The sequence below is a fragment of the Telopea speciosissima genome, chromosome 2, assembly GCF_018873765.1.
Source record: "Telopea speciosissima isolate NSW1024214 ecotype Mountain lineage chromosome 2, Tspe_v1, whole genome shotgun sequence".
Classification (NCBI taxonomy): Eukaryota; Viridiplantae; Streptophyta; class Magnoliopsida; order Proteales; family Proteaceae; genus Telopea; species Telopea speciosissima.
This window is the reverse complement of record NC_057917.1, coordinates 36,179,633-36,251,721: the sequence shown is the minus strand read 5'-3', so window position 1 is coordinate 36,251,721 and position 72,089 is coordinate 36,179,633. Positions and strand designations below refer to the sequence as shown.

General features: G+C 42.4%; 1 protein-coding gene and 1 long non-coding RNA gene across 2 annotated transcripts; both read right to left on the bottom strand.

The window, feature by feature from the left end:
- Positions 1 to 26,050: 26,050 nt before the first annotated feature.
- Positions 26,051 to 41,574, bottom strand: LOC122652780. The gene is made up of 3 exons (XR_006331644.1): positions 41,459 to 41,574; positions 28,791 to 28,800; positions 26,051 to 26,062 (listed from the first exon to the last, which is right to left on the bottom strand). It is a non-coding gene; the product is annotated as an uncharacterized LOC122652780 (long non-coding RNA).
- Positions 41,575 to 49,215: 7,641 nt separating this feature from the next.
- On the bottom strand, positions 49,216 to 50,016 carry LOC122650046 (germin-like protein 9-3). The gene has a single exon (XM_043843343.1). The coding sequence runs from the start codon at positions 49,968 to 49,970 to the stop codon at positions 49,353 to 49,355; it is 618 nt and encodes a 205-aa protein (XP_043699278.1). The 5' UTR covers positions 49,971 to 50,016; the 3' UTR covers positions 49,216 to 49,352.
- Positions 50,017 to 72,089: the final 22,073 nt, after the last annotated feature.

The window sequence follows — 72,089 nt, the reverse complement described above, 5'->3', positions numbered from 1 at the left end:
CAGCATAAGAAAAATTGAAGAGGTCACGCCGAGTATAATCCAATCTATATCTATACTAGCCATTGGTGAAACTCTATCTGGAGACACTTTCCTTATCCAGATGGGAGGAGGGACTGACGATAGTGAAGAAGAAAACTTTGAGCCACAATCTGAAGCTGAGTTCTTCATTGAAACCCTACAGTGGATAAATAACATCGGAGTTGATGATGATGAAGCAGACCCAATAGACTTCATTCAGCCTATCCCTCAAGAAAAAGGAAGAAGCGACGAAGAAGAAGTAGGGTCTCCAGTAAATCAAAGAAGGGTGTGGTGCATCAAAGGGGAAGACTTTGACAAATGGAATATGAACATCTGTTATCAAGTGCAAGACATCCTTGAGCTAATGTCCATAACTTATGACATCCTGTATAAGGCTACTTCCCACTTCCCAAACATGGTGTGCGAACACTTCGCGGCATAATGTGAGAAGATAGAGTTGCCAACGGAAGAAGACTTTCTTCAAAGAACATTACATGAGTTAAGGAACATGACCTAGTTAAATCTCACTTTGGCAAAAGATTTCTTTGGGAATCCTCCTCAAGATCCCATGTTGAATTCAGACAACTGGTCATATTCTGGGCCCTCGAAGATGACAGAAGAATGGGAAACTTGGATTGGTAACATCAATGCCAGAGATCTATACTTCGACCTAATGGAAGGAATTCACCCTGTTGATAGCAGTGAAGAAGGAGATGATTCAAGTAATGAAGAAGCATCCAACAAAAATCTAAATAAAGAAGTAATGGACGAAGATACGGGCGATGATTTACCCGATGAAGCATCTGAAATGGAGGTAGACGTCTTATCAATTTGTAGACCAAGAGCTTGGTCCCTTCTATTGGAAGCAAGAGGGATCCTCAGAATGGTCGACAAGATTCATCAAATGCTTTTTGAAGTAGTACCTTCAGACAAAAGGTACCAAGAAGAACTATGGTGACAACATGTCACACCCCCATCCCAGACAAGGAATATTATACATTATAAGGGGTGACTAGGATGACACGTGTCATCTCATTAACCTGCCAGGATCACTGACACAGTGTCCCAATGCACAGTCATAACCAATATTAAAGCAATATAATATAATATCAGAGTGCGACAAGGGAATATTACATTCCAAAGATCAGTAGTTTTGTGGAAGCGTATAAAATCAAATAGTTACAAGATGTTCAAAGGCTAAATGATAAATACTGTAATTAATACCTTTCCCATGACCATCTAATAACTATCAACAAGGGTATAATAGTAAATGTTTATACATAGGCTTTAAGCCCTAAAATAACAAAAGGGGAACAAGTCCCAAGTATCCTCACGCCGTAGGCATAATCGTCACAAGGACACCCTCGCCATGTTCCTCAAACACAGCTTTTGGCTCTTCCGTACCTGCACCATGATCTAAAAAGTGTGTACACGACGGGGTTAGCTCCACTGAGCCAGTGAGGGGATGGGGATGCACAAACACACAATTCACATAGTCCAATGATTCATGCACATGTTAATTCCATTTTTTCACCTATCACACAACTAAGTCAGAGGTATATGCTACTGTGACAACTCGAAAAACACTGTGGGTCACTTAACTTATCGCCACAATGAACCTCAATTGTCACCAGGGGGTCTATGCCGGACAATGCCACCAAAACATCCCAGTGACAAACCCCGATAGCCATTACTACCGTGACTGGCCTCTCCCACCTCCACAGAATCCGAAGTTCTAGTTACGTAACACCTAAACCCCTATTGATAAGGGTCGTAGCATAAGGATGCAAAGTCCTAGCCGCAGATATACTACATGGAAGTCCTATCGTCTCGAGAGGTAATTCGGACGCATCAACTTTTCATCTAGTTTAGCACCCGGGTACCAGCACGGCACGATGCATATAGTTCAATATGACATTCAATCAAATGTATTATATATGTATTTCGGGGTTCGGGCACCGGCATTCACCGACACCGTAATCCAATAAAGAATGGAAAGCAACCCCAACATCATCATATCAATCATTTAATAAAGTATGTAAAATGCACAATCATGTTTAATAAAATATACTAATAGCATGGTACATATGAAATTAATAATAATAGCAAGCCCAAACAAACCAAACCCACTCACAATATATGTTATGTCCCGAAGTTACAAGTTGTCGCCGCGATTAAGTAACATGTCACAAGATGGGAACTTTAAACCTAAATAAAGAGTGAGAACAGGGTTAAATAAGTAGAGGGACGAATCCCCAAACGGTCTCTCTTAATTCTTCTAAGTATAAGATTTCAAAGACAGGGTGATTTTATGGGTGGTCTCATGCCCAATTCCTGAATCCACATGTAAATCCTAGCTAACCAGGGGCTCAAGAAGGTCTCTGCCAAGTGCGGTTGTACAAGTGGTTTGTCTCAGGAAATGAAACTGCACATAAATCCTAGCTTTCCAGGGGCCTTCTCAAGGCTGGGACGTGGTTGCAAGGGTGGTTTCTCGTAGGTCTTAAAACCATATGTAAAACCACATACCTGCAGAACCAAAATTTGAAAAGTTTCTCACCAGGGGTTCTTTTCCCAAGGGGTTTAAAGGTAAGGAGGCTTCAAGGAAGCTTCTTCCTAGGTCCATTAGGGTTCTAAGACCTCATTAGGTCCATATATCCCAAAGGATTCAAGAGGGAAACCAAAGAGAATCTAATCTATAGCTTAAATAGGGTAGAAACCCTAGGTTCCTCAAATAGAATGAGATTGAGAGCTTTAGAGCAAGCCATGGAGTGAAATAACTCCACAATAACCAAAGCTAAGAGTTCCAATCGATCTTTGGGTTCCAAGACAAACCCTAGATCGAATCTCCCATTTCCCAAACCCCAAAACCCAAATAGAAGAAGAGAGATAGGATTTAATGGCTTACCTAACCTCCAAGACAGGAGAGCTCCACATTTATGGCTCCAAGAGGTGGGGTCTCAAGCCTCCAACCAAGCTTCTCCACCTTCCTCCTCCTTTTCTCCTTCCTCTTTCTCTCCTCCACGATTTAGGTTAGATGGGAGAAGTAATGAGGAATGAATGCTCTCTCCCCCTTTAGACTTATTTGTAGAAAGTGGGCCTTGTGTCTTTTAAGTCAAATGGGTCAAGAGATAAATGGGTTGACCCATGGTTTTATTTGGAAATTAGGAATGGAATAACCCATCCTTGGGTCAAATAGAGTTAAATGGGCCCTTAAGTTAAATGGGCCCCCCAAGTTAAATGGGTCACCTAAGTTGGATGGGTCATTAAGCCAAATGGGTTATTTAAGCTAAATGGATCGATCCATAGGTTCTAAATAGGAAATAAGTTTATTAAAGGGGTGGGGTCCACATAATATGGGGCCATAAGTCCCTCACCTGATTCCCAAGGTGAGTGGGACCCACAAATAAAATATTTTCTACACAAATAAAATAGCCCGGGCGGTTTAAACCTTGACCCGCACTTCGAGGACATCGAAGGGAAGGGTAAATAAATAAGTCAAGGGCTAGAAATTACTTCTCCATTGTCATGGTTTGTCCCCCATTACTCCGAATAGTTTCCTCCACAGCAAACCCATACTGTGGTCAATAATTTTGTAGCTGGGTCTGACCACCAGTGAGAACAGCTCACCAGCATACATGGCAGCGGTAACTATACGTCACGAAAAAGAAATAATAATTAATTATAATCCCGGGTGAGGGTGTAACATCCCCCCCCACCTTACAAGAAATTTCGTCCCCAAAATTTGAGGCAGCTAGGGTCTCAAGAGATAAGGACTGTTGAATAACAACATCCCAAGTCACCCACACCTTACACTAAGTCAAAGGTCGGATCAAGATGAGGCAGTGCCTATATGGCACAGCAAGTCAAGTTTCACAATTCTTTTCCTTTATAGGGTCACATTACCATAAGAAATGTGGTTCACAATAACCCAAGGAAAATAGGGTTCCAACTACTAAGTTAAGTCTTAAGGAACAGAGGTTCCCTCGATCTTCCAGATCAGGTGATACTACTCTAGCCTTCACTACTCTAGTCATTCTTGGGTTACAGGATTTAACATGTTCAGTCTCCAACATAGGGTTCACATTCTGAAGGCTTTCACATCTGGTTGTCTCATTACCTAACCCAACTTTAGAATGATTTGGAATATTGATGGAATCTCCTATTGTTTACTCACAGTACGGAGGGAATGCATTTGGTGATCCATTACTCCATTCATATCTGTTGTTGGAGAAGATCTTGTTACATTCTTCAGTTTCAGCTTTCTCAACCTTTAAACCTATAATACAATCATTCCACGGGGGAAAATCCACATCAGTCCTCTTTCGAAAACCAACAACCTTTATTAGCTTTTGTCCAAGTCAACTCTTTAAGCAAGTCTCAATAATTTAACTTACCCGATCATTAAATTCATTATTCATTTCCCTAAGGTTTGGTCAACCAAGGTCAGGGCTCCAACTAGTTACACAACAAGGTCGAGGTAAGGTTACACTTGTAGTACCATAAATTACATAGGTTGTCGGCCTTTAGGGCAGCATCAGATGCAAGCACGGTTGTAGGTAGGGCCTTGCATTTGCCCTTGCATTCGATCATGGCATGACACAAATTTTGAAGGTGTTCTTTAACCTAATTTGTCCCACTTGGATCTTTAAGTCCCAAAGACAAGGGAAGGGTGTCCTAGGGTCCACTAGGGCCTGGCTATATCATTAAATTCATTGGGCTTAGAGAACTCAAGGGATTGAACTCTCAAAGGTCACGTTCAAAGGTTTTGAGTAATGATACCCAAACTCCTAGTCACATAAGTCCAAGGTTCTATGGGATATCTATATATTATATATTTTATTTTCACACCAATACATAGGCATAAATTCAATAATTACATTCATATCCCTATGGACATATCTATCATCTAGGTCAATCCACAAGAACAAGAAGTTCTCAGGTACGGTTCGCTAAGTCCTTTTTTGGCAAGTCAAATCATGTTGTGGGACTTTCTCTATGAGTCTAAACAAGGTCGGATAAACCAAGTAAAGTTTAAATAGAGTCGTCACTAGTTTGAGGTGTTATGAATGACTTTCAAATACACTTGACCTTTATGGCTTACTCAAAGATACCAACCCAACCCAGCCTATTACTTTCCTTTCTTCATATCTACCCACAGGTTTAGATTCTACGCACCCCATTAAGGGTCTCTACCCGCATAGGTTTAGGTTTCCCTATCCATAAGGTTTGGGTCTTTAAATTCACAGGGTCTAAGGTCTTCATCCTCAAGGGTAACTCTCCTCCTTTGAGTTGAGAGGGGAGTCACAACAGTCACCAATGCCTGCCATTTCCTATTGGCTGGCCCAGTCGGGTATAAGTCCTAATCCCTTTTAATTCAAGGTTTTGACCAGACTCAAGTGGTTCCCACAAATGGGTCACACAACAGGGGTGTCCAATCTAGAGTAGAGGCACATAATCATTACATATAGGTGTGGTCAAAGGTCTCCAAAACAAGCTCAAAATCTTAAAAGAAATCTGGTGGACTCACGAGCGGTGTCAGTACTCTGGGTCTATTTGTGGCTCTTCTGCAAAAATAGAGAGAGCGGATTAACGGACGGATGTGGAATGCAAATTTGTTTATTCGTCCAGTCTCAGAAGTCTCAAAGGTCGAGAGAGTTTAAGTCGAACGGATCTACGGATGGACGCATGAGTATGGATCCGTTCGTTGATCTGTACAGCTTTAAAATGATAATTTCAAGTTTTGTGCGGAGCAGATTCACGAGCGGAGTCACGACAAGTGGATCCATTCGTTCGTCTATTCATAGAATTCTAACAAACAGAGCCGCAAGTTTTAAAACTCACTTTTGGCTCCAAAGAAAGGGACATAACCGCAGGGAGAAAAAGCTCTATAGGGACTTCCGTTCAAGCTTCCCTTGGGTGATTTTCTTGTAATCTCAAGCCTCAAGGTTTAACTCTCACTTGTTCAAGATATGGCTTTCTTCTCATTTTTATTTTCTCTTTTCTTGGATTTGGGCTGAATCATCTCAAGTTGTGATCATATCTTGATTTTGCTTGTAATCCCATAGCCATGTACACCAAATCCATGCCAAATTGACTGGGACTAGGGTTTTAGGTGTAAACCAAGCCCTATTTGATCGATGGCACTAAGCTGTTGGATCCTTGTTTGATTATTGCATCTTTTATAAATTTTTAAGTATTTACAAGCATTTTAGAGATTGTTGCTATGTTTGTCATGTCTAGTTAAATTTTACTTGGATTATGTCCAGGTTTTGATTGTGGTAAAGTCCTCAATTCATAATATTTTGAAAAAACTCTTCAAGTTCAAGTTTAATTCTTTGGCATTCCATAAAATCTCATAGAAAATTATCACATTGTCTTATCCTCAAGCATGTTCTTTTGTATACATGATTGTTGATAAAATCCTTGAAATCTTTCATCTTTTCCTTAGATAAATAATTCTTATCTATTGTTGGGGTATTTTCATCCAATAACTTGCTCGTTTGGTATTGGTTGGGATGTAAAGTAGCCAAAAGCACATGTTGTTCACATTGGTCTCATTATTTGCATCCATGCACTAGGAATCTCACATGAATTTTACATGTGCATTTATCTTACTCATTTCTCTTTACTCCAAACATCTTCCTATGGTTATCATGTCTCATTTTTCCTTATAAGCTTTTGTCGCAATACAATTCCCATATCTTGTAGACATTTCACTTCTATAATTTTATTTGCCAAACATAAAGCTTAAATTACTAGGGTAACATAGGCCACAAGAGGGGCGAGGGAAACATCAAATGAAGGTAACAAACACCTAAAATAGGTTGGTTAAACCAAACAGGGCCAAAAATCCTTTCTGGCTTGGGCGGTTTTATGCCTGGTTTTACTCAAATATGAAACCGCAGGTAAATCTGCTTGAGACTGAAACCAGAATAAACAACCTCGGCTAAGCGCGGATTTTCAGGTGATTTTTACCTGGGCTGAAACCTTATGTAAAATCGTCGGGCCTTTTTCCTTAAATTTAAAGTCCGCGATTTAAAGGCTCATTTCCCTCGTTTTAAAACACAACTCTAAAGCTCTGGAGAAATCCCAACCACGACCATACTTGCTCTCTCCTCACTTCTTGGTGGATTTTGGTGCTCCAAATTACTCCTCAACAACACCAAATCGTATTCAGGTAAGATCTCTCTCTCTCCCATCGATTTCTTTCTCTTGGAGAAACCCCAAAACACGATTTCAGGTTTGAAAACTTGGGATTTTTGCTTCCTTTTTGCTTAGTAGGCTATTTGTAACCTAGTCTTAATAATTTTTTCACCATAAGCAACCTATACAAGGGCTTGAACACGATCTTGGCATCCAACTCAAGGATTTGGGTTAGATTTTGGAAAAACCCAAACCCTAATCGAATTTCCTCTTCCTTCTTGCCACATTTGAATCGGTTTTGCTATGTAGGCTTAGTCTACACTATTTTGAGTTGTCACAAACCATCTTTACTTATTTCTCATGATTCAAACTCCCAATCACAAAATCTAGAAAATTTCTTTAAAGTTATAGCATGTTTCATGATCAAATGAGTCCATATTTTGCTTAAAGTCACTGTTTTGCATAAAGCATTACTTTCTAGGCATGATATGGCCATCAACCTCTGTCATGTATGATTGCATTCACATAGTGGCCATGCATTCCCTTTTTCCCCAACTTCTTAGAGCATAATTTGATAAAATCAAAATTTTCTAGCCTAAGAATCCTGTTGTAATTTAATTGTTTTGGAAAAAGAATTAAAGGCTAGGTTTTAAACCTCATAGATTTACATTGATCATCCTACTTAGGCTTTAGCATTCATGGTACTAATTTGTTATAATCTTAGCTTTTGGCTGCAGGTTAAGAGTATCTAATGGCTCTCAGAACATGACGTGCATGCATTGAACAAGTTGTACCAACTATCCTAGATCTACTATGGTTTCAAAAGATAGAGGATCAAGAGTTTTATCGAGACTACTTCCGCTTCAAAAATATAATGGAAGGGCGGGATGTAGTGTTGGATGATCTCAAGGCTTTCAAATTGGAGCAAAGATTTGAGGAATTGGGGTGGACCAACATTCTCAACCTTCCTGAACTATACTACCCAAAACTCATCCAACATTTCTATGCAAATTTGGATACCGAGAACCTAGGCACACAAAATTATCAGGTTGTTTCATATGTCAAGGGAGTCCCTATAGCCTTCACCGTAGCACAGTTAGCGGGGATTCTTAATGTGTCTATTGGGGAAGCGAAGACCTATTGCTCGTCGGGAAAGAACCCCTATACCTTCATCAAGCGGAGGTAGTGACATTCTGACGGCCATCAGGTAGCTGAACCTGCGAGTGGTGGATGACTTTAATGAGGTCCTAAAGCAACTCTCTGACCAAACTCGGCGCCTAGAGGGTATCGAGAGAGGGGTAGATGACATCAACACCTTTCTTGGTCGTGATGGTGGCAGTGGTGCAAACGATTAGCCCAGCTTTCTCTCAACAAATCGAAGTTATCTCGGATCAGTTCTTCTAGTTTCTTGTCTTAGGATAGATATTTGTGGAGCTCTTTTACTTTTCTTTTTTTAGTTTTTTTCTTTTCTCTTTTGGAAATGGTGGACTTGTATATTTAATCTGAGATAAACAGAATCAAATGTTTTGATTTGAAACAAATGGGATCTTACATTCTGAGTTGGGAAAGGCACAGTTATGCCCAAATAGAGAATCTGGAACAATTATGGTGTTTAGATTGGTATCTTTTGATTGAGCAGGATGGAGTCATATGTTTTTGTTGGAATGGATGAAATCATGAATATCGAAATAAGAAGGATATGGTTGCTTTCCAGGAAGATTTGGAATAATTGGATATTTGTAATTAATCTTATATGTATCTCTATGTATTTGCTTAATTCTCTCTTGTTTAAATCATTGTTGATAATTGTGCTTGGTTATAATTGATTCATTATTATTTATGAATTATAACATATAATTGCCCATTTATGACCTACTTAAGACTCAACCAAGCAATTACACAGTTGTAGCTTAACAACCTATGGTTCAAGTCCTAAGTTCCATGTTACTTATTATCTTCTAAGTCCTTGTTTCACCACAATCAGTCTTCTCCTATGTCTGCACACCATCATTTATGTTCTTGAAGATTTTTAGTTTAGAACCTAATTGTGGAGAGTAAATCAAGAGTCCGCGAGACTGAGGTCGGTGTAGAGCATCATTGCTCTGATACCACTCTGTCACACCCCCATCTCAGACAAGAAATATTATACATTATAAGGGGTGACTAGGACGACACGTGTCATCCCATTAAGCTACCAGGATCACTGACACAGTATCCTAACGCACAGTCATAATCAATAATAAAGTAATATAATATAATATTAGAGTGTGACAAGGGAATATTACATTCCAAAGATCAGTAGTTTTGCGAAAGCGTATAAAATCAAATAGTTACAAAATGTTCAAAGTCTAAATGATAAATACTATAATTAATATATTTCCCATGACCATTTAATAACTATCAACAAGGTTATAATAGTAAATGTTTATACATGGGCTTTAAGCCCTAAAATAACAAAAGAGGAACAAGTCCCAAGTATCCTCACGCCGTAGGCGCAATCGTCACAAGGACACCCATCGCCATGTTTCTCAAACATAGCTTCCGGCTCCTCCGTATCTGCACCATGATCTAAAAAGTGTGTACACGAGGGGGTTAGCTCCACTGAGCCAGTAAGGGGATGGGGATGCACAAAAACACAATTCACATAGTCCAATGATGTATGCACATGTTAATTCCATTGTTCCACCTATCACACAACTAAGTTAGAGGTATATGCTACTGTGACAACTCGGGAAACACCGTGGGTCACTTAACTTATCGCCACAATGAACCTCCATTGTCACCAGGGGGCCTACGCCGGACAATGCCACCAAAACATCCCTGTGACAAACCCCGATAACCATTACTACCATGACTGGCCTCTCCCACCTCCACAGAATTCGGAGTTCTGGTTACCCAACACCTAAACCCTTGTTGGTAAGGATCGTAGCATAAGGGTGCAAAGTCCTAACCGCAGATATACTACATGCAAGTCCTATCGTCCCGAGAGATAATCTGGACGCATCAACTTTTCATCTAATTTAGCACCCGAGTACCAGCACGGCATAACGCATACAGTTCAATATGACATTCAATCAAAGGTATTATATATGTATTTCGGGATTCTGGCACCGGCATTCACCAACACTGTAACCCAATAAAGAATGGAAAGTAACCACAACATCATCATATCAATCATTTACTAAAGTATGCAAATTGCACAATCATGCTTAATAAAATATACTAATAGCATGGTACATATGAAATTAATAATAATAGCAAGCCCAAACAAACCAAACCCACTCACAATATATGTTATATCCCGAAGATACAAGTTGTCGCTGCGATTAAGTAACACGTCACAAGATGGAAACTTTAAACCTAAATAAAGAGTGAGAACAGGGTTAAATAAGTAAAGAGACGGATCCCCAAACGGTCTCTCTTAATTTTTCTAAGTATAAGATTTCAGAGATAGGGTGGTTTTATGGGTGGTCTCATGCCCAATTCCTGAATCCACATGTAAATCCTAGCTAAGTAGGGGCTTAGGAAGGTCTCTGCCAAGTGCGGTTGCATAAGTGGTTTGTCTTAGGAAATGAAACCGCACATAAATCCTGGCTTTCCAGGGGCCTTCTCAGGGAGGTAGTTGCAAGGGTGGTTTCTCGTAGGTCTTGAAACCATATGTAAAACCACATACCTGCAGAATCAAAATTTGAAAGGTTTCTCACCAGGGGTTCCTTTCCCAAGGGGTTTAAAGGTAAGGAGACTTCAAGGAAGCTTCCTCCTAGGTCCATTAGGGTTCTAAGACCTCATTAGGTCCATATATCCCAAAGGATTCAAGAGGAAAACCAAGGAGAACCTAATCTATAGCTCAAATAGGGTAGAAACCCTAGGTTCCTCAAATAGAATGAGATTGAGAGCTTTAGAGCAAGCCATGGAGTGAAATAACTCCACAATAACCAAAGCTAAGAGTTCCAATCAATCTTTGGGTTCCAAGACAAACCCTAGATCGAATCTCCCATTTTCCAAACCCCAAACCCCAAAACCCAAAATAGAAGAAGAGAGATAAGATTTAATGGCTTACATAACCTCCAAGATAGGAGAGCTCCACGTTTATGGCTCAAAGAGGTGGGGTCTCAAGCCTCCAACTAAGCTTCTCCACCTTCCTCCTCCTTTTCTCCTTCCTCTTTCTCTCCTCCACGATTTAGGTTAGATGGGAGAAGTAATGAGGAATGAATGCTCTCTCTCCCTTTAGACTTATTTGTAGAAAGTGGGCCTTGGGTCTTTTAAGTCAAATGGGTTAAGAGATAACTGGGTCGACCCATGATTTTATTTGGGAATTAGGAATGGAATAATCCATCCTTGGGTCAAATAGAGTTAAATGGGCCCTTAAGTTAAATGGGCCACCCAAGTTAAATGGGTCACCTAAGTTGGATAGGTCATTAAACCAAATGGATTATTTAAGCTAAATGGATCGATCCATAGGTTCTAAATAGGAAAGAAGTTTATTAAAGGGGTGGGGTCCACATAATATGGGGCTATAAGTCCCTCACCCGATTCCCAAGGTGAGTGGGACCCACAAATAAAATATTTCCTACACAAATAAAATAGCCCGGGCGATTCAAGCCTTGACCCGTACTTCGAAGACATCGAAGGGAAGGATAAATAAATAAGTCAAGGGCTAGAACTTACTTCTCCATTGTCATGGTTTATCCCCCATGACCCTGAATAGTTTCCTCCACAGGCAAACCCGTACTGTGGTCAATAATTTTGTAGCTGAGTTTGACCACCAGTGAGAACAGCTCACCAGCATACATGGCAGCGGTAACTACACATCATGGGAAAAAAATAATAATTAATTATAATCCCAGGTGCGGGTGTAACACAACAACCAGTGAATGAAAAATGGTCGTTACCTCAAGTCATGAAAGAATTGGAAAATTTTGTCACCCTAGTATTTGCTTTGACGAAAGATTTATCTGGAAATCCTCCATCATCTCCAGACGGAGGAAGCGTGGACTATCACGAATGGGCATGAGCACACGACCAGTGGTTCCACCTCTATAACATCAATGAGGAAGAGCCAATGAAAGATACCATGGAAAACATTCATCCAGTCATATCCAGTGATGAAGAGGGCTCATCAGAAGTAGAAGAACATTTTGGATCTTTATCTGAAGCAATGAGATTCTAAAAATTGGCTAGCGAGATCTTTGAAATGATCTAACAGATGATGCCAGTAGGGCCATGAAGGCCTGACCATGACCAGCTCGTCAAGCACCTTTATGAAAAATAAAAAGCCTTATCCAAAATTCTACAGAAGGCCCAAAAGACGATTGCTGCCTTAAAGGCAGAATGCGAAGTCATTAACCCAAGAAGGAGGAGTCCCATGGTGAACCCTTGTGGTAATTGAAAGTGACTTGGAAGATGAAGAGTTGTGCCTAGTCAAACTCACCATAAAAGGGAAGGAGCCTAAGGGTTCAAAGACCCGAAGTGGAAAGAACTTCAAAGATAAATGATTGATTGTAGAAAAGCCCTACGCACCTGCTCCCAATCAAGTCAAGTACGAACCAAAAAATCAGGTGTTGAGCTAGCTAAAAAAAGTACAAGCTAACATCTCTATCTGGGAATTATTGATGGCCTCCCCGTTGCATCGGGAAGTAGTGCTAAAAGCACTCAACAAGGTTCAAGTACCTATAAAAATGGGCCCAGAAGAACTCTCACACATTGTAGGGGCTACCTACGCCATGCAGTCTCTCTCCTTCTTGGAAAGTGATCACCCGCCTGAAGGAAAGGACCATAATCGAGCTCTGCACATTATAATATAGTGCAATAGGAACCGAGTCCCTCAAGTTTTGATTGACAACGGGTCGACTCTCAATGTCATACCTCTCAAGGCTGTAAGTTGTATAGGGTTGGATCTGACCCAAATGAAGCCCTCTGCTCAGCCAATCCGAGCATATGATAACATAAGAAGGAAGCTTCTAAGCATTCTAACCACAGAAATCTGAGTCGGACTTGTCCTGTTCACTATGGAATGCCAAGTAATTGACATCCAAGCATTATTTAACATGTTGTTGGGATGGCCTTGGCTGCATTCTGTAGGAGTAATAGCTTCAAGTCTGCATCAGAAAATGAAGTTTATTTATTAAGGAAAAATGATCACTATCATTGGCCATCCAAAGATTGTCCACACCTTGGCAAGCATCGAAGTAGGTGGGGAAGCCCTGATAGATACCCAGTTGGGAGGATTTGAGATTAGGGCAATAAGTGTAATGGCCTCAGAAATGAAGGAGATGATTCCATCTAGTTACCCATCCGCATGGAGCGGAATAATTCTGAAGATGTTGAACAACATGGGGTATTTTCTAGGACTTGGATTAGGAAGGAACCAACAAGGGATTCAACATTTCCCTGACTTTCCTACCTATGGCAACCATCACAAGCTAGGATACAAAGCACCAAAGAAGGGAAGTTATCCTAAGCGAATGAGCCTAGAGTGCCAGAAGGCCAAGAAACCATCTCCATACTTCAAGACTTTAATTGGTTATTTTGTCAAAGAAGGTGACAGCTTCCCTTATGGCGGAAATATTGAGCCTTGGTTTGATCACAATAGTGGAAGTCTCCAGTCAGGATTTGAAATCTTCTTCCAAGAGGACATCGACTGGATCTACCTCTAACTAGAGCAGATGAAATGAAAGCTACTGAAGAAGAATTGCACATCGAATGACTATTTGAAATAGCTATGATCTCCGCAGGGGAGGAAGAGGGGCCAAAATCTTATCTGTTAATTCACCCTATCCAAGAGCCAATTGTGAATTGGATTAGTGTCTCTGAAAGGTTTAGTAAGATAGAGTCTCAGGGAGTGGTCAGCTCCAAGTTAGTCCTATCTATCGATGAGTCTGTTGTAATCAAGGAGGGTAGTACCTTCCAGTCTAACGAGTCTGCTTGTATTCCTGCTCTTATCATGAATGAATCAACCATTCAGAGTATGTCTCCTCTCCATCTGATTCCCCTTCTTATTCTTCTTCCGATGATGAGGATATCCTTGAACATCATCATTTAATAAAGTAATTAAAACAAAGAAAAGCCCAACATGTTCGAGAGGACGTATGCCCCATAAATTTTGGAACTAAACAATGCCCACGAATGGTTAAAATTGGTGCCTCGCAAAGCAAAGAGGAAGTTGGTTAGATGACAACCCTATTGAAGTAATTTGAAGAAGTGTTCACTTGGTCATACGAAGATATGCCCGACATCGATCCAGAAATAGTGCAATACCAACTGCCTACTTATCTAGATGCACGACCTATCAAGAAAAAGCCCAGAAGGATGCGACCTGAATGGAATGAAAAGATTAGGGAAGACGTCATAAAGTAGTGGAACATGGGATTTCTATAGGTGACACAATACCCTCAGTGGTTGTCCAATATTGTCTCCGTACCCAAGAAAGACAAGAAGGTGAGAATGTACGTAGATTTTCGAGACCTCAACAAAGTCAATCCCAAAGATGACTTTCCCTTGCCACATATTGACATATTGGTCGACAACACGGCAAAACATGCCTTGTTATCATTCATGGATGGATTCTCCGGATACAATCAAATCAGCATGTGTCCAAAGGATAGAGAAAAGGCAGCGTTTACCATACCATGGGGAACTTCCTATTACAAGGTTATGCCCTTTGGTTTGAAGAATTTTGGGGCAATATATCAAAGGGTAGCAACCGCCATTCTCTATGACATAATACACAAAGAAGTGGAGGTGTATGTGGATGAAATGATTGTCAAGTCGGTCACTCGACAGGGGCATTTTACAACATTGAGGAAGTTCTTCGAACGAATTAAAGAGTACAAGCTAAGGTTGAACCCTCCGAAGTACGTGTTTAGAGCAACAGTAGGGAAACTCCTAGGATTTCTCGTCAGCGAGAGAGGAATAGAAGTGGATCCCGATAAGATAAAGGCTGTAACAGAAATGCCAGCACCAAAAATAGAAAAAGAAATCCGGGGTTTCTTTGGAAGAATTCAGTACATAAGTCGGTTCATAGCCCGGCTAACCACCGTATGTGAACCCATCTTCAAGCTCCTAAAGAAAGAAGAACCGAAGCAATGGAATGATAAGTGCCAAGAGGCGTTCGTAAGGATAAAAGAATACCTGATGAATCCACCCGTCCTTGTTCCGCCAGTATTGGGTGAACCACTGCTATTATACTTATCTGTCGGCAAAACACCAATGAGTTCCATGATCACGCAACAGGATCAGAAGAGTGGGGAAGAATAGGCAGTTTACTACTTAATCAAGAAACTATTGGAGTATGAAACTTGTTACACACCATTGGAAAAGGCGTACACTGCTTTGGTTTGGGCAACCAAGAGATTGAGATATTATATGATCCCACATCAAATCTGGCTCATCTCAAGGTTGGATCCGATTAAATATCTCTTCGAGAAGTCAGCATTGATAGGAAGGATGGCTAGATGGTTATTGTTGTTATCAGAATTTGACATAACATATGTCAACCAGAAATCCATAAAAGGACGAGCGATCTCGGACCATCTAGCAGCATACCCAACCGGGGTGGATTCACAGCCGCTAGAAGATTCATTCCCAGATGAGGATTTACCGTATGTAGAGGAAGAAGACTGTGAAGACTGATAGCAATTGTACTTTGATGGTGCAGCCAATCAGAGAGGATATGGGGTAGCAATATTGTTGTTAACCCCAGATGATCTCTATCTGCCATCTTTGTTCCAACTAGAATTCTCTTACACCAACAACATTGCAGAATATGAAGCATGTGTAATCGGTCTCAAAGCTGTCATGGCATTAGATATTAAGAAGCAGAGAATCTATGAAGATTCGTCGTTCGTGATTTGTCAGACCCAAGGAAAGTGGAAGACAAAGGATGAAAAGTTGAAGCCTTACCAAGAACATTTGGAGAACTTGATCAAGGGCTTCAATAAAATCACCTTCGAATATTTGTTGAGGGACAATAACAGATTCGTTGACGCCCTAGCTACTTTGGCTTCAATGGTCGAATGTACTCTAGATAATCAAGTTCGCCCATTCTTGGTAAATAGAAGGCATGGACCAGCATACGAAGAGTCAATAAATGCTCTAACAACTGATGGAGGTCGTGGTCTGCACCCATCATTGACTTCATCAGAGAAAGGAAATATCCTCCAAATTCCACAGCCAGTGAATAGAAGAGGTTGTGAAAGCACACCACGTAGTTTGTACTTTAAGGCAAGAGGTCCTACGATGGTATACAACTACTATTCGTGGATGAGGAACCGGCCCAAGTCATCATGGAAGAAATCCATCAGGGAATCCACGAACCACACATGAATGCCAGGATGCTTGCCAAGAAAATCCTCATAATGGGATCACAAATGCTAGATATTTACCAATATCATTCACATTCCTCCAACGGAGCTCCATTCGTTAAATGCTCCCTGCCCATTTTCAACGTGGGGCATTGATATAATTGGAAAAGTCACACCAAAGGCATCCAATGGACATGAATTCATCCTTGTGGCCATAGATTACTTCACCAAATGGGTGGAGGCGCAGTCTTATACTGTCTTGACAGCAAAGTTCATCAAGGAGAACATTATATGCAGATATGGAGTGCCACATGCCCTCATTTCTAATCAAGGGGCACATTTCTGGGGAAAAGCAGAGAAGTTCTGCACCAAGTTTCGTATCCAAAGGCATCGGTCTACGACTTATAGACCACAGACTAATGGGGCAGTGGAAGCAGCCAACAAGAATGTCAAAAGCATATTATAGAAAATGGCTGATACCTATAAGGATTGGGCAGAAAAGCTCCCGTACGCATTATGGGCCTATCAATCCTCTACTAGGGCAACCCCTTTTTCCTTGGTCTATGGGATGGAGGCAATATTACCCGTAGAAATCCAGGTACCATCTCTCAGAGTATTGATGGAAAGTTGCCTAAAGGAGAATGGATGCAAGCAAGACATGATGGGCTTAACCTCCTTGATGAAAAGAGGATGAAAGCCATGGATCACCTCAAGAAATACCAACTCAGAATGGCAAGGGCATTCAATAAAGGAGTTCACCCATGCAACTTTAAAGAAGGAGATTTGGTACTTCGAGAAGAAAGAGCACCAGTTCATGATCTAAGGGGCAAGTTCTAGCCTAATTGGAGTGGACCCTACTATGTGAAAGAAATCTTGGTTGGGCAAGCAGTTCTTCTCACTGATTTGGATGGAGAGGATCTAAAGGGCCTTGTCAATATGGACCAACTTACAAAATATTTCGTATAGCCATTTGGTCTGCATGAACTAAGTTTGACCTGATTCCTTTCCAAAGGATACGTAGGCAACTTGGCATGCTCAAGTGCGGTCACAATAGCCAGTTCTCACCAAGGACATTCCTTTAATTCTACCATCTGGCATCTCTGTCATTCAAGATTCCTTCTTGCCAATCCTGCCACTTAGCAGTTCTGTTTGTTATATAAAAATCCACCATTTGGCATTCTCCCATATGAGAAAAAGAGACTTGTTCCAGTTTATTAAGGAAGTTCTTTGATTGAGTGCAGGTAACATGCATCATCCACAAAAGGCAACTTCCCTCAATGAGATCTTGCGAAAATGGACCCTTAACATGAATTCTCACGATCCAATTCTTCTGGAAGACGTCTGATTGTCGGTCCTAGGAAGGATCATGTGCATGGAGATTCATCCTGACATGCTTTGACAAGCACACCAGTGTTGGGATCCAAAACTACATGTTTTTAGATTTGGAGAAGTAAGGATAAAACCCATAGTTGAAGATTTCTGAGCTTGCATGCTCTCGCCACCACCAGGGAGACTAGCCCCCCCTTGCATAGCAACTACAAAGGAACTTTACATGATTTCTTTAGAAGGACCATGAGGGAAGTCAAATAAATCATGAATTATGGAAAGGTGGACATTCTAAAGGTAGCAGGTATTTTCTCCAGGCAATAAGGAGCCAAAAGAACCTAACAAGGGAGTAGAAGGAGAGCATATCTCTTTTGAATGATCGAAAGGTACTTATTATGAACTCCAAAAAGGGGTGTTCCCCCTGTGATTACGGATCTAGTTTGGCAACTCCTAGATGGGTGTGACATTGTCCCCACCATACTGGCAGAAACTTTTAAGGGCCTGGATGAAATGAGTGCTTGTTGAAAATATGGAGTGGATTATTGCATAGGATCACCCACGATCTTGCAGATATGGTTGATGGAGAGACTACGGTTGGTCAAACCTATAGCTGATGCCTGATTTCAGCAAATGCATTTCCAAATTCAAAGAGAGACGGAGGAATTTCATACAATCAAGGGCTGGAAGAAATATTTGGAAGAAAGAATGGACGAGCAAATTCAATGGAACTGCCACTGGTGGGACATCGAAACCCTAGTTCTCGAGACTCAAGGCTACAATGTTGTTAGATTAATGGGCTTAACTCATACTACTTTTTACTTGCCTCATCTAGTGCCAACACAGTACCACTCACTGCTCAAGATAGTAGAAGTGAAGATTCAGCCACCACAAGAATTGACGTCAAAGATTGTGAATCTACTCGATAAACTGTGGTAGAAAAATGTAATTGTCGGGTGACATTGTTGGTCTATGTGTAAATTTCTTACCTTTTTTAGGTTTTCCTTACCCCTTTATCGTTTCCATGCATGTAATGATCAGGGATTAAATAAAAATATTTGGGATTATGCATTGCAAAGGAAAAAGCAAGTGTCTCGAATAAATTAACATATTGTTCCCATTCCATAAGCATAAGAAGATTAAAAAAAATTCAACCATCATCCTACATTCCCATATTTAAAACATGAAAGAAAAAGTGTTTATAATAAGAGGGAGATGTGACTAGTTCTCATCACCGGAGGACGCAGTCTCGGCATCCGGCACCTCCTCATCATCATTAGCATACCCTTCATCATCACCGCTCTCATCATCATGCGGCACGAACGGGGCAAGGGTGATTCCCGTAAATGCCAACTGTCTCCTGAGATGTCTGTTCTCCTCAGCTTGATTATGGCTGCAGTTCTCATGATAATCCCGAGATTCCCGCATATCACCAAGCTGGCCACTCTGGATTGGTTTCATTTTAAGAAGGTAAGGTCTTGAGAAAAAAAAAAGAGAGAACGGAAAAGAAAAGAGAGAAAGCACTCACCAGTTGTTGGACATAACATGTCCGCTCAGAAAGCACCGCATCCATGCCTGCCTGTATCCGACGCATATCAGTATATCGCTCGGTGTTAATCTGCTATGACAAAAGAGTAGAGTCAGCACCAAGGATGAGGAATTCAATAAAAAAAAAAAAAAGGAAAAGGGTGATGTACCCCATCAAAGGGAAGAGGAAGTCCCAGGTCATGGTTAAAATTCTGCAAGCTGGAAGAACAGTTTGAAGACTGGTGTTAGAGAGAGAAAAGGTGGTCCATCCCCGGTACCCTGGGATGAGGTTGCTCATCCCAACAATGCGAAGATCGGCTTTAGCGCTCTGAGAAGGGTGGGAGTCGGCGCTGCAGCTATATGAGGGAAGCATCCCTTATGTACCAAGAATCAAGGGACAACCTGGATACTGCGGAAAGAAGAAAGCAAGATTGTCAGAACAAATGAAAAAGAAGGACATAAAGTAAGGGAAAAATTCAAAAGAATACCATAGGGCCCTCTCGAGTCAGGCGAACGTAGACCGTCTCTCGGAAGAGAAATTCTTGATAGTTCCGATCAACCAAAGTCAACCACATGGCAGGGACTCCAACCATCAACTCTTTAATATCAGGAGACAGAAGAATAGAATGCAGGAAGGAGGAGGATGAGGTACCAGCTAGACATAATGCCACTGAAGAGTAACTCTCTCTCCCAGATAAAGCTTGGCCCTGGCTGGTCCTTAAAAAACTATTCACCTCTGAGTGAGCGCAAGGGCAAAGTTGTAATCATCTTGATCACCATCCTCAGCAATCTCCTCCTCATCATAAGGATGCCAATGGACTTGGAAGACATGATCAGAAAGGTCAGCCATCATAATTAAAGCAATAGCATGAGGAAAAGTATTGACATTACCTAGTTGACTGTCAAGTCATTGAGCTAGAGGCCCACTTGCAGCTCGTCAATGATAGTGCACCTCGATCCCCCCAGCGTGTCGCTATAGGGATGTAAGGGACGGCCTCATAAGGAGAAGAGGGGACATGAATCCCCAAAACTTCATAACACCACACCTATTAATAAAAAATGACATAAGGAAATAGCATAAAAGGAAAAAAAATGGAAAAGAGAGAGAACTGAAATGTACCCAAAGGACATAGGCGCAGCTAGTGAGATTGGGTAACCCCAATAGTGGCCTATCCATCATTCCCAAGAAATGGGCGTAAGCAGATCTGCCCAAGTCAAAGGTCTTGGCATCATCAAAGTCTATAAAGAAACGAGCAAAGGAAGTGTCTACTCGACCACGTCCATCGTAGAAAAGGACGTTCGAGATCAAGCACAGGAGAAAGCTCCTAGCAGCCTGATCTAGTAACTCATCAGAAGAATTGTCATCTATCTCCTGTTCATCCCATTTCTTCTTCAAGGAGGGTAAGAGCATGACGCACTCAGTCACCTCAAAGCCAAGAAGATCACTAATCTCCCTCAGAATCCTCATCCGGTTAGATGGAGTCAATACAACAGGCCTCCTAGTAAAGGGAAGACCAGTAATCATGAAGAAATCTAGAGGGGTGATGGTTAACTCCCCTGTAGGCACATGGAAAGTATGGCCACCAGTGAATAGCTAAGGCTTGAATGACCGGAGTATCAAGCTTTGGGGCAACTACTTGGGCCACTCGACCAAGCCCAGTGTGATCTACCCTCTCCCTCATGGCAAGCTGAAGCTGCCAATACCACGACTGAACATCGTCCATACAGCAGTATTTCTTATAACGAGGGGCATAGAGATCCTACCAAATGAATAGCCAAAATAAAAAACTAAATCAAGCATAGAAGGCAAGAGTCACTTACATCTATGAGACCTTGACCCTAGATAATGCAGCACTTGTGATGGGCAGTATCCATCACCATGGAACAGGTGTACCACTCTGCGTGCATGTCTCCCACCATCCCGAAGGAAGGCCTCCCAAACCAAACTTTCTTCGCAGACATGATGAAGAAAGGAAGCAAAAAACACAAGAAGGAAATGCACGAGAAAAAAAGGGAAAAAAGGAGGATAGAGGGTAGAGCTCCAAGGATAGAAAACCCAAAAAAGGAGAGGAGAGGAAGTGAGGAAGGAGTGACCCCCCTCCCTTTATGGCCAAAAGGCCTTGGTCGTGCCAAGCCGCGGCCCCGCGTGGCAGTGCCGTGGCCTAACCCCATAACTCCGCGCAAAAAAAAAATTGGTGGCCTCTATGCAGTGGGCTTTGTTGCCATGCCCCAAAATTTTCTTTTCAAAAAAACCCTCTTTTTGAATTTTTGGTCACAATGCCATCTCATTGTTACACTTTTCACAATTTTTGGTCGCTATGCCGTCTCATCGTTACTCTTTCAAGAATCCGTTCGTGATGCCATCTCATCATTGCACTTTTCAAAATTTTCGGTCGCGATGCCTTCTCATCGTTACACATTTCAAAAATTTGGTCGCGATGCTGTCTCATCGTTACACATTTCAAAAATCCGGTCACAATGCCATCTCATCATTACTCTTTCAAGAATCCGGTCATGATGCCATCTCATTGTTACAATTTCAAAAATCTGGTAGCGATGCCATCTCATCATTTCTCTTTCAAGAATCCGGTCGTGATGCCATCTCATAGTTACAATTTCAAAATAGTCCGTCGTGATGCCATCTCATCGTTATAATTTAAAAAATTCGATTGCAATACCGTCTCATCATTACAATTTTAAAATATTCGATCGCGATACCGTCTCATTGTTATGCTTTTCAAAAAATTTGGTCGCGATGCCATCTCATCATTACACCTTCAAAATTTTGGTCGCGATGTCATCTCATTGTTAAACCTTCAAAAATTCGGTCGTGATGCCGTCTCATCGTTACACCTTCAAAAATTCAGTCGCTATGCCGTCTCTTCGTCACATTTTCAAAATTTTCGATCGCGATGTTGTCTCATTGTTACACTTTTACAAATTCAGTCGCGATGCCGTCTCATGGTTATAATCGGTCATGATGCCATCTCATCGTACACTATCATCACTCTGTCACGATGCCTTCTTGTCACACCCCAAACCACCCCTTGGGAGGATTAGGTAGGTGACCCGAATTGCATAACGGCAATCCGCCAAATCCCACGGATCTAGAAGCAGTTATTATATTCATGGAACCACATTCATTCACTTAACCAAAGGCAAGATCAGAGTGCTGCAGAAAAGCTACAATTTACAATTATAAAGAGAAAGCATAGCAGTACGGGAATGAAAGTGATATATACATATATATATATATAAAGTGTTCCAAAACATTCCCACCCAAGTACAACCCACAACAAACAACTACACAGCCGAAAGCTAAAAGAAAGAAATACAAACATATATATATATATATATATACAGGGTGAGATAACTCAACCCCAAAAAGAAAACAGGAGAAACTACAACTAAACCTCAACCAGCACAGGGATAAACTCCTAGACAAAATAAAAGGAGTCCCCAAAACAAAAAGAATCAAATGCACTCTTCAACGGTCTTCGTCAATGACCATTGAGAATGCACGCATCATCGGCACGACCTTCGTCGGGGTCCATACCAAGATCATCATAACAACCAGGGCTCTCCTCCTCGTAATGAGCCTCCATGCCACAGCGGCATCGATCTGCAAAATCATCTAAGAAAAATATATATAACAGAGTGTGAGCCCCACTGAGCTCGTGAGCAAATATATCATCATGCATACACGTGCAACCACAATCCACATGATCCTACATCATATGCAAGTCCGGATTATTTATTAGCCACCTAACAATACAACTAAGTCAGGTTTGTGCTACTACAATCCCCAATACATGTATCCCTGGTGTGCGCTTGGTTACATCTTCCCGCGATACACCCATTGAGTTGTCAAAGAGGACCAGTCAGCTCTCGCATTCTTTCACCAAGGTCAGCCCGACCAGCCCTCTGTGATTAACCCATGGGACAATCCATTTCTTTTCTCTTTTCTTTTCTTTTCTGGCTCGTAGCCCATATTCATCATTCCAGTGTTCTTTACATTCATTCACCATTCCGATGTTCTTTTCATTCATTCACCATTCCGGTGTTCTTTTCATTTCTTTTCTCTTTTCTCATATACATATGGTCGACCCCACAGGCATCCAACACCTTAACCCCTATTGGCAAGGGTGCGTAGCACGGGTGATGAAACTCTAACCCCATGTCTATATGGCATCATATGAGTCAGGTGGTGTCAACCGCATCCCATGCTACGGGCTACCACAGGCCTCATTTCCAAGCCGACTACGGCATCTAGTCTAACATACACAATCATCATATAAGAATTCACAGTGTTGATCAACAGACAGTCATTAGGCAGTGATTTGAGTAATTTGAAACAGAAGTAAGTAACACAGCACTTATAATTACAATTCTTAATTGCCGGCATAACATCATAATTACACATGCCCATATGATAATATTATTCACTCACCTGAGTTGGGTTCTAAGACCTCGATCGCAAACTCAGTTCCAATAGCAGTCTGGTTGTTGACCTCAAGCGCATCATCCAGTGTCAGTAGCACAGGGGTAAAATGGTCATTATCAGTGGCTATACCTGACCCTAGGTCAGATTAGGTTCATAGTGCTGTCCACAGCTTGTCTGTGCAGTAGGACCAAGCACAGGCACGGTTTCCTTCACCTGCGGGCCCACTTGGGTTCCCAAGCATTCTCTTTATAAGGGCAGATGTGGGGAAGGGCATTTATGTCATTTCCCACCTTCCCACATTGTCCCACTGCCATTGGGTGAGGTTTCCCAGGCCTGATTGCAAAAATAGTAGCATATCCTTCACTGGGCGATGTCTCTGGGCTTTGGGTGCATCGCCCAGTGCCCTCAAATCGACAAAGGGCTGAGTTCCCAAGGTTGGGCTTCATAGGTAGTGTTCAAATCTGATCCCCATGCATGTTAGGGGGTCAGGTAGCCCTAGGTTTGATCTTCATTTTGATCCAAATGGATCCTCCATCAGGCCCACCATTTGGCTGCCAGAGGCTGCCCAGACAACCCAGTGAATAGTGTCATAGGGTTTTCTTCAAGCATGAACCTCACTTTCAGCCACATGCAGGGCTGGAAACAGTTGTAATATGATGATTCATGGCTGCAATTATCTAGGGTTAGGTTTGTGCAGCCATAGCTTGCATCCAGGGTTCCAAACAACAAGCCAGTAGTGGATCTGGGCAGTGCAGCCATGCACAGGCAGATTCGGCTCTCAAGAACAGCATATCAGCCTATTAAAATTCAACAAAAAGCACAGATCTCCCATGCTCTATGCTTGCATGGCAGATCTGGAGCTGTTCAGGGCAACCCTAGCTATTCTAGGCTGCCTAGGGAGCAGGAAACCATTCAAAACTCAGGGATCGTAAGAGGGCAGTAGGGTTTTCATGAAAGTTTATACCTGCACAGGTGAGAGAAGCTTGATTCAAGCTTGGATGGGTGGCAGCCTTCAGATCCCCTTCCTTCTTCTTCTTCTTTCTTCTTCTCCTTCTTGTTCTTCCTCTCTTCTTTCTCTCCTTTCTCTCCTCACGATTCCAACAGTGCTAAGGGCTGGCTCTAAATGAGCCCAAGGCCTTCCTATTTATAGGCCCAGCCCACACTGAGGCCTATTTGGCTATTAAGGCCCATTTTAAAAATGAGTTTTTACTTTGATTCTGAGTGATTCTGGGCACACTGGTGGGGTCCACAGTGAACCAAGGGTATGAGGTGGTCCCTCAGACTCCCCTCTATCTATGGAGGGTGCCCATGTTCATGTTGGTTGGTCCCCATAACTAAAATCCATTAAAATATGTTGTTTCACTCACTGGGCGATGTCTTTGGGCCTTGTCTGCCTCCCCCAGTGCCATCGCCCAGAGATTTCAGTAAGCTGATTCTCAGTGGGGCTTGCACTGGGGTTTGACCCTTGGTTAGGGTATTATCCCCCACATGCCCTTTAGAGGTTTTTACATACTTTTTCAGAGGTGGGTCCCCCTGTTATGGGGAGGAGAGAGATTACCTGGGGTCCAGGCCATACATCATGCTATGAGCTGTGCAAGTGCAGGGGTCTGCTATCCATCTTCTGACAGGTATATAGGGGAACCTGTACAAAGTCTTCTCATTGATCCCATTGACTGGAGTGATACTCCACAGTGTTCTTGGTTGCCTGGTCAGGGGTTCCTACCCTTTAATCAAAAACCCAACCAGTCAAGAGCAGGGTTTGACATTTCTCCCCACCTTACAAAAATTTCATCCTCAAAATTTGCTTACCTTGCAATCCAAAAAGTTAAGGATACTTCTCCTTCATTTCTTCTTCAAGCTCCCATGAAGCCTCTTCCATCGGGTTGTTTCCCCATCGAAACTTTACAAAAGCGACGGTGCGGTTACGGAGGTTATGCTCCTTCCTGTCCAATATCTCCGTAGGTTGCTCTTCGTAAGTCATATCCACATCCAACTACTCAGGCTCAGTTGTCAGCACATGTGTCGGGTTATTAATGTACATCCTCAGCATTGACACATGAAAAACATCGTGGACGCCTACAAAGATGGTGGTAGTGCCAATCGGTATGCTACAGGTCCCACCTTATTAAGAATTTCGTAAGGACCGATGAATCTTGGGCTCAACTTGCTCTTCTTGTTGAAATGTAGCAATCCTTTAGTTGGAGATACTCAAAGGAATACCTTTTCTCCGATCTCAAACTTAATGTCCTTCCTTCGGTTATCCGCATAACTTTTCTATCTTGACTGGGCTGCCTTGATCTTTTCTCTTATGACATCCACCTTGTCGCAGGTCGCTTGTATCATCTCTGGTCCGAGATATCTTCGTTCGTCGACTTCATCCCAATATAGCGGGTTTGGCACTTCCAACCATAGAGTGCTTCGAATGGTGCCATGCCAATGGTGGAGTGGTAGCTATTATTGTATGCAAATTCCACCAGTGATATGTGGGCATCCCAACTATCGTTCATCTCTAAAATACAGGCCCTGAGCATATCTTCTAGAGTTTGGATAGTTCTCTCTGACTGTCCGTCTGTCTGCGGATGGAAAGCTGTACTAAGATTTAGTTGAGATCCCAATGCCTTTTGTAGACTTCTCCAAAACATTGAGGTAAATCGAGGATCTCGGTCAGACACAATACTGACAGGCACCCCATGTAGGCGGATGATGTTTTCAATGTATATTTGGGCAAGCTTCTCCATTAGGTAACTTATCTTGATTGGTATGAAGTGTGCCACTTTCGTTAGTCCATCTACAATCACCCAAATTGCATTCATGCCCTTGCTGGTGTCGGGCAGGTTTGTCACAAAATCCATAGTTATCCTTTCCCACTTCCATTCAGGTATGGGTAGTGACTGTAATAGATCATACGGTCAGTGTCTCTCTGCTTTTATCTGTTGACAGGGGAGGCACTTGGACACGTATATGGCTATGGTTACTTTCATTCCCGTCTACCAGTAATACATCTTCAAATCCTGGTACATCTTTGTACTTCCGGGATGGATTGTATAGGGTGAACTGTGCGCCTCTTTAAGAATTCATTCTTGGACATCATAATCATCAGGCACGTACAATCTGTCTTGAAATTTCAGTGCATCACCATGCGCCAAAGAAAAATCCAGGTCCTTATGGACTCCTTGCTGTACTTCTCAAATAATCTTGGCCATCTCAGGGTCCAATGGTTGTTTCGCAATTACCTCTTCTCGTATCAACGGCTGCAGATCCATGGCTGCTAATTGCATAGCCGTTCCTTTGATCATGAGTTCCAGATTGAATTTTTGAGCTTCTTCTACCAATCGTTCACTTATGGCTAAAGAAGCAAGGGATGCGGTCTGAGATTTTTTGCTTAATGCATCCGCAATGACGTTGGCCTTGCCGGGGTGGTACTGGATTTCACAATCATAGTCTTTTACCAGTTCTAACCACCGCCTCTGTCTCATGTTCAGCTCCTTCTGGGTGAAGAAACACTTCAGACTTTTATGATCGCTGAAGATTTCACTCTTTTCACCATATAGGTAATGCCGCCATATCTTCAACGCAAAAACTACCACTGCCAACTCTAAGTCATGAGTGGGGTAGTTCTTCTCGTGTTCTTTTAATTGTCTGGAGGTGTAGGCAACAACCTTTCCTTTCTGCATCAAGACACCACCCAATCCTGTCCTGGATGCGTCGGTGTATACCACCATTCCTCCGGGGCCTTCTGGAATGCTCAGGACCGGAGCTGTCACCAATCAGTTTTTCAATTCCTAAAAACTTTCCTCGCATGCTTCATTCCATTCAAACTTGGCTCCCTTATTTGTAAGTTTTGTCATGGGTGCCAAAATCCGTGAGAAATTTTTAATAAATCGTCGGTAGTAACCGGCCAAACCTAAGAAACTTCAAATCTCAGTGGCACTCTTTAGAGTTTCCCACTCGAGAACTGCTTTTACCTTTCCTGGATCCACTTTAATGCCGTCTTTGGTGGCGATGTGTCCCAGGGACCTAATCTAATGAAGCCAAAATTCACATTTACTGAATTTGACGAAGAGCTGGTGTTCACGCAACCGCTACAATATAAAAGTAAGGTGTCGCACGTGTTCTTCCTCATTCTTGGAGTACACTAGGATGTCATCAATAAATACTATAACAAACTTATCCAGCACGTCATGGAATACTCTATTCATCATGTCCATGAATGCTGCCGGGGCATTGGTTAGTCCGAACGACAAAACCAGGAATTCGTATTGCCCATATCGAGTTCTAAATGTCGTCTTATGGATATCACTGCTCTTGATCTTCAACTGATGGTATCCCGACCTAAGATCAATTTTGGAGAAAACTCATGCTCCTTGTAACTGATCAAATAGGTCATCGATACGTAGCAGCGGATATCAATTCTTAATAGTTAGCTTATTCAACTCGCAGTAGTTGATACACAGCTGCATACTACCATCTTTCTTCTTAACAAACAGCACAGGTGCTCCCCAGGGTGATACGCTGGGTCGCATAAATCCCTTCTTCAGCAGGTCCTGAAGTTGAACCTGCAACTCCTTCAGTTTGATTGGCCCCATTCTGTACGGTGCCTTGGATACCAGTGCTGCACTAGGAATTAGATCAATCGCGAATTCTATATCGCGGTCAGGCGGTAGCTTTGTTAGATCTTTCGAAAAGACATCAGGAAATTCCCTGACGACTTCTAGTTCTTCCAAAGGTTTTATCTTTGCCTCCATGTCTAACACCGTGGCCAAAAAGCCTTGACATCCATCGTCAAGCAACTTGCGCGCTTGGAGAGGTGATAAGGTTATTCTCCTGGATTTCTTCCTTGGTTCACTTTGATAAGTTAAGATTGACCCATCCTCTAACTTAAACATTAGCTTCTTTTTCGCACACAAGACATTTGCACTGTAGGTGGATAACCAATCCATGCCCAATATCACGTCAAAATCCTTCATGTCGATCTTTATCAATCGTGCGGCTAAATTCTTCCCACAAATCTTTATTTGACAGGGATCGTATACCTCTTTCAAACTTATGTCTCTACCTGTCAGTGTGCTGACTACTAATTCATGCCCAATGTCTCTTGATCAGTCTGTCATCCTACTCGCAAAAGTTGAGGAGACGAAAGAGTTGGTTGCGCCCGAGTTAAATAATACTCGCGTGGGTATGGTTGAGACATTCAGGGTACCTAGGGTTTGTAGGTAGTTTAGGTTACATGAAGTAAGCCAATTATTCCCTGTAGTTAAGTAGTGTTCAGCAAACTTACCTGTTAGTACGTTGGGGTTTGCCTCAGCTTCTTCATTTGTCAAAGCGTACACCTTTCCTCATGTTTGATTGTCCCATGGCTGGAAGGACCTAGCGTAGGGCTGATTCGGCGAGTTGTTGCCGTACCCACACGTTCTACAATCTCTGGCCATATGCCCTTCCTTGTTGCACAAGTAACACTTAAAGGGTGGAGCAGCAGGTGTTGAGGCTTGGCTCACTTGACTTGTTACTGGTCGGGCTGGCGAAGCTGCTGTTGTCGCTTGACTCGTGATCGATTGAGCAGGTCGATTAAATGTGGGGCAGAAAGGGTTCTGACTCACGTTCGGCCTATGATACAGAGTCGAATTTGGGCTTGAACTTGTTCCTCGATAAACTTTATTTGGCCACCCAAAAGTTTGAAAATTATTTGGCCTTTTGTTCAACCCAGGCGACGTCACAGCCTTTTCTTTCTCCTTTTCCTTAAACCTATCTTCCATTGTCTTCGCCTTGTCGACCATTTGAGCATAATCCCGAATGCCCATGATTGACAGTACTGATCCAATATCACTTTTGAGTCCCTTCTCAAATTTCTTAGCCTTACTAACTTCCCCCTTTAGATGTTATGGAGCAAAATGGAACAGGTCTTCGAATCGCTGTTGGTAATCCAACACTGACTTGGTTCCTTGCACCAGTGCAATGAATTCAGCTTCTTTACTGTCCCTGAAGCTCTCTAGGAAGTAGTTCTTGAAGAAGACTTCTTTGAATTGCATCCACGTGGGATTTGGGTGTGCAGCTTCCAAGTTAGGCTTAGTAGCTTTCCACCAAGCTTCGACTTCATTCTGCAACTGATAACCCGCACATATAATCTTTTGTGCGTCCGTGCACTCAAGTACTTCAAATGCCTTTTCTAGGGCGCTGATCCACCGTTTCGGCTGCATTGCCTCAGAAGTTATTTTGGAGAATGCAGGCGATTGGAGCTTCTTGAATCTCTCCATAACCTTGGCAGTGCACAGGCGGTGCAAATAGTATGGTCCGGTTGGGTGGTGGTGGTGGCACAGCACGTTCATACATCATGGTTGCAAACTGTGTGGACATTTGACCAAGCAATTCTTATTGTTGTTGCATGGTCCGCATCATAGTGGTCATGAATGCAGTCACGTCGTCGGCTGCCACATTTGGCTGAGGTGCTGTAGCAGTGGCTTGTGAAGCCGCTGGTGCCTCTGACGAAGCAGCCAATGCTTCAGAATTTTGAGCCTCAGTTCTATTAGGCAGTTCAACTTCCGAAACAACTCGTGGTTGTGACTATCTTTTTTTTTTCTTCTTTGCTTATGTACTTTTCTTTGTTTGGGATGTATTTGATTTAGTGTTTTTTTTTATCAGCTATGTAATTATTGAATTTCAGTTCATGTAATTAAACTTATGTAGTGGCTTAGTCGCAGTCATCTTTTATTTAACGAAAATTATGTGCTTTGTTTATTTACATCTACCTCCCTTGTAGCTTTTAATTATTACTTGTTTTAATATTGGTAGTTTATTAACCCGAATTGCATAACGGCAATCCGCCAAATCCCACGGATCTAGAAGCAGTTATTACATTCATGGAACCACATTCATTCACTTAACCAAAGGCAAGATCAGAGTGCTGCAAAAAAACTACAATTTACAATTATAAAGAGAAAGTGTAGCAGTACAGGAATGAAAGTGATATATACATATATATAAAGTGTTCCGAAACATTCCCACCCCAGTACAACCCACAACAAACAACTACACAGCCGAAAGCTAAAAGAAAGAAATACAAACATATATATATACAGGGTGAGATAACTCAACCCCAAAAAGAAAATAGGAGAAACTACAACTGAACCTCAAGCAGCACGGGGATAAACTCCTAGACAAAACAAAAAGGAGTCCCCAAAACAAAAAGCATCAAATGCACTCTTCAACGGTCTTCGTCAATGACCACCAGGAATGCACGCATCATCGGCACGACCTCCGTCGGGGTCCATACCAAGATCATCATAACAACCAGGGCTCTCCTCCTCGTAACGAGCCTCCATGCTATAGTGGCATCGATCTACAAAATCATCAAAGAAAAACATATATAACAGAGTGTGAGCCCCACTGAGCTCATGAGCAAATATATCATCATGCATGCACGTGCAACCACAATCCACATGATCCTACATGATATGCAAGTCCGGATTATTTATTAGCCACCTAACAATATAACTAAGTCAGGTCTATTCTACTACAATCCCCAATACATGTATCCCTGGTGCCGGCTTGGTTACCTCTTCCCGCGATACACCCATTGAGTTGTCGAAGAGGACCAGTTAGCTCCCGCATTCGTTCACCAAGGTCAGCCCGACCAGCCCTCTGTGATTAACCCGTGGGACAATCCATTTCTTTTCTGGCTCGTAGCCCATATTCACCATTTCGGTGTTCTTTCATTCATTCACCATTCCGGTGTTCTTTCCATTTCTTTTCTCTTTTCTCATATACATATGGTCGCCCCCACAGGCATCCAACACCTTAACCCCTATTGGCAAGGGTGCATAGCACGGGTGATGAAACTTTAACCCCATGTCTATATGGCATCGTATGAGTCCGGTGGTGTCAACTGCATCCCATACTACGGGCTACCACAAGCCTCATTTCCAAGTTGACTACAGTGTCTGATCTAACATACACAGTCATTATATAAGAATTCACAGTGTTGATCAACAAACAGTCATTATGCAGTGATTTGAGTAATTTGAAACAGAAGTAAATAACATAGCATTTATAATTACAATTCTTAATTTCCGGCATAACATCATAATTACACATGCATATATGATAATATTATTCACTCACCTGAGTTGGGTTCTAAGACCTCGGTCTCAAACTCAGTTCCAATAGCAGTCTGGTTGTTGACCTCGAGCACGGAATCAAATCCTAAATATAAATTAGAAGGTGTCATATTGAGTTTTCAGTCTATCACTGGTAGTCCTAGGGTTAACCAAAGCTTACTGGGTTAACCTGGTTGTTCCATTGGTTCTCACTTGGAATCATTGGACCTTGGGTCTATGTCCCGGTGCATCATCCAATGTTAGTGGCACAGGGGTAAAATGGTAATTATCAGTGGCTGTACCTGACCCTAGGTCAGATTAGGTTCATAGTGCTGTCCACAGCTTGTTTGTGCCGTAGGACCAAGCACAGGCAGGGTTTCCTTCACCTACGGGGCCCCCTTGGGTTCCCAAGCATTCCCTTTATAAGGGCAGATGTGGGGAAGGGAATTTATGTCATTTCCCACCTTCCCACACTGTCCCACGGCCATTGGGTGAGGTTTCCCATGCCAGACTACAAAAATAGTAGCATATCCTTCACTGGGCGATGTCTCTAGGCGTTGGGTGCATCGCCCAGTGCCCTCAAATCGACAAAGGGCTGAGTTCCTAAGGTTGGGCTTCATAGGTTGTGTTCAAATTTGATCCCCATGCATGTTAGGGGGTCAGGTAGCCCTAGGGTTGATCTTCATTTTGATCTAAATGGATCCTCCATCAGGCCCACCATTTGGCTGCCAGGGGCTGCCCAGACAACCCAGTGAATAGTGTCAAAGGGTTTTCTTCAAGCATGAACCTCACTTTCAGCCACATGCAGGGCTGTAAATAGTTGTAATATGATGATTCATGGCTGCAATTATCTAGGGTTAGGTTTGTGCATCCATAGCTTGCATCCAGGGTTCCAAACAACAAGCCAGCAATGGATCTGAGCAGTGCAGCCATGCACAGCCAGATTTGGCTCTCAAGAACAGCATATCAGCCTATTAAAATTCAACAAAAAGCACAGATCTCCCATGCTCTATGCTTGCATGGCAGATCTGGAGCTGTTCAGGGCAAACCCTAGCTGTTCTAGGCTGCCCAGGGAGAAGGTAACCATTCAAAATTCAGGGATCTTAAGAGGGCAGCAGGGTTTTCATGAAAGTTTATACCTGCACAGGTGAGAGAAGCTCGATTCAAGCTTGGATGGGTGGCTTCCTTCTTCTTCTTCTTTCTTCTTCTCCTTCCTCTTTTTCCTCTCTTCTTTCTCTGCTTTCTCTCCTCATGGTTCCAACAGTGCTAAGGGCTCTAAATGAGCCCAAGGCCTTCCTATTTATAGGCCCAACCTACACTGAGGCCTGTTTGGCTATTAAGGCCCATTTTAAAAATGAGTTTTTAATCCGATTCTGAGTGATTCTGGGCACACTAGTGGGGACCACAGTGAACCAAGGGTATGAGGTGGTCCCTCAAACTCCCCTCTATCTATGGAGGGTGCCCATGTTCATGTTGGGTAGTCCCCATAATTAAAATCCATCAAAATATACTGTTTCACTCACTGGGCGATGTCTCTGGGCCTTGTCTGCATCGCCTAGTGCCATTGCCCCAAGATTTCAGCAAGCCGATTCTCAGTGGAGCTTGCACTGGGGTTTGACCCTTGGTTAGGGTATTGTCCCCCACATGCCCTTTAGAGGTTTTTACACACTTTTTCAGAGGTGGGTCCCCCTGTTATGGGGAGGAGAGAGATTATCGGGGGTCCAGGCCATACATCATGCTATGAGTTGTGCAAGTGTAGGGGTCTGCTGTCCATCTTCTGACAGGTATATAGGGGAACCTTTACAAAGTCTTCTCATTGATCCCATTGACTGGAGTGATACTCCACAGTGGTCCTGGTTTCCTGGTCAGGGGTTCCTGCCCTTCAATCAAAAATCCAACCAGTTAGGTGCAGGGTCTGACACTTCTCATTATCGTAATACTATCACATCAACAGGAGTACAGGCAAACAATGTTTGAACCCCAGGAGGAAGTCCGGCTGAGAAATATCAAAAAATCAGGTTCCTGCCAAACAATGTTTGAACACCAGGAGGAAGTCCGGTCGAGTAATGCCCAAAGATTAGGTTCCCGCCAAGTAATGTTCGAACGCCAGATGGAAATCCAGCCGAGCAATGCCCAAAGATCAGGTTCCTGCCAAGCAATGTTTGAACGCCAGGAGAAAATCCGGCTGAGCAATGCCTAAAGATTAGGTTCCTACCAAGTAATGTTTGAATGCCAGGAGGACATCCGGCCGAGCAATGCGTATAGATCAGGTTCCCTCCAAGCAATGTTCGAACACCAGGAGGAAATCCGACCGAGCAATCAGGTTCCCACCAAGCAATGTTCGAACACCAGGAGGAAATCCAATAGATCAATCAGGTTCCCCCCAAGCAATGTTTGAATGCCAAGAGGAAATCCCAAAGATCAGGTTCCCGCCAAGCAATGTTTGAACGCCAAGAGGAAATCTAGCTGAGCAATGTTTAAATATCAGAATCCCTATAGGTAAATGTTCAAACGCCAGGGAGAGACCCAACCAAGCAATGTTGCCCCATCAAGTAAGTACATGCTCGGGTAATGCCATATAAAATCTCAAAAAGGATTTACCAAATGGTTTGCCAAAGTATTGTTTCAAAATCCGTCGCCCATGACCAAAGTGATGGTAATTTTCGCTCATCGAATGGTTTTGTCGAAACGTGATTTTATCATTCAACTCTGTCACCTTTGAGCAAAGTGGAGGCGATGCATGCTCCTGGTGATAAAATCAGGCAATCTTTTATCTTTACCCTTCGTCTGCTGGCACAGGCCTCGGCCAAAGGGGGCAAACTGTAGATGCTGAACTTTGTCACCCCCCCCCCCCGATGATGACTACGATTGGATGCAGATGACTGGCAATGTCCCCAAAACTGACACTGTATCGAAAACCATCTCCACTCATCTCGTAAAGTGTATAACCATACGCATGACCTTCCCAGACAGCCCCAGATTGACCATGCAACTCCTAAGAGGTAGCATCACAGTCCCAGCCCAGCAAGGCAGTGCTCTGTACTGCACGGCCCCGCCACACGGTGCCGTAACTTGCACGGCCTTGCCATGCGTTGTGGCCTTGTCACGTGGTGTCATGGTCTACACGGCCCTATCGTGGGGTGCCACGTACTCCCGTGATGTGGCCCTACCGTGCGGCGTAGTGGCATGCACGGCCCTGCCATGATGCCACGTACGTGTGCGCTACGGCCCTACAGCGTACTCGCGCGCTGCAGCGTGGCTCTACCGTGCGTCCGCAGGCACCCAAAATCTATTTTTTCTCCATTTTTTCTCTATCGTGGCCCCACTATGCGACCCAACACTTTTTGCACGGTGCTGTCGAACCCAAAATTTTCTTATAAAAATCACCCCCCTCATTTGAAAGAGAGAAGTTTGTGGGAGAGGGGGCACCCCCAAAGCTCCAATTTTCCAGTTTTTCCTTGTTTTCCTTATTTCGAGGCTCTTCCCCAATCCGATTTCAAGCCTTCAAGCCTCGTCCCTCTATCTGAAGTCCGGGTTATCTGAGTCTAGCTTCTTCGACCCTTTCGTGCCCAAATCTGGGAAACCTCCCATGGCATAGCCACTCTGTCTGACCTTTGAGCCCCTAGTTTTCAAAGCCTTGGAACGTCGTTATTCTATCCGAGATTGTAAGATTCGATACTCGTAAGCCGTTACTCTGTCTGACAAAAGGGACAAAGCCAGTCTTTTGCCTCCACCTGAGCTAGGGGACGACGTTCGTTTTGCATAATTGCATTTATTTAAAGCATACATATATACATTTCTACCATTAACTTTTAATTTCAGGACAATGTAGTCCTCTCAATTACTCTCATGTAGTGTACAGTAGTTAGTATAACATATTTTAATTTAATTAAATTATTTGTGCATCATTATTTAGCCATACATATGGGAATAGGACATTCATGACGAGAGACTATTCGAAAACAAGCATCTAGTAGAAAGACTGGTTCATCCGGGTGAGGTGCGTGCCTAATACCTTCCCACTCTCGTAACCTGACCACTTATCCTGAATCTTTGACCAGACCAACCGAAGTCTCATATCCCTTCTAGGACTACACCAATAGATCCTAGGCCCTAATCCTAGGTGGCAACTCCATTTCATTTTATTGTATGACCCCATCCCTTGATAAATTGACACCATAACCCATCTGAGAAGATGCATTCCTTCTCTCCCTCAAACCGAGGACCCAGAAAACCCTGTTGTGTACCATCCCAGCGCCGAACGAGAAAAAATACTGATCCTCACACTTCCCGACAGTTTCTTGACGCAACAGCATTGAAGATGATATCTTCCCATTTCTAGTATTACATTAGTCCCATTTGTGTTTGCATCTGATGTACCCATTCCAATTTCTAATCATAAATATCAATATATAAATACTTCTCATTCTCTTTCTTATGAAGAAACTGTCTCTTCTTCTCTCTCCTTGCATAGAAAAGATATTCTCCCTCCATGTGAATAGTTGTTAGTGTAGTCATCTTTCTCTTTATTGATGATATAGCCCTCTCTTGTGGTTGTACATTCCATGTACAACCCAATCTCTTATTTCTGGCAACTGTTATCACATGTGATATGTAATCTCCTATTTCTGGAAACTGTTATCACATTCGATATGCAATCTGGGAAATCGTGATCACATGCGATATGGATTGCTCTCCAAATGGAAACTTCATCAACAATCTCTACCAATATGTAAATCATATATTCTGTGTAATCTTTGTTATTTGTTTCCTTATAAGTCTCAAGCTCTTGTAATCTTGTATATATTCCTCCATTGAGAAATCATAATTTTATGGAATAATATCAACTAAACATGGTATCTAGAGCCAACTTGCTCCAACGAGCTGCTCATCTCTAAATGAATTTTTTTTTCTCTACTCCTCTGAACGATCATGCCTGACTCCCCCACCCACTCCAGTAGTGCCTCTATTCTCAGCTAAGATCCTCCTTCTCTTGGTGGTGCAGCCCCCTCCTTCCACCATGCCCATCATTACATATCCTTGAAGCTCACCTACAAGAATTTTATTTTCTGGCAAACCCAGATTGAACCATTCTTGGCTGGCCAAGATCTTTTCAGCTACCTTGATGGAACGTTGCCTTGCCCTGTTGATCCCACCATTGCTGCTACCTGGCGTCATTAGGACTCCCTTCTCTGTAGTCTTCTCATCTCGTCTATTACTGAAGAGGTTTTCCCTCTCATTCTTGGGAAAACTACAAGCTGCGACATATGGCAATCTCTGTGCACTGCATTTTCTTTTCCTTCGGAAAGTCATCTGATGTCTCTCACCATGGGCATGCAAGATGTCACTTAAAAGCCTGACGAGTCTATTTCCTAGTTCCTCCAATGCGCCAAGTCCATCTCTGGCAAACTCAGTGCTGCTGGCCATCCACTGCACCCAATTGAATTTAATCTACATGTGTTTTGTGGTCTTAAGTCTGAATTCCGCTTTATGGTTGATTCTCTCTTAACCAGGATTGATGCTATTGCTTATGATGATCTTCACGCCATGCTTTTGAGTCACAAATTTCTTCATGGCTCTTCTTTGAAGAAGTTGACACTCTATGAATCTTCCACAACTGATTCATCTCCCGCTGCCAACATGGTCCAGCACTCCACCACCTCTCCTGTCTCCGGTTCTTCTTAGGGAAACCGTGAGGGTAGGGGATTTTACGGTAGGGGCCATGGTGGTTTCCCTCCCGGTACTGTAGGACAACAATACAATAGGTTCTATTGCACTTATTGTGGCCGCACCAACCACTCCATCGAGCATTGCTTTCTTTGCCTCAAACAAGGTTATCCACAGAGTTCTCCACAGTACCCTCCCACCCATGCACCACTTTCCCATTATACCTACCCCTTGGCTGCACCTTCCTATGTCCATTCCCAACCGCCTCTCCTCCCTAACCCGGCCTCACCCATACCTCTTCCATGGTACCCTGACACCGGCGCCTCTCACCATGTAACCCCTGACCTACAGACCTTTCCCCAATATAATGAATACACTGGTGGTGATCAGTTACAGGTTGCCAATGGTAAGGGCTTACTTATTTCCCATCGTGGTTCTACGTCTTGTCCTTCTCACTCTTCTAAAATTTTTTACTTGAATAATGTTTTGCATGTTCCTTCTATTACGAAGCAATTACTTTCTATTCAATAGTTTGCTTGATGATATAGCCCTCTCTTGTGGTTGTACATTCAACTACTGACTTTTCCTCCCCCCCTATTCTCTAAAGCAATAGTGACTTCAACCCAAGGGAGATCAGCAGAGAATACTTTTTTGGAATTATTCGGCCCTCGAGGTGAATGTTGCCCAAATGTCAACTCTACATCATCAGAAGCATTTTACTCTCCGGATTCAGATGGAGTAGCTTTGGTTGAGGAAGTAGGGGAATCACCAAATGATATCAATGGAGAAGGCTCAGATGCCCTATGTTGAGTAAGGGGGTGGTAGAAACAATATTGATAGCTCTAACGAGCCTGAAGGCACTGGAACCTCATGGTCTGGCAGGGGATGGGTAGCTATTTGGGGGAATAGTATTAGCACAACACCTTCAGCTAAACTGTGCTTCAGCTCACCAGAAGTGAGACAGTCATGGATGATTCATCACAATGTCTTACAAAAGCCAGTACCATGTCCTAGCCTCCGAGGATAATGACAAAAGCGAGAACTGACTTCATTGCCAGGCTGCATCAACTAGTTGGATGAAGGCAGAACGAGTCTACCAAAAGCGAAAATACATCGAACCATTTCTCTGTATCCTGAAGATCAACATTGTACTGAATAGGTTCGTCCCGAGCATGCCTGTTGTCAGAACCATAGGGCTTTTTAAGATCACTCCATCCCCCAAGGTACTAAAGTGAGGACCTTGCTCAAAGGTTTCCACCGCATATAAATGAAATCAATAAGTGGGAACGAGAACGAGGCTTTTTGCTCTTTGATCACTTCCTCGAACGTAGTAGCACATTCGATGAGTTTGGTGAAAGCAGTAATCCCGACCAAAACGAGGGCACATTTGAGATTCAAATGTCACCATGAAACTTGATAGCACCTATTTTTCTTCAGAAGATGGCTTTTCCAACTGTAAGGCCAGAGTATGGAACCGAGACAAATAGTCAGTCTTCCAATTTCTCACTCATTTTTGGTCTACATCTGCGGCCATGGTGACTTCTTTCTTTTTGGTATCAAACCTTTTTTTTTTGCAGAATACATCAGTCATTTGCTACCAGGAAAAGATGGATACAGGTAGCTAGCTAGTGTACCACGTAAAAACAGTTTTTGTGAGGGAGAAAGGGCGGGCGAAGAGCATCACTTTTTCTTTTCTCGGAGAGGGCTAGGTTGATCATCTCAGAAGGGAAGAAACATTTGATGATTCTAAGAAGAAAATAAACAATGGTATTGCTGGATGCTTGAGGAGAGAAGGAATAAACATATCCAATACTTCTCACTCCCAACCCAGGATCATGCTTCAAAACGAGCTTCAAAGCAAAGAATCACCGTCTTGAGTGAGACACGTGAAAGCCATTGTTTGTTGCTTTTTGCCTTTGCTGGGGTTCATTGGAACTATCCAATGTTTGCCCTTCTTCACTGCAAACATTTTTGTTTTGCCCTTTCTTTAGATTGAAGATCAAACTTCTAACCATCATCATATCTTATTCCCCAAAACCCCGGCTTAAGAGAGGATTCTGACTGCAGGAGCAGAACGGAAGTTTTTTACCTTATTTACTAAAAATTCTAAAAAAGGCCTTTCGCTCTATGATCAAGCTGACGGGGCCGGTTGAAAGCAAAGCATCAAAACTCTTTATCTTCTTTTTGGATTCATCAGTATTAGTCTCAAAGGTCTCAACGAGCCTACATTCCAGGAAGAAATAGATAGACGAAAAGCCTGCCATTAGAGTATGGAATTTCTAGTGGACGTTCAACACCAAGCCATTCATATATGGATTTTAGTGCTATCTTATCTCGCCTATCCTCTAGTGACTAGTGAATGAGGAAGGGCTTTAAAACTCTCTCTCAAGAGGGCTTCCCTTAAGCTTTTTCTTTGTTAAGTGCTTTGCTTGTCATGATGGGATTCTAGCTTAATAAGCTTCTTGTTGAGAAGGGCAAAAAGAATCTAGGATGGAACAGGTCGAGTAGTTCCTCAAAGCCATGGGTCATTGACGAAGGGGCCGCAGACTACATTAATTTAGCTAGGCTAAGAGACCAAAGACTCAACAGAAGTTTACAAGAAGAGAGAGTGTATCAGATTCCTTACGGTCGGTAAGCATGTACTTTTCAAGACCTTTTTATTGATTGAATGAAGCGTAGTGTTTATATATATTTTTTTGACTCCTCCAGTACGCCAAAAAGAGTAAGGGAAACTGAGACCGTAAAAATAGTCTTGTATTCACTTCTTTCCTTATTTTATGTATTTTCTATCTTCGGAAGATTGGGAAGTTCGCGTAGTCTAGCTGCTGGTCGTGCAAGCTACCTGAAATCTTGTTGCTAAGGTTGACAATCAGGATTGATGCTAGTTTTTTTTTGCCTAAGCTAACTTATTCTTTGTAGGGAAATTATACTAATATAGGAGAGTTGGAGCGTCGGACCATTTGAATCTCTTAATCGAAGGCCTAAGGCTGGCCGCTCCCAAGAGATGTAGAATTAGAAATTGGATGGAATAGTTAGTAGACGTGATAGCCATTCAAAACCTTAGGTTGAAAATACTATATGAAATACCAATTTTGTATGCTCCAGCTATGTTTGTTCCACAAGAGAACGGAAAGGAAGGATATAAAAACAAAAAATGCCGGCGAAGGCCAAAAAAACCTATTATTATTCTTCAAGGGCGAAGGTGTGGGGAAAGGCTTTTTATGAGTATAGGTGATGGGGGTTTTAGGATGAAGATGGCAATGATCTATCCCCCCCGGGAAGAGAGAGATTTTCCACCACTGCTAGCCACTACTAAAAGAGAGGGACCAACACTACTACTATAGAGAAAAGGAAGATCAAGACAATCCAGATAGATGGGAGATAGTCATAGTACCACCCGCTTCTTTGCCCACTAGGATCTCTACTTTGTTGATCATGAAGGAAAGAGAAATTTGGTGAATTGGATCGACCATCGAGGACTGTTGGATCGAGCTAATCAACAAAAGCATGGGTACCGTAAGCCATGCCCTGATAGGTATCACAAGATAGAGGTATTCCACTAAATAGGTAGCAGGCGAAGGCAGCTAGAACAGGGAGCATCAAACAGTATTGGTGTAGGGAGGAGTCTCAATAGAGCCAAAGAAAGCTGATCTACGACCACCCTGGGCTAGATAAGTTGATGATTTAACGAAGCCCCTTGGGCTGCAAGAGTGAAGGTAGGGAGGGTGACCATTGCTTTTTTTTTTTTTGCTTCTCAACCATTGTCTGGGAGATTGCCTTCCTGGTTGGAGGCAGCTAGGCGCAACTATTCCACTTGTCTTGTCTTGTCAGAAGGGATCACTGAATCTTCTTTTAGAGGTAGGCGCCCAAAAAACCTACTTTTAAAGAAAGGTACTCAATTTAAAGAAAGGCTGCTAAGTAGGATCGAAGGGCTCAGCTTCCACCAAGGCCAAATAGTGCCGGGAGTGGTAAGGAAGAAGTAGAGCGGTGGGATTCTGAAGAAAGAAAGACGTGAAAGGGGTTCCCGGGCTTTACTTACTCTTTTGGATTTGATTGGCTGATTTGCGGATATCGAGATGATGTAAGCGATAGGGCTTGTCATCAACACTCAATCTTAAAGTAGAGCGATGGAAGTAATTACAGTCTTTGGCTTTAGGAATAGTCTCTTTTGCTCTAGACTGGATATTGGATCTCTTTCTACCAAATCTGCTCCCCCCTTACTCCATAGGGCTGTTGCTTGTCCTTAACCTTAACTTACAGAGCTCAAGTCTTTTACTTGACAAGTTTATGCAAAGAAAGGGCTTTTCACTCGCAATACGGATCATGTTTATTCTGATGCGCTAACGCGCTCTTCAAATTGACATCAATCCCTCATGGGTTAAAGCTCTATCTGGTCAACTAAAGCTACTGTATTGACTTGCTTTGAAATTCTTCCTCCATGATTCATGGTTCTTAGGAAAGAAAAAGAGTATGGGTCCCCTAAAGAATCAAAATAGAATCAAATAGACAGCTATTTTGAATGATTTCAAGTGGAATGACGATTAGAATCAATAATTATAATATATACAATAGTGGAGAGAAATTCATTAGCAAACCCACGCCACAAACAGCAGTTGAGAATTGAACCTGCCTTGAGTAGGGGCTTTCCAAACAAGCATCCTGGGTAGCTCCAGAACTCACTATGCGTGTTGGCATGTGTGTTGCACCTACATGGGGAAGCGCACGTATGGCGTGCTCTCGCAGCCACTACTCTCTGAGCCACTCACTTTTGGTTCAAAAAGCGGCTGCGCTCCTTTTTCCAATCCACGATTGAAATCATTCTACTTTTCCGCTTCCCGGCCCCCCTTCTTCATCCATTCCTAAATGGATGAATGAAGGGGGCATAGAGGGCTGCCCAAGAGACTGACTATCGCTCTCTTTATCTCTTTATACGATTTATATATATATAGTAGCAGAGTGACTACTGATTTTTGCTCGTAGTTCCTCTCTCGTTAGTGTACTCGTGGTACTCGGTAGTGTGCTCGTGATATAGTACTCGTGCAACAACGCTTATGGCATGCTCACGCTGGTTGATTACAAGGCCCTATGCCTTGGTATAGTACAGGTGGTGGTCTCTCACTAGGGTGAAGTACAGCATAGGGGTTCTTACTCTGTGTCTCTGCATCCTGACCGCTTCTTGCTATGGGACTAGCGGGAGTGCCTGCATCTTGTTGTGAACTAGAATCTCCTTCACTCTTACAGCCCAATCTCTTATTTCTGGCAACTATTATCACATGCGATATGCAATCTAGGAAATCGTGATCACATGCGATATGGATTGCTCTCCAAATGAAAACTTCATCAACAATCTCTGTCAATATGTAAATCATATATTCTGTGTAATCTTTGTTATTTGTTTCCTTGTAAGTCTCAAGCTCTTGTAATCTTGTATATATTCCTCCAAGGAATCATAATTTTATGGAATAATATCAACTTAACACTCTTTGCGCTATAATTGTAAATTTGTTCAAGAACTATATTCCTTAGGAGGATTTACACTTGTGGATCATCAGGTAACTCTAAGCTTTACCATGTGATAGATTGAATACCCTAATGCTACTTGAGGTATGATCAATGGAATAATTTATTTTAATAAAGTCATCTTGGACCTACAAATAACAATGACACCGCTTAGCTAGCTATAATGCTTATATGACATATAGTTATGGTAGAATGGCAAATAGTTTTTTTCCTACCTTCAACCGTTAAACTTAAATTTTTTGGTCTTGTAAGAGTAATCTAAGAGTCTTTTATCAGCCAGAATACTAGTTCAGTCCTCAGGCTTATTAATGGAGGATCTAAGATGGGTTGGAAGGATCTTTTCCGGTGCAAACAGGCAGAAAAGAAAAAGCAGCAAAACGCCTGGAGAGACCGTATGCATCACCTTACTAGTTGGATTGAAGCAAGCTGTGGAGTTCCATTTGGATAAAGTGATCGTTTAATCCAACTCAAAACTTAAAAAAAGTGGTCGATCGTGGACAATTTTAACACAAAGAATGATAGGGGAAGTGGAGTACTAAGAACATTTTGTTTAGGGGAAGGTATTCCGGCAGATTCCATCAACAACGTAAAATAAGGAGGGATGGAGTTTTTATGTCATTTTGGATGAACATTTATGTCAATCGGACTGCATTTGATGTCAATACACATGTATGGCCTTGCATGAAAACTTTTACCTTTTGTTTAATGTTTTGGTGTTAATGACTCTTCTTCAATGTCGTGCGTTTTGCATTGTTAGAGTTCAAACTTTGATTTCATTACATTAATTTGATCTCCTCTCAATAGGAGAATATATAGAGATACAATTACATGATCACCATATATGGTAATGACTCACATAAAATATGGAAACTACACCTAGAGATATTACATTCTATATCACATGTGGAGCCAATCCTAACTTACCATACTTGGATGATTCTAACTTACTATTCTTGTGAAGATTTGATATCACATGTGAGACCGATTGCAACCTGCTATTTTGGAGAAATTTTATATCATATGTTATATGTTCCAACTTCATGAGAGAAAGATTGGAATACCCTTAACACAGCCCCTCAAGGTGGAGATTCCGGCACGCGAATCTTCAGCTTGTCTCGAATAAACTTGAATCAGGTAGTACCCAAAGGCTTAGTGAACGTGTCGGCCAGCTGGTCCTTGGTAGAAATAAATTGCACTTGGAGCTGGCGATTGGCAACCCGGTCTCGCACGAAGTGGAAATCGATTTCCACATGCTTCGTGCGAGCATGGAAAATCGGGTTCGTAGAGAGATAAGTAGCCCCTATGTTGTCACACCATAGGATCGGTGGACCTTTCAATGGAAACCCCAGCTCGCAGAAGAGAGATTCTAACCAAATAAGCTCGACTGCTGCATCAGCCAGCGACTTGTACTCCGCCTCAGTGGATGAGCTCGCCACGGTGCGCTATTTTCTTGATTTTCCAAGATATAAGATTATTTCCAAGAAATAGCAAAGCCACCAGTGGACTTGCGATCAGTGCTATCCCCAGCCCAGTCTGCATCAGAGAATGCCTGTAGAGAGTGTGAGGAACACCTTTCAAACAAAAGTCCATGTGTCCACGTATACTTCAAATAACGCAGGATGCGCTTAACCAATTGCCAGTGCTCAACCATGGGTGAGTGCATGTATTGACACACCCTGTTCACCGAGAAAGCCACATCAGGGCGTGTCAGGGTCACATATTGAAGCTCCCCAACGATGGAATGATACTCAGTGGGATTCGGCATGGCTGCACCCCCTGAGTCAGATGGGATCTTAGTGCTGGACATGGGTGTTGACACAGATTTGTAGTTATCCATTCCAGCTTTATGTAGCAAATCAGAAATATAACGTGCCTGACACAATAGCAACCCTTTTGAATGGGGCTGCACTTCAATCCCTAAGAAAAAGTGTAACAGGCCCAAATCCTTTATTGAGAACTCAGTAGTAAGCTGTTGAAGAAGAGAGCGAACTTCAGCCTGATCATTGCCTGTAATCAAAATATCATCCACATAAATTAAAATGTAGCAAACCTGGCATCCTTGACGATGAACAAAAAGAGATGTATCTGTCTTGGACCCCACAAATCCAAGCTGAATCAAAAATTTGGTAAGACGCTGGAACCACGCTCTTGGTGCCTACTTGAGACCATAAAGTGAACGCTCAAGCTTGCAGACATGGTTAGGCCGATTGAGATCAACAAAACCTGGAGGTTGTGTCATGTACACCTCCTCTTCAAGGTGGCCATGAAGAAAGGCATTGTGGATGTCCAACTGACGTATCTGCCAACCCTGCTATACGGCTATGGAGACAACACTGTGAATGGTTGTGGGCTTGACTACTGGGCTGAACGTTTCCCCATAGTCAAGCCCCTGCTGTTGATGGAACCCCTTCGCAACCAGCCTTGCCTTATAACGTTCTAAGCTCCCATCTGCCTTCCTCTTGATCCGGAATACCCACATGCACCCTATTAAATTTTGGTGGGATGCAGGGGGTACCAATTTCCATGTGCCATTCTTCAATAATGCATTAAACTCCTCGGACATTGCTGTTCGCCATTCTGCACTTTTAGAGGCCTGCATGTAACAAGTAGGCTCAACCAAAGCAGTAGAATCAGTAGTAGCAATATAAGCACCAGATCGATGAGTAATAGGGCCAGTGGAAGCATAGATGTCCTGAAGAGATCGGTATTTGGCAGGGGGGAAGGCAGTGAGGCTGGTGGTGACGGGCTGGGCTGGGGAGATGAGCTCGGTGGTGATGTAGGTGGGCTAGGCTGTGGAGAACGGTTTTGTGATGGTATGATTGGGCTGGGCTGTGGAGATGGATTTGGTGATGGTGGCAGCGGTATAAGTGATGGTATGGTGTTGTGGTGTGGTAAGGGTGCACCAATGGAAGATACACGAATAGGTGCTACCCCCCACGGCTGAGAAGAAGAAGAAGCCGCAGGTGCTGCACCAAGAATAGACTCAGTGAAAGGAAAAACTTGTTCATCAAAACGAACATGCCGGGCAATAATGAATTTGATTGTAGAAGGATTGAAACAAAGGTAAGCATAATGAGATGCACTATAACCCAAAAAAACACAAGGAGCAGAACGAAAATCCATCTTATGACTGCTATAAGGACGGAGATAAGGAAAACAACGGCACCCAAAAACACGGAAAATTTGTAATCAGGTACCCTATAATAAACCAACTAATATGGAGAAAGAGAATTTATGACTGAGGACGGCATTCGGTTGATGAGAAAGACAGCCGTTTCAAAAGGAAAATGCCAATATAACTGAGGAACACCACTCTGTGCAAGGAGTGTAAGCCCTGTCTCAACTATATGATGGTGATAGTGCTCAACACTCCCTTGCTGTTCATGGGTGTGGGGTGCAGATAACCAATGTGTAATACCCAATTGCTGGAAAATTTTTGGAAGGGTACGAAATTCCCCACCCCAATCGGTCTGGATAGATTTAACTTTGCGTTCAAAAATACGTTCAACCATGGATTTAAATTGCATAAAAACATTGAACACATCAGATTTGCGCACAAGGGGGTAAAACCAGATATATTTGGAATGATCATCAATAAAAATAATATAATATCTGTGTCCATTACAAGAAGCAGTAGGAGAAGGCCCCCAAACATCACTAAAGACAAGATCTAAAGGAAATAAACTACGGCTGCCAGTAACAGGTAATGTCAATCTACTAGCTTTTCCCAACTGGCATGCAGTACACAAAGAATTCAAACGAGAAGAAACAAAGTGCAAATTATTAGAATGAAGCATAAAGCGTAAAAGGCGCTCATACGGATGACCCAGACGACGATGCCAGAGATCAAGAGAACTGGAAACGGTAGCGTTTGCAGAAGGAGAAGAAGACACAAAAAGCTCATAGAGACCTCCCTTACTCGCTCCAGATAGCAGTATTAATTTGGTGACCTGATCCTTCACAAGAAAGTGAGACGGGTGAAACCTTTGCAAATTTATGAACAGAAAGAAGCCTTTTATTAATGTCAGGAACATGAAGAATATTATGTAAAGACAAAGAACGATTGGATGGAGTAGGAATGGAAGAATGACCAAGATGAGAGATGTGCAACCCCTAACCATCACCAACATGAAGCTGATCTGTACCATTATAATCATCGTACTGAGAGAACCCATGAAGATCAGGTGCCACATAATGTGTAGCACCGGAATCGGGATACCAAAGTAGGGAATTATTGTTCGGTGGTGTAGGCAGCAATGGTGGGTTGGGTTGTGGGTATGGAGGAATGGTGGTGGGATAGGAATAATTGGCTGTGGGAAATTGGCCAGATGGGTGATAGGGTTGGTTCATGGGGTTGGAGTAGGGTTGTTGCTGCCTATAGAAGCATCGATCAGTGCTATGGTTTGTGCACCTACAAATAGTGCACCAGAAATGGCCATAAGAGTGGCCACCATGTCCTCTAAAACCACGACCTCGACCACCACGGCCACCACGTCCACCGCGGTTAGCCGGGGCTGAAACAGAGTCAGAAGGTGAAGCAGTTCGTTGAGCATTATTCGCAAATGGCGATGCAGGTGTAGATGTTGGAGTCTCCGAGATGGCCAGCTTGCTTAAGAATGATCCATTGAGGAGCTCATGGCTGAGAAGCATCGCGTGCAAATCATCATATTCAATAGGATCCGTCCGAGTAAGGAGAGAAGAAACCATTGGACGGAAGTCAGGCTTTAAACCTCTAAAAATATGCAAGTTGAACTGGGTCGGACGCAGAGGTTGTCCCGAGGCAGCAAGCTCTGTAGCAATTGCTTTCGCTTGCTATAAGAACTGTGAAATTGACTCAGCCGGCTTTTGTTCCAGGTCTTGAAGGGCCATAGACAAGGACATAATACGGCTCTCTGAAGGAGCGGAGAAAGTAGTAGATAGTGTGGTCCATATGTCTCTGGTAGTTCGTTTGCCAAGCACCAAAGAAAACACCTCATCGGAAGGAGATGCAAGGAGAAGACTTCGTATCTTGGAGTCCTACCGACGCCAGTGAGTTGCTGCGGTTGGCTCGGTTGGACAGGTGAGGGTGCCATCGACATGACCAAAGAGGCCTAATCCATCGAGAAACGGCTCCACTTGAGTTTGCCAATAAAGAAAATTCTTTGAAGTTAATTTGATAGAGATATAGTGATGTACGTTGGGGAAGGAGGGAAGGCTGGGCACCTCGGTAGAGGAGGAGAGTGCCCCAACCACCGTAGAAGAGAAAGCTCCTTCCGTCATTGAAAAAAAAATTTAGAGAATAGAGAAGCTCGTTGGAGTTGAGGCTCTGATTACCATGTTAGAGTTCAAACTTTGATTTCATTACATTAATTTGATCTCCTCTCAATAGGAGAATATATAGAGATACAATTACATGATCACCATATATGGTAATGACTCGCATAAAATATGGAAACTACACCTAGAGATATTACATTCTATATCACATGTGGAGCCAATCCTAACTTGCCATACTTGGACGATTCTAACTTACTATTCTTGTGAAGATTTGATACCACATGTGAGACCGATTGCAACCTGCTATTTTGGAGAGATTTTATATCATATGTGATATGTTCCAATTTCATGAGAGAAAGACCGGAATACCCTTAACATGCATATAGAAATGAAGTTGGTGCCTATTTGATTGGAAGTATCATTATCCGCCATGGTCTGTTTGTGGGTGCTTCTTTTCATTGATGAAGCTGTGATTTACCAAACTCCATCGGATCTAGCTCTCCTCCAGCCGTGGCTGGAGCTGGAGGGTCCAGCGCTGAAAAACCACCCCAAAAACAGGGTGGGGGGATTGATCATTTCACCAGTAGGCCCAGGTGAGAACCACCTGTGAAATGACCAGCGCGCCCACCCCTATTTTTACTGTCGTTTTGCGGGGCTGGACCCTCCAGCTCCTGCTACGGCTGGAGGAAATCCATTTTCAATTCCATTTCACTGGTGGACCAAGTGGGACCCACCTGTGAAATGACCAGCCCAACCTTGTTTTTCTTGTCATTTTGTGGGGCTGGACCAACCCTCCAGCTCCCTCCACGGCTGGAGGAAATCCGTTTCCATCTCCATCTCCCCACCCATCTCCCCCCCCCCCCCCTAAAAAAAAAAACAAAACAAAACAAGAAAAACTGAAAAAGGATAAGTTCCAATATAGATGATAACTAGAGAAGAACTTTAGTACATGATGAATAAGAGTTTTCCCCTGGATGGCATGTGTTCTTCCCATTTATTTTATTTTATTTATTTACTTAACACGCTTCACAACTTAAAAAGTGATCAAGGAAGCAGATATCTTCAGCTTTGGTTACTGGTCTTGAGTTGCTGGAGAGTGTCAGCAGATATCTTGAAGGCCTTAGTGAGAACGTCATCAGGGATGCTTGATCCAAAGAGATTCTTAGGAAGGTTGACAGTACCAGCATTGGAGCTGGCAAATGCAGAAACAGCAACAGCCTTATTGGTCTTGTCAAAATTGGCTTGGTAGTGAGGCAATCCCTTGGGGAAGACATACACATCACCCTTTTGCAACACATTCTTGTAAAGTTTTCCATTGCTGTCTGTGGTTCCAACAGTTAAGGCACCATCCACCACAAACAATATCTCTGCTCCTCTTGGGTGAGTGTGAGGAACGTTCACAGCCCCAGTCTGGAATTCAAGTAGCTCCATGGACACTCCTGTACCATCAAGAGCTGGGAAATTGCTTACTGTAACAGCCTTACGGCCAAAGCCATTGCTTGAAGAAGAGGATGCTGCGCCTCCCCGTAAGCCAGTGTAAGTAAAGAAAACTCCGTCGAGCTTGCTTTCATCGGTTCCATCAGGGATAGAAAAATCAGAGACTAATTCAGGGTCTGAAGCATCAACTATGACAATGAATATGAAAGCAAGTGCTGCAAAAACAAAAACAGATTTTGCCATTTCCACTGAGTGTGCTTAGCTTAATTAGTACTTAGTGTGGATAAAACTAGTACTAAATGAAAGAGGCTATGCTGTGAATACTGAAAACCAAGGTTAGGGTATTTATAGTAGTAGATCTTAAGAGAATTACAGATAATGGAACACTATGAAAGTGGTTTTCCCCTTTGTAAACCACTAATACTATACTTAGTGATTTTCATCCTCACTAAGCACCTCATCACTCTAGTAAAATAAAAGGATTTATATATTGATTCTTATTCTATTGCTTATAATTATCTATTGTATTTACCATAATTGTTATCAATACCATTATGAATTTCAAAATATTAATGGAAGCTCAGTGTTTCATCAACACTAACCCCTGCTAGCGTGAGAAAGCATTTGCTACAAACCTATTTGTATGAAACCTCTGCCCTAAATTATTTATTTCCTTTTATTTTCCAAATTTTTTAATAGAATTTGTTTTTTTTTTTTTTTTTTTTTAAACCATTTTTGACCAGTCAAAAACAGAACCAGGTCCAATATTTTGGTTTCAATCTCCAGTCCAATTCTAACTTCTAAGAACTATCTGGGAGCATAATATTGGAGGGAGGTAGGCTCAATCCACTGGATGCTTTCAGTCTTTCACTGAATAAACAACAACGATAGATAGCAATAATTAACCACACTTGCCTTGGTGAGTGAATAGTAGCAGAATTGCTAGCACATCTCATGTGGATTTTCGTTAAATAAACTAATACCTTGCACTCAATAAGTTCAAAATGCACTTTGACTTAAGAGATCCCTTAAGAGGTAATCCTACCCATTAAGTAGCATTAGTGGGTGACAAAGAGGAAAATCACTAAACCTTATCTCATATCCTATCTCATAAGCTCCAATATTTACATTTAATTCAACTATTAAGGATCTATAACCATAATATGCACGAGTTTGCTCTCTCTCTCTCTCTCTCTCTCCATCGTAGCTCCCCCATTCCTTTTGCATCGCCAAAATCTTACTAAGATAGGGAACAGAGGGATGGGATGACAATGAGGGAGAATATGGCAGAACAAGGGAAGGAAACATGATTGGAGGGTTTAGAATTAGCTTATCTTTTTCCTTTTCTTCTCCTTTTTCTTACACCATTACTGCTCACCCTTTTAAAATCCACTGATATGAGAGCCACGAACTCAGTATCGGTGTTATGAGAGAGAGAGAGAGAGAGAGAGAGACTCCTCTCCACTGCTGGGCTCTTTCCAACCGGAAGGGAAAAAAGGGACCCATATGTTGGTGGGGTTTTATTGGGGTGGAAATGTTGAGGCAAAGTTATTTTTCCCATAAACAGTAACTAAAGTTCCACCAATTTGTTGAGACTTTGGATAGCAAAGGGGTGGGATTTGTGTCACATTAGCAGATAAAGCAATTAATGATGTTCCCTAAGCTTTTGTAAGTTCACCACCTCAAATTAATCAAACAAGGTTGGGGTGGTATTTTGAAGTGCCACATCAGCATTTTTCCACCCCAATTCTCCCACCCCCACCTTAAGTCCCCTCTAAACAAATGGGACCTACGAGATGTAGATGGATAACTAAAGACATGGTCATAGACAATGGGTTTCTTCTTTTTTTTTTTTTGTACTCTAAGTCAAATGCCAAAACCACACGTACACCCTGAGGATTGCATTAGAGATGTAGATGGATAACAAAAAAATCCAATTCGATTCAAATTCATATCAGTTTATTTAGATATTTATTAGGATATATGATCAAATATCAAATATACAAATTCAGATAGCGTTTGATATCCAGATGATAATCAAATATGAATTCGAATATTGATGTATCGACTTCGATAAGCATGCAATTGATGTCATTCATAGTCGTACAAGTTGGTCCCAACTCAATGTCAGGCCATTATCTCGGATTTATTTCGAATGGCAACTTTTTTTGCCTCTTATAATTTTACCCATATTTCTAGGGAGTCAAACGGTGTCGCCGATACCCTAGCAAGGAAGGCCATGTTGAGTAGGTGTTCGACAATGTGGCCAATTTCTACTACGTGGTTGACGGAATCTTGTACTTCCTCATCTACGTGTACCACACGTAATGAATAAATTACTATTGACCAAAAAATAAAACTTCGATAATATCGACTTCAAGTATAACTTCATATTAAGAACTTAGGGTTGATATATATTATATAGGCGAAAGAACACCAGCCTGTCGTGCCATACACGCCACCCCTGCACCCTGACACAAGGGCATACAAAATAACTACCACACCTTGGTCATTTTCGGGGTTACGAGGGGTGTGACAGTCATTTTGTGCGCCCCTGTGTCAGGGCACAGGGGCTGCGTGTGCTGCGCGATCGGGTGATGTTCTCTTTCCCATATTATATATTGTATGTTTATTTATATTCTCATCTAGTAGAAATAGTTGTGCATTATTTTTTATTTTATTTTCATTTATATTTATAGATTAAAATATGCAATCAGATATTATTAGATTTGAATTTGGCTATCCGACTACTGGCTGATATGTTTTCGGACGCTCAATTGAAATATCCATTGGATATCTGATCAAATTTGGACGGCAAACATGCTAATCAGATATAAATTCAAATACTGGTGTATCCACTTCAAATTTGCTCTATTTGCATCCCTAGTTTGTTTCATGGCTTCAAATAAAATTGAGAGCAAAACCGTCCAATAAGGCCCGATACAATCAATATGTATCAGTAATTGTATCAACATCGGCCAATACCAGTATTGATATTAAAAACCAAGATTTGCATTGAGGGTCTGCAGGCGGGCACAATCTCTCCCGAAAAATTATCTGCTCCATTTCCTGCCCGGTCCAGTTCCCCAAATCCCTCTAATAGGAGGTGGACCCCACCCGGGCGGTGTTCGGGAAGGGGATAGGCTGCTCATTTCCTCCCCCTATTAGAGGAACTTGAGAAAATGGACCGGGCAGGGAAATGGAGTAGATAATGATCGTGCCCCTCCCCCGGCATATATGAACTTCAAAGTCAGTTTTTTTTTTTTTTTGGTAATAGCATTTTATTCAGTAACGTGGAAACTCACGGCTGACGATTACAAAATTTCAGCATCCATGGATCAGAAATAAGCCATACTATCATACACGTCACCGATAAGGCCTTCCTTGCTAGGGAGTCAGCCAAGCTGTTAATCTCCCTTGAAATAAAGAGAAAACTACATGTTTCCAAACAAGAGGACAGATAAACAGTATCTCCCAAAATAGGTCTGAAGTTAAGTGGTGAAGAAGATAAACATCGCTGAAGATAATTGATGACGCTCTTGTTGTAAGACTCCAATTGTACACGATCAAAACCCTCCGAAATAGCCTCCAATAGTGATACTCTTATGGCCAATGCCTCCTCAACTGCAGAATTATTGAAACCCATGGGAATAGACACAGCATGAAGAGATTTCCCGTGACAGTCACCACATATGATACCAAGACCACCGATTGCTATGTTTGATTGTAGACTCGCATCACAAGTGATCTTCACCACACCAAGAGGAGGAGCGGTCCAGGATAGTACAGCATTGGAGAGAATTAAAAGTCGGTTATTCAAAGAACCTTTCAACAGGCCCAAGTAGTACACAGTCCTTTTAGAGAATGCAAATTGCTAGCCGCTTTTTGTCACCAAATAAATGGGAAAAAGAAAAAGGATCACGTGAGCGAACTTGAAAGCAAAGGTTCAAGGCTTGGTAAAGGACACTTAAAAAAAAAAATTTGATCTTTTGCTTGCAGAATAAATAACAAAGGGCCTGAGCGTTGTTACATATAAACTGTAACCAAACAAAAACGCCAGAAACATTGTACACTAGAAATCATTTTAGTGTAGTGATAGAACTGGGATAAGACAGAGACCCAAACATATACCTTGTTATTACAAGCCTGCCTATAAAGTTACAAGCAGAACAGAATTCTACATTCCCTAAGCAAGAATTGCATTAAGTTTAACTCCCATTTCCCTCTACTAGCATATTGAGAGAAAGACCACTGGAGACGATTTACCTTCCTTTCTCGGTCTATTATCATATGTGATTTACATGTGATATGACTCAGGCTATCTATAGCAACACAATCGGTCTATTATCACATGTGGTTTACATGTGATATGGATCACCTATTCTTAGCAGTCCATATTCTTTGTATCACCCAATATTGGGTTACCTTGTTTAAACCTCACTGTGTATCTTGTATATATATTCCCTTTGGGATTATGAATGAATTAAGGATTATTACTCTTGTTAACATAGCAGTAAGCACCTGATTAAGAAGATATTTTCTACTGATGTACAAAAAAATGTGGGAGAAATGACTGCACCTTGAAGGTTTTTTAGCCTCTTGTGGTTCAATCATCTAGCAAGTCTTCCTAATAAAATAGAAGGCAGAATTAATAACAGTAAATAAATAAACATGACTACGCTCCTAAGTACTATATCTAAACACAGATATTTCAACATCAACCACCCCCCAAGAAAAATTAAATAATAATAAATAAAATACACTGGAGCTAAAAATAAATTCTCCTTACATTATTTTGCATGACCTACGCCCAAGAGTTGAAGGGGGAGAGACAAGCTCTCAAGTATGGAGATAATTAGCCGCCATCATTAACTCAAGGGTCAATTCAGGTTCAATATGGAACTCAGTCTCCTTTCCACTATCAATAAGTAACATTACTGTTGTGTCAGGAAGCCTCCACCCAATGTGCTTGTGGATAATCCTACAAAAAACCGGTTCAACAAAGGAAAGCCGGTGTGGCTCAGCCGAGGACTCTCCGATGCCTAAGTTAGATCTCCGTTTTAGCAGCAATTCAACTTAGTAAAAAATCGGTCCTATATTCAGGTCACATACCTAGGTATTTATAGGGTAATTTTGGTGACGTGGGGAGAGTCCTTGTATGGCAAGAGTCTTGTTTGGATAGGAGACCTCTCTACAGAGTTATAGTAGGGAAGTGAGTCCACATTTGGTAAGAATCCTCATTTGAGTGTGACACGGTTCCGCTAATTGATAACCATCTGATCTGACTGACTTAGCTTCTCCCGAGAATATAGGAATTCACTTACGTGGCTGAGGGCATCCAACCCTCATGCCTCGGTCGTCTTGGCGCTCCAACATGCCGACCACGATTGGCGACCTGCGATCGAGCGTGTAGGGCTCGGCTTTATGCCCGAGCTAGTAAGACTCGGCCTTGTAACCTAGTTAATAGGGCTCAGCCTGGCATCCGAGCTTAGAGGGCTCGGATAGATTCTCGAACTTTCAAGGCTCGGCCCCGTGGTGACTCACCTTACCCGACCTTCATGGGTCAGCTCTACCACTCGGATGTTCTTACAAGGCTTGGCCTCACGGCGACTCGCATTATCCCGACCTTCATGGGTCGGCTCTATCACTCAAATGTTGGTAACGCTTGGTTCTCTCGGACCGGGTTCTTCCATTCAGCTCCAGGTTTGCCACATGTCATCCTTTGATTGGTGGTTATTTTATGGTTCATCATTTGCCCTCCACTCATCAAGGCTCGGTTGACCTTGGTGAGTCTGGTTCTAACCGATATTCAAGAAAGAACAAACAAGAAAAACTCAACAAAAGGTTTTGCAATTCTTCAAGATTGCAAGAAGAGAGTCCAAGACCCACATTCAATTCAAATTTCAAATCTAAGAATTACAAACAATGACTTGCCTTTTTAAAAGAAAAACCCTTCACCCAATCTTGGTTCCCCTAAGATCCTATGGCCAAGATTATAACTTAATTAAGGTAGAGGATAGATGGGGAAAGAGACCATGCTCAATCAATCCCACCATTTATTCTAGGAAATAAACAAACCCCACCAATCCTCCCCTAATCTTTCTTGATTGCTAATCCCCCTCTTGATTGCCAATCAATTTATTCTAGGAAATAAACAAACTCCCCCAATCCTCCCCTAATCTCTCTTGATTGCTAATCATCCTCTAATCCCTCCCTCACTCTCTCTTTATTTTAAATTATTACTTGAAATAGAAAGAGGCTGATTAGGATCGGTCCTTTGAGGCCTGGCTGCTCTTGGCCTTTATGCGGGCTGAGCGTCTCAAGGCTTTTAGGTGGTCTAGTTGACCAAGTACCACATCAGCTAGTTGTTCAGCTGTATCTACAATTGCATCATTCCCCCCAGGCTGAAAAGGATTTGCCCATGAATCTAACTCACCATCGTCAGATGGGTCACCCAGGTATGGTGTCAAGTGGCGAACATTAAAAATGTCTGATGTCTGCATGTGGCTTGGTAATTTGTGGCAGTATGCATTTAGATTAATGCATTCCAACACTTCCACAGGCTCCATCTTTCTGTCACTGAGTTTACTATAAGTGCCAACAGGGTGGCGCTCAGGCGGTAAAAGGACCCACACAAAATTGTTAGGCTCGAAGATAACCTCAGTCGCTTCTGATCAGCTGCCTATTTGTATTTCAATGTATTCGCGTCCAAGTTCTGACGCACTTCCTCATGAATAATTTGTAGTTGGGAGACTATGTCTTCCACCTTCGCTGCCAGCTGGCAAGGGAAAGGAATGGGCACAAGGTCTAGTGCCGTAGTGGGCTGTCGATCGTAGACCACCATGAATGGACAATAACCTGTAGTGCGGCTCACCAAGCTGTTAAAAGCAAATTCACCAATGGACAAGCTTGTTTCCCAAGAACGAGGGTTATCCTGAATGAGACTTTATAGCAAATTTCCAAGAGACCAATTCACCACCTCGGTTTGGCCGTCCGTTTGGGGGTGAAAAACAGTTTTATATTGCAGCTTGGTTCCAATAGACTTCCAAAGTTGTCATCAAAAATGGCCCAAGAATTTAGAATCTCTATTGGATGTAATTGTCTTGGGTAGACCATGCAAATTGATACACCCCCTTGAAAAATAAATCCGCAATTCGAGAAGCATCCATAGTCTTGCGACACAGGATGAAATGTGACATTTTCAAAAAGCGGTCAACCATGACAAAAATTGAATCAATACCTCAGAATGTATGCGGTAGTCCAAGTACAAAATCCATTGATATGTCTTCCCATGGAGCCTTGTGAATGGGAAGTGGGAGATATAGACCGGCATTCATGGAGTGGCCTTTTGCAATTTGACAAGTTCGACAGCGGGTGACGAAGCGCTGCAACTCACGCCTAAGGTGTGGCCAGAAATAATGGCCTATTACCATTTGCAATGTTTTGTCACACCCGAAGTGGCCGTTATTATGTAATTCAGATATGATTTTAAGACGTAGAGAGTGTAAGGAACACAGAGTCGGTTTGCTTTGAAAAGGAAACCATCCACTATAGAAGAATTTCTCTCCTTCGCAACCACCATTATATTTGCAAAATATGGGTCCTTTGGATATAGTTCTTTAAATGATTCAAACTCGAGTACTTCTGTCCGCATGGTAGACAATAAGGAATGCTTTCTACTGAGAGCATTGGCGTCTTGGTTTTGGGTGCCCGCTTTGTGTTTTATCACAAAAGTGTATACTTGCAAAAACTCCATCCACTTTGTCCTTCTTGAACTCAATTTTTGCTGACTGGAAATATATTTCAAGGCTTCGTGGTCCGTAAACAATATGAACTCGCGGTGGATGAGGAAGTGCCGCCAATACTCTAATGTGCGAACTCGAGCATAGAGCTCTTGATCATAGGTACTGTAGTGCATTTTAGCTCCATTCAATTTTGAGCTAAAATAGGTTATTGGACGCCCCCCTTGACTAAGGACCACTCCAATACCTGTATCTGAAGCATCACAATGCACCTCAAAAATTAAATCAAAGTTTGGGAAGGTCAAAACGGGAGTTGTGAACTCAGTTTCTCCTTAAGCAATTTGAAACTGTGTTGGGCTCCAGGTGACCACTCAAAAAGTCCCTTCTTCATGTAGGCCGTTAAAGGGGCTGCGAAAGTGCTAAAATGGCCAATGAACCTTCGATAGAAGGAAGCGAGTCCATGGAAGCTTCTGACTTCATGGATGTTGGATGTTGTTGGCCAGTTTTGAATGACTTGGATTTTTGAACCGTCCACAGAGATTCCATCCTTTGATATGATAAATTCGAGAAAAAGGATTTGTTCCACCATAAAATAGCGTTTGTCTGCTGCTGCGTGCGTACAAGTGTTCCTGGCATAAAATGTTCAAAATAGCTCATAAATGACTCAAATGGTCGTTAGTATCTTGACTAAATATCAAGATGTCATCAAAATATACAACTACAAATTTACCCAGAAAAGATTGTAGGATTTGAGTCATAAAGCTCATAAATGTAGATGGGGCATTGGACAAGCCAAAGGGCATTACCAACCATTCGAACAGACCATCATGAGTTTTGAAGGCCGTTGTCCATTCATCTCTTGACTTGATTCTGATCTGATGGTAGCCACTTTTCAAATCAAGTTTTGAGAAGACTATTGCCCCAAAAATATGATCCAACAAGTCATCAGGGTGTGGGATAGGGAATCTGTATTTGATAGTTATCTTGTTGATTGCCCTAGTATCAACACACATATGCCAAGTGCCATTTTTTTTGAACAAGTAAGGCGGGTACGGTGCACGGACTTAGACTCTCACAAACAAGGCCTTTGTTCATAAGTTCGGTCACTTGTTTTTGCAACTCGGCATGCTCCATCGGGCTCATCTTATGATGAGGCAGATTAGGAAGAGATGCACCTAGCACCAAATATATCTGGTGTTGAAATTTTCTCATGGGTGGGAGCCCAGAAGGCAACTCAGTAGGAAATAATTCTGCATATTCAGTTAACAATGGCTTCACCATATCAGGGGCTTCAGATAATTCATGACCCTTCTCTGGAAGGTCCCATTTATGGAGCAACACATAGACAACATCAGTATTAGAAATGGCTTTTCCCAACTCTTTCATTGTGAGCAAATTCACGTTGGGTACCCACTTAGTGGCAATGGGTTTGAGCGGTTCTTTGGAGGGTGCCAAGGTGATCCATTTTCCTTGATACATGAAGGAATGGGTATTTTTAAATCCATTATGAATGGATTTTTTTTATCGAATTACCATGGTCACCCCAAAATAATATGGCTGGCATCCATGGGAAGAACGTCACACTATATCTTATCAAAGTAAGTTGCAGCAATGGATAGTGAAACCAAACACCGTTTTGAAACAGTTACCTCCATTCCTCATTTCAGCCAAGTCATCTTGTAGGGTATGGGGTGTTCCTTCAACTCTAGATGCAATTTCTTGACAGCTTCCTCTGAAATTACATTCTCGTAGCATCCCCCGTCGATTATTAGTTGACAAACCTTATCAGTGATGGTGCAGGCTGAATGGAAGATGTTATGGCGGAGCTAGCGGTTTTCATCTTCTTCACGGGGTGCTAAGAAAATCTTCCGTATCATGAGAAGTCCGCTGGTGTCAGTATGTAACATGTGATCTTCACACCCAGCTTCGCCAATCTCGAATTCATCATTAGGCTCAAACTCATCATCACCTTCTTCATAAGGTTCATTATCTTGCAGCAGGCCTTCTCCATAAGGTTTATTTTTGGCAGTTACTCGACTGATGACCAAGTTCACCATAAGAATAACATCTAAAACCAGCATTGGAATTACACACAGAAATGTTGGCACCCTGGTTGGATCGGCCATCTACAGCCCTGGAAACATGATCACTCCCCCCAATGTTTTTGTTGGATATGTCCGTGTGTTGATCTGTCGAGAATACTTGGTATAGTTCTTCCTTTTCATTGCCGCTCCACCTTCAATGCCTTTTGATAGACATCAGCTATATCCCAGATATCAAATAGTTTGAGTTGAGCCATGATGTTGTTGGACAAGTGTGTGTCCATCAAACCCGGTTCGGTCCGGTTCAACCCCGGTTCACCTTTGTATTGAACATTTATACATTTTAGTTTAATATTGCCACATGCGATATAAACTTTTTGAGCATTATGTGTCCGTAAGTTATACTTAAAATGGTAGTCACGACTAGGGTTTGGGCTGGGCACCCTTATCATATGGTCGTCGCATTGGGTATGCCTAGACATGTGATGTCAGGGTACGAATGCAAGTGCTCACATGTTTGATGTGTGCATTGGCGAAGAATCTACTTTGTCGATTCCCTCATGTATTAATGCCAGATGTAGGAAGGGATAGACAGGTGTCACCGACACCCTGTACCTGAGGGAACCCTGTCACTGCAAAGTGTGATCGCATTCTTTGGTTCATCAATGACTGAGACTCAAGCGAGTCAAAGCCGATGTTCTAGGAATGCGTGAACACTTTGTGAGTGAAGGAGTTATCCAACACGGTCACCACTGCCCGATTGGGGAACACCAAGATAGAGACTATCTATACATGGTCGGATCAGAATCTGGATCCAGTACCGTTTTGGAAATGGTTTTGCAAAATTTATTTTACATAAAATGATACATTATTTATAGTTATTTCAAATAAAGTGTTTTATCGAGTTTTGCGGGACCCGATCGGATGCACAAACGCTCTTATATGGACATGTACTATGGATTGGGGTTTGGCGTACATGTGTACATGCCCTAGATTCCATAATGATGGTGTTGATTAGTGGGGGGTTGTATATGATAAATTGTTATCATATAGGGAGTTATTTGGAATTTGCTAATTTAATTGGCTCTTTATTGAATTAATGGATTTGGTGCTAATTGTAATTATCCATTAATAATTAAATAAAGAATCTAATTAATACTTTCCCTATTAGATTCTGCTTCTTCACCGGGTAGCACTTTGAGTTTAAACAGAACTGCCAGACTGAGAGAGAGAGAGTCAGACTCTTACTAAGGCTCTATTAAATCTATCTAGGATTTAATTAAACCCTATTATTATAAATAGGGGACCAAAAAATGCAGAAGAAGAAGCTCTCCACGTTTTTGGAGCAGACACTCTCTCTCCTGTATTTTTGGTTTCTCTTTCTCCCTCTTGTAATCTCTCTTCTTCTTCTTGCTTCTCTCACCTGTGTTTGAGAGTTGGGGTCTATGAAACCCTAGATATGTGCTGAGGAGTTTGAGGGCATCTGGGATTGGCGTGTAGAACCTTGGTAGCACAATTGGAGGTTCAGATCTATTTGCTTGGAGCGCTCACTGGAGGAAGAACCACTGTCTATTGGAGGAGCAACACTTGAGGCTCACCAGGTTAGCAGTTCTTTATTAATTCCTTCTATTCATTGATTATTAATATTTATGGGATGCGAAAGAAACTCAAATCAATTAATTTCTGCTGCACATTCGAGTATGGGATGGATCCCTCTTGCCATGTGATGGACTAGAGACGAATTTCTCCATCCCTATTGTGATAATTAATTTTATGGGACGCAATAGAGAAGGAGAAACCCTAATAGGGATGCACCAGGGTTCCCAAGGGAAACCATGGGACACCCTAAAATTAAAATGGGGCACCCATGGGACACCATGGGATAACCCAGGGCGTGCAATACCCTAATTGGTTTATAATTGGTTTCCCTACGGAACCATGGTTTGATCCCTGGACCGTTGTTTGACCAACAGTGTGGTATCAGAGCCACCTTTCCCACCCATGAATATTAGATAATTAATGGTTAATATGATTATCATGAGTGGGATTCAAGTTGGCACATGGGTGATTAGGATATGGTTGTTGTAACAACCTTCCCATGTGCACATGGGTAGTTACAAGGTTGTTAGTGTAACAACCTACCCATGTGATGATGGATTTGGTTTGTTTTGTTTATTCCAATTATTGAAGCATGTATCCAATTAGGTTGTGATTACTAATTTTTATTTTAAAATTTTTTAATCATGTTCTATATGTGGGGGGGGTGGGGGGAGCGCACGCTGCCAAGCCTGTGCGCACGCCCTTCCCCATGAACCTACCCTTGTGCGCATCCCCTTGTGGGCTGTTGCCTGCGGGCAGTAAGCTTGCGGGCTGCAGGCCTGCAGGCTGCTGTTCGTGGGCCCTGTGCCTATAGGCTGCGCAGGGAGTGCCTGCAGCCTGCGCAAGTGGGCTGGATGCACCCTCCTTGTTTTCCCTCCAGTTTAACAAAAAAAAAAAAACAGATTTTTCAAAACAGAATTTTATTATTTTGTTTTGTTTTTGGAGGATGATGATGGGTGAAGAGATTGCCTCTTTATCCACTTGCAATTAAAATGCGATTTTAATTTTATGGGCTTGGATACATGATATCACATGCGATGTGGTGGTTCAATAATTGAAGGAATCCATGTTTTAATTTTTGGTTCACTTGCTTTAATGCCCATGCATGAAATTATATTATGATGTGATTATGGGAATGGCATTCTAATAAATGGATGGATTGTTTATGTATGTGATACATGGGGTTATGGGTGGATGTGATGCTTCTCTCTCTTTCTCTCCCTCCCCCTTTCTTTTTTATAAACAAATGTACTCCACCCCATGGGCAGCCCAAATGGTGGGTTGGTTTCTCCAAGTGGGGTTTTCTTTATTATTATGGAAAGAAAAGTGTATAGAATTTTTTTAGGCTTCCATTGTAATTTTAGAGGAGTTAGGACTCCCAGGGCATGTAGATGGTGATCCACATGTGGCGCTCAAAGCTTATGGAGATGCAAATCACCTACTTTGAAGACGTGATCGGGCGGAGGAGATGATCGAGGCGTGGCATCCATGGCATGATAAATGCACCCAAAGTTATTAGTTTTATTTTTATTGGGAGGGTTCTTTAATTGCTTCTGATAAAAATGTCTCCATCCCACAATCACTTTTAATTAATGTTGATTAATTATGTTGTTTAAATCTATCCATGTATGTGAGAGTTAATTAATCCCTCTTTATTCACAATACATGTATGATATGGACTAGTCTTAATCGGTAGACATGTCCATGGCCTCCTATTGAAGATAAATGTAAAAAATGTGTGACATGACTCCGCATAAGCCGACAAGACATTGCCAGGACCTCTGTCACGCATTTATCTATATTTACCTCCATCTAGATACGTTAGGGTATGAATAGTGAGAGGGCACTGTGACAGTGGGCCATCTTTCATGATTCCATGATTCTAACTAATGCAATAGGTAAGTACATGACTTGGGTGTATGTCAACCGACAGGATTTAGATATGACATCCAGGTGGCCGAAAATATTGGAAGCCCATGAGGCGGACAGCTTAGTCCACACTACCATGGTGTGTATAATGACTCCCGACAGGGTAAGTTATGCATGCAAGGGTTGTAGGTATCCAATTCATCTTTTGGGTTATGAGAGAAACCCAAATCATGAAAGACCATTGATGTGTGTGTGCTCAATTTTTTATTTTCAATGATCATTAATTAGCATTGGTTATTTACTTGTGCATGTGTAGATTAATATACGATGGCTGCCGTTAATTCCAACCTGTTAACACTCATTAGCGAATACGAACTTAATGGTACAAACTATGTCGATTGGTACTGGAGCATTAAGTTGCTCCTGACTGCTGAAGGACTGTACACAATTCTAGATGAACAAGTTCCTCCTCAACCCGACCCGAATGATTTTGAGGCAAATGAAGAGATGCAAGGGTTCCTCATGAGGGATTGCAAGGCATCACTCTATATCCTAGGATCGTTGGAAAAATCAGTTGTAGACTCAGTCAAGGATATACGCACTGCTGGGGGTAAAATGGATAAGCTTGCTGAATTATTCAACAGGCAGTTGACACACGCACATTCTGATGCGGTGAGTCAAATCCATAACTCCAAGATGTCTCAGGGGACTCCAGTGATGGATCATGTAATGAAAATGATCAATCTGTTTGAAAAACTAAAATCCATGGGGACTGATTTTAGCCTACGATACAAGACTGATGTGATCTTAGCGTCACTCACTTCTGCCTACGTACCTTTTAGGATGTCCTGCAAGATGTCCGAGAAGGAGATGGAGCTCACCGAGCTTGCTAATGCACTGGTAGAGGCTGAAGCGTCCTTGAAAAAGGACAAGGCTGAGGTCAATGCAACTGAGGCAAAACCTTCTTCAAATGGGAAGAAGAAGAAAAAGGGAAGTAAGGGCAAGACCCTGAAAGCCAAGGGTGGGAAGTCTGGCAATAAAGGCAAAGGCAAGTGCTTCTATTGCAAGAAGGAGGGTCACTGGAAAAGAAACTGTCGTGCTTACCTGGCAACTTTGAAAGACAAGAAGTTGGATGAAACAGAGGCTGCTAAAGAAGGTACATGTGATGTTCACGTTCTTTATGAGTCTAATTTGTCTTTTGAACCGACCAATTCTTGGTTGGTGGATAGTGGATCCACTGTTCACATTTGCAATGATTTGCAGGGGTTCAAGGAGACAAGGAACCTGGAAAGAAATGAAGTGCGTCTTCGGATGGGCACTGGAGCTGAGACAATGGCGTTGGCTGTGGGAACTTTTATTTTAAATTTTAGTTCTGCTAGTTTAGTTTTAAAGGATTGCTATTATGTACCCTCTTTCAAGAGGAAGATAATTTCAGTTTCAAAACTTGTTTTGGACGGATATAGTTTTTCCTTTAATTCTAAATTGATTATTCATTTTAATAATTCCTTTGTGGCATCCGGATATATGCAAAGTGGTTTGTATTTTCTAGATTGCCCTATTAGAATGAATGTTGTTTCAAATGTTGATTTGAAACGGAAAGAAGCTCCAGTGAACTCAACATATCTGTGGCATCTAAGATTGGGTCACATTAATGTGGACCGAATCAGTAGATTGGTGAGGGATAGGCCCTTAGAGAGTCTGAGGGTGGAACCATTCCTCACCTGTGAGTCATGCCTTCAGGGCAAAATGACCAAGAAATCCTTTAGCAATAAAGGTGCTAGAGCCATAGATCTGTTGGAGTTGATACACACTGACGTGTGTGGACCCATAAACATACAAGCAAGATATGGGTATGAGTACTTTATCATGTTCACCGATGATTACTCTAGATATGGTTACATATACTTGATGCGTAGGAAATCGGAAGCCTTTGATAAATTCAAAGAATTCTAAGCCGAGGTTGAAAGACAGCTCGATAAACGCGTCAAGTCCTTACGATCAGATCGTGGAGGGGAGTATCTATCGGATGAGTTTAAAGAACACCTCATATCCCAAGGGATAGTTAGTCAGCTAACTAATCCAGGCACACCACAATAAAATGGTGTATCCGAACGATGCAATCGGACCCTATTGGATATGGTCAGGACGATGCTCACTTATAGTGAACTGCCTCTTTCTTTCTGGGGGTACGCTTTAGAGACGGCGATATACATCTTGAATAGGGTTCCATCTAAGTCTGTAGCCAAGACACCCTTTGAATTGTGGAAAGGGCAAAAGCCCAGTATTCAACACCTTAGGGTATGGAGTTGTATAGCACATGTGCGAAAGCAACAGACAGACAAGTTAGAATCCAGGACTTCGAGATGCTATTTCTTAGGCTACCCTAAAGGCACGATAGGCTATTATTTCTATGACCCAGTTGACCAAAAGGTCATTGTAAGTAAACATGTCACATGGAGGAAGAAATGATGACCCAGAGGTCCGAACCAGTAGTCATAAAAGAGCTATCAAATGGCTCAGAAACGTCACTTCCAAAAGTGAGACCAACTGATATACCCGCTGAAATACCAACACCTGAGGAACCTCGACGCAGTGGGAGGACTATTAGACCACCCACCAGGCTAACTCTTCTAATCGAAGAAGAAACAGTGGAAGAGTTCCACATGGTATCGGTTGAATCGGATGATGATCCGATAACATACTCTGAGGCTCTAAAGGATGTTGATGCCACTAGGTGGCTGGAAGCAATGCGCTCTAAAATCGATTCGATGCATTCCAACAAGGTCTGGACTCTAGTCGATCCACCACTTGGCGTCAAGCCGATTGGATGTAAATGGATCTTCAAGAGGAAGAAGGGTGCAGATGGAAAGGTCGAGAGATTCAAAGCGAGACTGGTGGCAAAGGGTTATACCCAGAAAGAGGGTATAGACTATGAGGAAACTTTTCACCAGTAGCGATGATGAAATCCATCAGGATTTTATTGGCTATCGCAGCACACTTTGATTATGAGATCTGGCAGATGGATGTGTAGACTGCATTTCTAAATGGGTTCCTTCAAGAGGAAATCTACATGGAACAACCAGAGGGGTTCTCTTCCTTGGAGGAAGAAAGAAAGGTGTGCAAATTACAGAGGTCCATTTATGGCCTGAAGCAGGCTTCCAGGAGCTAGACCATCAGGTTTGATCAATCAATCAAATCGTTTGGTTTTGATCAAAACATGGATGAACCATGCGTTTACAAGAAGATCAGTGGGAGGGCAGTATGTTTTCTTGTTTTATACGTAGATGACATATTGCTGATTGGTAACGATGTAGGTTTCCTTTCATCAGTAAAACAGTGGTTATCCACAATGTTTTCGATGAAAGACCTTGGTGAAGCTAGCTATATCCTTGAGATCAAACTTGTAAAAGATCGCTAGAAAAGGATGCTAGGCTTGTCACAGGCTACCTTATAGACAAAGTCCTGGCCGGATTTAGTATGGAGAACTCCAAGAGGGGAAGTGTTCCCTTTAGGCATGGAGTCAGTCTTTCCAGATCTCAATGTCCTTAGTCTCAGACGGACATTGAAGAGATGAAGAGGATTCCCTATGCCTCAGCAGTAGGAAGTCTAATGTACGCTATATTGCGCACGACGCCGGACGTTTGCTATGCAGTAGGTATTGTGAGTCATTATGAGTCTAATGAGTGGAGGTGCCATTGTATAGAGGAGTACAAAATAGAAATCTACAGCCGATCCCTATTTTTATGAACACCTTGCATCATGTGATGCGGCTAATAAGGTGTTTGGGTTAGGAAGTTCCTAACATTTCTGGAGTAGTCCCTGATCTTGTCAAGGGCCCTATTCCCCTGTTATGTGACAACAGAGGGGCCATTGCACAAGCTAAGGAGCCTAGGTCTCATCAAAGGAACAAGCACGTGCAACGGAAGTATCACCTCATCAGAGAGATTATCCAGCAGGGTGACGTGAGTATCTCCAAAGTGGACACAACTGAAAATGTGTCTGATGCCATGACAAAGGGTTTGTCACCAGGAGTGTTTGAGAAACACATGGAGGGCATGGGTTTAAAATGTATGGGGAATTGGCTTTGATGTACAAGTGGGAGATTATTGGACAAGTGTGTGTCCATCAAACCTGGTTTGGTCCGGTTCAACCCGGTTCACCTTTGTATTGAACATTTATACATTTTAGTTTAACATTGTCACATGCGATATAAATTTTTTGAGCATTATGTGTCCGTAAGTTATACTTAAAATGGTAGTCACGACTAGGGTTTGGGCTGGGCACCCTTATCATATGGTCGTCGCATTGGGTATGCCTAGACATGTGATGTCAGGGTACGAATGCGAGTGCTCACATGTTTGATGTGTACATTGACGAAGAATCTACTTTGTCGATTCCCTCATGTATTACTGCCAGATGTAGGAAGGGATAGACAGGTGTCACCGACACCCTATACCTGAGGGAACCATGTCATTGCAAAGTGTGATCGCATTCTTTGGTTCATCAATGACTGAGACTCAAGCGAGCCAAAGCCAATGTTCTAGGAATACGTGAACACTTTGTGAGTGAAGGAGTTATCCAACACGGTCACCACCGCCCGATTGGGGAACACCAAGATAGAGACTGTCTGTGCATGGTCGGATCAGAATCTGGATCCAGTACCGTTTTGGAAATGGTTTTGCAAAATTTATTTTACATAAAATGATACATTATTTATAGTTATTTCAAATAAAGTGTTTTATCGAGTTTTACGGGACCCGATCGGATGCACAGACACTCTTATATGGACATGTACTATGGATTGGGGTTTGGCAGTATATGTGTACATGCCCTAGATTCCATAATGATGGTGTTGATTAGTGGGGGGGGTTGTATATGATAAATTGTTATCATATAGGGAGTTATTTGGAATTTGCTAATTTAATTGGCTCTTTATTGAATTAATGGATTTGGTGCTAATTGTAATTATCCATTAATAATTAAATAAAGAATCTAATTAATACTTTCCCTATTAGATTCTGCTTCTTCACCTGTGTAGCACTTTGAGTTTAAACAGAACTGCCAGACTGAGAGAGAGAGAGTCAGACTCTCACTAGGGCTCTATTAAATCTATTTAGAATTTAATTAAACCCTATTATTATAAATAGGGGACCAAAAAATGCAGAAGAAGAAGCTCTCCATGTTTTTGGAGCAGACACTCTCTCTCCTGCATTTTTGGTTTCTCTCTCTCCCTCTTGTGATCTCTCTTCTTCTTCTTACTTCTCTCACCTGTGTTTGAGAGTTGGGGTTTATGAAACCCTAGATATGTGCTGAGGAGTTTGAGGGCATCTGGGATTGGCGTGTAGAACCTTGGTAGCACCATTGGAGGTTCAGATCTGTTTGCTTGGAGCGCTCACTGGAGGAAGAACCACTGTCTATTGGAGGAGCAACACTTGAGGCTCACTAGGTTAGCAGTTCTTTATTAATTCCTTCTGTTCATTGATTATTAATATTTATGGGATGCGAAAGAAACTCGAATCGATTAATTTCCGCTGCGCATTCGAGTATGGGATGGATCCCTCTTGCCATGTGATGGACTAGAGACGAATTTCTCCGTCCCTATTGTGATAATTAATTTTATGGGATGCAATAGAGAAGGAGAAACCCTAATAGGGATGCACCAGGGTTCCCATGGGAAACCATGGGACACCCTAAAATTAAAATGGGGCACCCATGGGACACCATGGGATAACCCAGGGAGTGCAATACCCTAATTGGTTTATAATTGGTTTCCCTATGGAACCATAGTTTGATCCCTGGACCATTGTTTGACCAACAGATGTGGGGTTGCAGCCCTCCCACGTGCTTTGCAATCAACTGCTCTCCCGAGTCGGTTACATTATTTCGAATAATCAAATTGTTGAACTCTTTAGTATATTATTCAATCGATCTAAACCCCTGCCTAAGATTCTGAAATCTCATATACAAGTCTCGGGCGTAATGAGCGGGAAGAAAATTCCTCCTTAGTTTCACCTCCAATTTATGCCATTCAGTGATTGGAGCTTTGTTACTGTTTTGGCGAATTTTTCATTCTCGACGCCACCATGCAATGGCTTTGCCCCGTAGGCGCTTAACGATTAGACCAACCCACTTGTCTCTAGGAACCTCCCAATGCTCAAAGACCTCATTGACTAGAGTGAGCAATCTATAAGTTCATCAGGGATTTCTTGACCTAAAAATTCAGGAAGATCACCCTTGAGTTTATGGTTCCAGTCCTGCTCACGCTCAACGAGTGGTCGCTGTAGCGGTGGCCTTCTCCCACGAACTTGCCGAAGATCCTCCGAGGAAGATGACTAGTTATCCATGTACTCTCCCTGATCGTTGGAATGGTGAGATTTTGCACGCCTCCTCCAATTCTTGGGTTAATTCGGCGACACGCTGCCAAAGTTGTTGTGTCTCCGAACGTGTGTTCACCTCCTCTAGCCGAACAGAGTTAGCTCCTCTCCTCTTGGGTGCCATCAATGCTCGATTTCACCAACCTAGTTAGCAGCTTTGATACCAGATAATGAAAGGTGGAGATTGAATTCGATTGCTAGGCTAACCGATATTCAAAAAAGAACAAACAAGAAAAACTCAACAAAAGGTTTTGCAATTCTTCAAGATTGCAAGAAGAGAGTCTAAGACCCACATTCAATTCAAATTTCAAATCTAAGAATTACAAACAATGACTTGCCTTTTTAAAAGAAAAAACCCTTCACCCAATCTTGGTTCCCCTAAGATCCTATGGCCAAGATTACAACTTAATTAAGATAGAAGCTAGATGGGGAAAGAGATCATGCTCAATCAATCCCACCATTTATTCTAGGAAATAAACAAACTCCACTATTCCTCCCCTAATCTTTCTTGATTGCTAATCCCCCTCTTGATTGCCAATCAATTTATTCTAGGAAATAAACAAACTCCACCAATCCTCCCCTAATCTCTCTTGATTGCTAATCATCCTCTAATCTCTCCCTCACTCTCTCTTTATTTTAAATAGTTACGTGAAATAGAAAGAGGCTGATTAGGATCGGTTCTTTGAGGCCTGGCCGCTCCTAGCCTTAATGCGGGACGACTGAGCATGTCAAGACTTTTGGGTGTTCCAGTTGACCAAGTACCACATTGGCTAGTTGTTCAGCTGTATCTGCAACTGCATCACCATGCCAACCTCTAGGGCTCGGCCCATGCCGATATTGTCGACCTCGCGGATGTCATCCTTTCGGATTTCTAACAGCATTTAATGCATCGCTTTGATGCTTTGTTTAAGTATTTCATTTCCTTAGCGTGAAGTGGTTGGGCGGCTGACCCTTCTCAAAGAACATAACTTGATCTATATTGACCACCTTACATCGAGGCAGAATAATACCTCTGAGTTAGTGCCAACCCTTGTGTCGGGCTTACCCTTCAGATATCGCTGACTTACAAGGGTCAATCTTATTCTTTAAATTTTTCTAACCTATGAGGGTCGGTCTTCCTCTTTGAATGATGCCGACCTATGAGGGTCGGTCTTCTTTTATGAATGCTACCGACCTATGAGGGTCGGTCTTATAATGTTGTCAACCTATTAAGGTCGGTCTTCTTCTTTGAATGCTGTTGACCTATGAGGGTCGGTCTTCTTCTTTGACTGTTGCCAACCTTTGAGGGTCGGTCTTATAATGCTGCCAACCTATGAGGATTAGTCTTCTTCTTTGAATGTTGCCGACCTATGAGGGTCGGTCTTATAATGTTGCTGACCTACGAGGGTCGGCCTTCTTCTTTGATTATTACCGACCAATGAGGGACGGTCTTATAATGCTGCCGACCTATGAGGGTCGCTCTTCTTCTTTGAATATTGCTGATCTATGAGGGTCGGTCTTATAATGCTGTCGACCTGTGAGGATCGGTCCTCTTCTTTGACTATTGACGACCTATGAGGGTCGGTCTTATAATGCTGCCGACCTATGAGGGTCTGTTTTCTTCTTTGAATGCTGTCGGCCTATGAGGGTTGGTCTTATACTTTGCGGGAGCTGACCTATGAGGGTCAATCTTATCCCCTTAGATGATTTGCTTATAAAGAACTTGAGATCGGCTGGGAGTTTGAACTAAAGCTTTTTCCTTTATAGAATTTCTAAACTAAAATTCAAAATACTTCGAAAAAACTTGTTGGGACATTGTCCAAGGCTATAATTTGTCGACGGTACGATTACTGATAAAACTTCTTTAGGTTCTCAGAGTTTTAGGGTCGGGGTATTTTCTTGCCCCCCAGAGTTTTCAAGCTATAGGTTCTTCATTTTTCCGATCATCCCAACCTCCCTTCACTTACCTATTCAGGTGCCTAGCCTTTAACAGCTCTTCGATCTCCCTCTTTAGCTGAAAACAGTCTTTGGTGTCATGACCGATATCCTTGTGGAATCGGCAGTATTTGTTTGGGTTGCACGATGATTCTGCTTACATCGATCGAGGTTGGCGAAGGTACCCCCGATCCTGGATCTGCATCAGAATCTCTTTCCTTGTAGTGTTCAGGGGAGTGCAGTCGGGACTTCGGGCCCAGTTGGACTTTTCTGGTCAGCGGTCAGTCTTCAGGCACTTGTCCTCTTCATGGTCGTCTGTGGTCAATCTCTTCTTTTCACCCTTCCCTTCCCTTCCCTTCCTTTCCGAGCCTCCAACACTTCGGCCATGTTAGCGAACTCGTAGCACCTTTCTAGTAGCTCGGCCATGCTATGGGTTGGCTTCCGAGGCAGATCTTTGATGAGCTCCATGTCTGACAGGTCGTTGCTCATTGTCGTATGAGCTGTCGCCTCGTCCAGGTCCTTTATGTCCAGGGATTCCTTGTTAAAGCGGGTGACGAATGCTCGGATGGACTCGTCTAGTTTATGCTTTGCCCTTAAGAGGTTGACCATGGTTTTCTTGTGCTTCATGCTCCTCTGAAAGCAGGTAACAAAGGCTTTGCAAAGCTCCGAGAAACTAGTGATGGAGTTCAGCTTCAGCCATGAGAACCATGAGGTAGCCAAATTTGAAGAACCCTAGAAGAGACAATGTGTTTGTTCTTAGCACAATCTGAATCAAGGGTATTTATGTGATTGATATTTGTCTTGCTCTAAAAACCTATGGCG

Coding starts and splice junctions, on each gene's coding strand:
- LOC122650046 (XM_043843343.1), bottom strand. CDS start 49,970: ATGGCAAAATCTGTTTTTGTTTTTGCAGCACTTGCTTTCATATTCATT.